The 72089-nt window shown below is 37.4% G+C and overlaps 2 protein-coding genes and 1 long non-coding RNA gene across 6 annotated transcripts in view; 2 read left to right on the top strand and 1 right to left on the bottom strand.

Annotated features, from left to right (window-relative positions):
• Positions 1-3172, top strand: part of LOC136212007 (uncharacterized) — a 6148-nt gene extending 2976 nt beyond the window's left edge. The window contains exons 2-4 of the long non-coding RNA XR_010679192.1: positions 924-1098; positions 2592-2626; positions 2913-3172. This is a non-coding gene — a long non-coding RNA (uncharacterized lncRNA). The remainder of the gene's footprint in view (positions 1-923; positions 1099-2591; positions 2627-2912) is intronic.
• A 20749-nt stretch (positions 3173-23921) lies between these two features.
• On the top strand, positions 23922-30797 carry LOC136208289 (transcription initiation factor TFIID subunit 8). 4 transcript variants are annotated; one of them, XR_010677045.1, is made up of 5 exons: positions 23922-24256; positions 24607-26005; positions 29348-29571; positions 29750-29945; positions 30659-30797. XR_010677045.1 is itself a non-coding variant. In XM_065999111.1 (2 exons), exon 2 carries the CDS (start codon positions 24698-24700, stop codon positions 25841-25843), a length of 1146 nt encoding a protein of 381 aa, XP_065855183.1. In that variant the 5' UTR covers positions 23922-24256; positions 24607-24697; the 3' UTR covers positions 25844-29339. The 4 variants fall into 4 exon arrangements, 1 of the variants encoding a protein (XP_065855183.1); XR_010677044.1 differs by having other exon boundaries at positions 29348-29945; XR_010677064.1 differs by lacking the exons at positions 29348-29571; positions 29750-29945 and having other exon boundaries at positions 30659-30796.
• LOC136208279 (protein LONGIFOLIA 1-like) lies at positions 30538-34822 on the bottom strand. Its single transcript, XM_065999094.1, has 5 exons — positions 34358-34822; positions 34023-34075; positions 32009-33940; positions 31778-31928; positions 30538-31535 (listed from the first exon to the last, which is right to left on the bottom strand). The coding sequence occupies exons 1-5, from the start codon at positions 34503-34505 to the stop codon at positions 30745-30747; spliced, it is 3075 nt and encodes a 1024-aa protein (XP_065855166.1). The 5' UTR covers positions 34506-34822; the 3' UTR covers positions 30538-30744.
• Between the last annotated feature and the right edge of the window lie 37267 nt (positions 34823-72089).

Genomic DNA, 72089 nt, shown 5'->3' with positions numbered 1-72089 from the left:
GAACCCAAATCTAATCACCTGTTATGTGCTATTTTAGTTGATATCATAAAAAATCCAATCCACATTAATCCAAACATGCAATTTCTTATTCTTACCTTAAAGTAGTAGTAGATCTACAAAGTCAACAACTCAAAACATCCTTAAAAACCTACAAACTAATATCCTTAAACCTGGCCATACTAATCATAAAAATGCATACCTCGAGGAGGAAAAAAGAATCTAGAAAAATAACTTGTGTATTGAATTAGCTAATTGAATGTGTAATTAATTACAAAATCCGATTTGATTAATATAAGATAGGGGATAAATTTCCCTAATTGTAATCCAACTTGTTAATTAGGATCTGCATGATCGAGTTCTGGAATAAGTCTAGAATAAGAACCGAAATAAGCATAAATCTAATCTGTATGATCCAACCTCCAAAGTAAAGTTTGGAGTGACAAAACACCCATTATGAATCTCTGAACTAGATTGAGTCTTTAATCCCTCCCCGGACATGAGACTTGTCAAAATTTAAACTTTTCATCTTAAATTTTGTACCTTTGATTGAATTATAGAGCAAAGCATCTGTATTTGAGGTTTTAAAGTTAAGAGTTGTAGCAACAATAATATGTACACGAAACCAACACCCCAAATTATTAAATTGGAGAGGAACATCTACTTAAATTTGTGAAGTAGTTAAAGAATAACCAGAGAATGAAATGAAGATAGAGAAAATTAAGAATTCCTCAATGAAAATGATACAAGAAAGTTCACAACTTTTACATCAATCTAAATAATACAAAGAAGTGAAAATGTATCTCACTTGCGAAAAATACTAGCAGTAGGCATTGTAAGGTGTAATAGGACCATACTTCTAGCTTTTGGTGTCCCTTTCATCGGCTAATTTTCAACCATCACAACTTCCCCAAATGAAAATGCAGTAACAGCAGCAGCAGTTGCTACAAACACCAAACCCTCCATGATAAGGAAGAGGAAAACCGTAAGCTTATAGATCGTTTGGAGCAAATTGAAAATCGATTAGTCCAAGTGGAGAATGAACGTGTGGAACACTCAGATACAAATACTTCATCAAATACTAATGATGAGCATCAAAAGGTACATTCATATCCTCTAATTTCATTATATTATTACTTAAGCTTGGTTGCATCATTACTCTAGATAAAGTGCCATCATTATAAGGTCTCTTATTAGTGCTTTCAAGGATTGATATACAAAGGATATGAATGTGTGTTCTCTCAATGTTAGTTGTCTGTTTCTGTCTAATTATTTGTAGGAAAATGTGCTTGAATATAGGGAAAAAATTGTGTAGTTCAATGATAAAAGAATCTAGTTGGTGTTAATTTGGATTGTTTTATATTCACATTCTTTTCATTTTTGTGTGTTGTTTTAATGGATTTAGGGATGCATTATTATTTTTGTTTTCTGCCAAAGTTTGTTTAAGAGCTAACTGGTGATATCGAGTTTTGAAGTAAATTGAGAAGTTTGAAATGAAATGATACTATGTCTATTATCTTTGCTTTTCTTCATGCTTTGTGTGCTTAGATTTTCATTAGTGTACTGCTGTTGTAAAAAGAAAAAAATCATGTGTCTCAGTGTCATATCTCTCTTAATTGTTGTTTTAATCTGGTGCAAAAATCACATGGGATATATTTGATGCTGATTATTTTAGTTTCAATGCATATTACATAACAATCTGACTTTTTGGTAGTAAAGTTGAGTTCTGAGATTTTGTTTGGCTGTGGGATGCGTTTTACAATTTAATGCAAACAATTTATATGAAAACAAACTACTAAACCCAAATGCAAACTTAAAAACTTAACTATAAGCAAATAGCTCTAAATTTGTAGAAGAAATTAAGTTGTCCCAGGTTTTAAAAACTATGTTCAGGCTATCAAAATTCAATTGCTTAAATTTTTCCATTAATTTTTGCTTCAGTTTTGCGTTACTGTGTGTTTTGAGTTGATGTTTGAGCTAAACACACAATTTTCATCATGTAACTTGCTGAGCCTAAGCAGTGATAACAATAACAACATGGGATTGTTTGATTTGTCAATGATTATTGCATAGAGTAAAGAATTTAAATTTTCTCAGTTGGATTTTTCCATAGCTTTATGTTTGTCTAAGATTTGGTGCTTTTTTGAGTTTAACTTGGAAATTAGCTGGATTGAATCAAATAATTTATTTCAATAGCCATTGTTGCACATTAAAAACTTGATATAAACCTCAAGGTACCTGTTTGACAACCTTTAATTCTCATAGTTTATGCTTGAAAATGACCCTAACAATAGCGTTTATTTTTGTACTTTTCCCTTTAATTAATGAATGATTGTTTACAGGCTGATCAAGTTAATGCAAATTGAATGCTTATGTTGCTAAAAATTTAATAGGCTGTAATTTCTATTCTAATATACATTTTTACAGTTTTACTCTTGATGCATGAGTTGGTAATTACATGTCTCATATTCTCTTGTCTATTCTGCCTAATTATTTATAGGCATTTTTTATGATGTATAACATGTGGCAGAAAAATTGTTCATAATATTTTACATTATATCTTTTAATTTTAAGTTCATTTTTTCTTTCTCCAGAGCGTCTAGCTTCTCATTTATTCCCCAAAATTCAAGTAAGTTTTTGTTTTACTTTGAGAGTTTTAGTATATATTTAATTTCACCCACAAAAGAAAAAGTATGGACATCGAAAAAGTACTTGAGGTTTATTTATCTTCAAACTTTATTACCTTATAATATAGGAGTATATGATTAATATAGACCAATAATGTTCAATATTATGCCAATAATGTTTGTTTTGGTCCATCTTACTAATATAGACCAATACGCTTTGTCTAAGTCTTTGCTTATTCTTTTCTCTTATACCTTTCCCTTATTATTGGATGTTTACATTTGTAACAGCGGAGCTAATTGTGCTGTTCGGTTGGATTATTCTTCTGGGATGAGATTTGGAACAAACTGTTGAAGTAGCTTTATAGATGTCATGGAGATTATATATGCCTTTGATTATATCATATTAATGTACGAAACAAGATGATTTGTTTTCCTATTTTAGAAAGAACAAGAACACATTTCAGTTCATAGTTTTGCACTTTTATTTTCAATCTTGTTAAATGACAAATTGGTTTATATTTTATTGAATTTACGTTTCAATTATTGAATTTGTATTTATTGTGTATTTAGATGATTCTAGTGTCACAACACTTTAATTCATGATATAATTACTGATCTCTTAGTTGTAAAATAGCATTTCTAATGACAGTACATATAGAAATAATGACGGTCTATTATCTCGTGAGAATGTTATAATAATGATGGTAGAAATTGGAAATAACGACGGTTTATTTTCTTATTAAAAGGTTATAATAACGACTGTCTATTCACTTGTTAAAGTATAATAACAATGACGGTGATTTTTGGAAATAACGATCGTATATTCAATCATTAACGTTTAATAATAACGACGGTGAAGAATGGAAATAATGACCGTTTATTCACTCATTAAAATGTCATAATAACGACAGTGAATTATGTAAATAATGACAGTTTATTCACCCATTAATATGTCTTAATAACGACGGTGAAATCAGTTAACAACGACGGTCATTACTGTCCTAATTATTGAGTAGTAAGGACAAGCAGCATACAGTCGTTGTTTTGTTTTAACGACGAGACACGGTATACCGTCGTTAATACCTTTAGCGTCGGAGGTTTTAACGAGGGTGGACGATGGTATATACGGTCGTTATAAGTTAATAACGATGGTATTTATTTAATTAACGACGAGATTAACTCTCGTTATAGACCAAATTTCTTGTAGTGCAGTTAATAACAATGCACATACATAATCCTTTATAATGTTCATCCCACTTGGATTGTACTCGTTGAAAAGTGAGCACGGTGATGAAGTTTGCGATGCTCTAACCACAAGTTCATAACTTATGCTCGTAGCATTGAAAACTCATCACCATTCTGAATGGTTTCAATCAGATAACAAGCCAAGTGGAAGGTACATTGTCATATCACAATGAACATTCATAGCTTTAAACCCTTTATAATATACTTGCCACTTGGATTGTACTCGTTGAAATGTGAGCACAGTGATGAAGTTTGCAATGCTCTAAGCACAAGTTCATAACTTATGCTGATAGCATCGAAAACTCATCACCATTCTGAATGGTTTCAATGAGATAACAAGCCAGGTGGAAGGTATACTACAAACTTATCTCAGCAGCATAACTCATGTTCAAATAAAAAGGAATCAGGTGAGTTCATAACATTTTCAGCTTTAGACTATGTCTAATCAGCTAGATGCCCAATGAATATTCATACACAAACAATGAACATTCATACACAAACAATGAACATCCATACACAAACTCAATCAGTTCTAGCTTCCTAAACAGAACATAAAATAAGCCAACATACTTCATACACATACACAATCAGTTCTAGTAATATAACTATAGGAGTATTGTCAATCACAATGAACATTCAAAGCTTAAGAGTATGCCTAATCAGCCACATGCTCAATGGACATTCATACACAAACTCAATCAATTCTAGCTTCCTAATCAGAATATAAAACAAGCCAACATGCTTCATACACATACACAATCAGTTCTAGCAGTATAACTATAGGAGTATTCACATATCACAATGAACATTCATATTGTTAGACTATGCATAATGAGCTACATGCCTAATGAACATTCATACACATACTCAATCAGTTATAGCTTCCTAAACAGTTCTATCTAACTCAATGAGTTCTAGCTTCCTAAATAGTTCTATAGCAATGCACATACCAATCATTTCATAGCAATATAACTCACATTCATACCAATCACTTCATGCATGAGGTATTCAAGCAAGCAGTCAATGACAATGCACATACATAATCCTTTATAATGTTCATCCCACTTGGATTGTACTCGTTGAAAAGTGAGCACGGTGATGAAGTTTGCGATGCTCTAACCACAAGTTCATAACTTATGCTGGTAGCATTGAAAACTCATCACCATTCTGAATGGTTTCAATCAGATAATAAGTCAAGTGGAAGGTACATTGTAAACCTATCTCAGCAGCATCACCCACAACATCATACATATACTCAATGAGTTCTAGTTTCCTAAATAGAATATCAAACATAAACATGCTTTATACACACACTCAATCAGTTCTAGCTTCTTAAACAGAACATCAAGCATAAACAGGCCAACATGCTTCATACACATACACATACTCATTCAGATAACAAGCCAAGTGGAAGATATATTGTAAACCTATTTCAGCAGCACCACCCACAACAACATCATACATGTAACCAGTTAGTTCAAACCAACATAACAATAATATATACTCAATAAGTTAAAGAAATCTTCCCATATGCTAAACGCAAGAGCTTATTGACAATCTCTTCAGTTAACCTTTCCCATATAGCATTCTTACTATCCTTGCAAATATTATGTTCAAATAAAAAGGAATCAGAACATCTTCAGCATCAGGCACTGTATTGCCCTAGGTTAAAAAAGATAAAGACCCAAGCTTTTCAGCAGTGAATCTAATAATGAATACAATAAAACCAGTGTATCTAAGTGAGAGATCTAACCCTTTCAACGATAGGTCTGAAAATCAATAGATCCTTATTCCAGCTGCTGAAATCGACATACACAAAAGTAAATTGGATGAGGAAAAGATAGAGTAAGGAACAATGAAAATCAATAGATACTTACCAGTACCGTGTTTCGAGCTCACTGATTGCATGTAGGAATCAACCATGGAGATAGAGAGAGATGAGAGGGATGAAGATTGCGTAACCTAAAATGGGGTTTTGGATGAGAGAAAGGGTTTATATATGAGCTGAAATTTCAGTCAAACCATCGAGCGCCTAAATTTGGTATATGGCCGCGTAAGTGAAATTTCATTTGCCGCTTTTTTTATTTTTCTCATGCAATGACAGTCATTTATTGCAGGCGTCATCTGATGAGCAAGTGAAATTTAACAAAAACGCGCGTTTTCTTTGAATGACAGGATTCTGTCATTGGAACGCCACATATGATTTGAGCGCGTTTTTAATTACACTTTCAGATGACAGAAATTTAAAATATTGTCACGAAAAATATTCAGACAACACGAAAACAAATGTCTGTCATGTGATAGGGAAAATGGCATAGTGATATATATATATATATATATATATATATATATATATATATAGGGGAGGGATCAAGTGAGAACCTCCTCTTAGGTGAGAACCACTAAAACTACGTAGTTTTGAGTCTAAAAATTAAAAAAAAAACACTGCTGCCATAGGGGTTTGAACCTTGGACCCTTTGTTTACACTCCAAATTACTTACCACTGAGCCAATTACTTTCCTTGTTTGATATTTGCCGTGCTGATTAATATACCATCGCACTGTAGCTTTCATTGTTTAATATTTGATGCATGCATTTATTAATATTCATTAAATATGCATAATAATGAATTATTAATAGAAAAAAAAGAAATATGCATAATAATGAATTATTAATAGAAAAAATTCAAGAACATGCTCCAATTTCTTATTTATTTAATTTCTTTATATTTTGTTATGTTATATAAGAAAATATATTTTTTTAAACATACGTTATAACATATAATTTTACTTTTTTTTTTGAAACAACATATATTTTAACTTTTAAAACACGAACTATGAAGTTTAAAACGTACGACATATTTTTTAGAACATACGTTATGTTTTTTAGAACATGTGTTATGTTTTTTCGAACATGAGTTATAAATTATATTTTTGGAACAAATGAAAAAACGATCCGAATATCTACTGATTTTTTTTAAACATTATACTTAATTTTTGGAACACAAACTACAAACTTTAGAACATACGTTATATTTTTTAGAACATACGTTATGTTTTTTAGAACATGTGTTATGTTTTTTCGAACATGAGTTATAAATTATATTTTTGGAACAAATGAAAAAACAATCCAGATATCTACTGATTTTTTTAGAACATTATACTTAATTTTTGGAGCACAAACTATAAACTTTAGAACATACGTTATGTTTTTTAGAACATACGTTATGTTATTTAGAATATGAGTTATAAATTATATTATAGAACAAATGCAAAAATGTTCCATATATTTACTATTTTTTTAAACATTATACTTAATTTTTAGAACACAAATTATAAAGTTAAGAACACATGTAACAATATTTAGAACATCGTCCTTAACATTTTAAAACATAAATTACAAAAATATGGACGAATTAAATAAATAAGAAATTAGAGCATGTTCTTAGATTTTTTTCTATTAATAATTCATTATTATGCACGTTTCTTTTTTTTCTATTAATAATTCATTATAATGCACATTTAATCGATATTAATAAGTGCATGCGTCAAATATTAAACAATAGAAGCTAGAAGTGCAGTGATATATTAATCAGCGCGCGACATAACACACAAGAAAAGTAATTAGCTCAGTGTTAAGTAATATGGAGTGTAAACAAAGGGTCTAAGGTTCAAACCCTCCTGGCAGTAGCATTTTTTTTTTAATTTTTAGACTCAAAACTACGTAGTTTTAGTGGTTCTTACCTAAGAAAGTGTTCTCCTCTAAGAAAGGGTTCTCACAAGAGCCCTCTTATATATATATATATATATATATATATATATATATATATATGTATGTATTGGTTATTTTTTTTTTTAGTTTTAATTCAGGAATGTATGTTAAATATGTAAACAGATTATGAGTATTGGTATCCAATAAAATTAAAACTATTGTTATACAGAATTTCTTGTTCAAATTTGAGTGTGTTAATTATTCAGGTAAAAACCAGAAATCGATGTGAAGAAGAAGGCAAAAAGTGATATTTTAATTTTAAAAAATGTCATATAAAGAACAATAAAAAGACATTGAAATAAATGAATCTGTCATCTGAAAATAAATCATTTGACATGATTGATTAAGACCTATGCCATCTAAAACAAGCTATGACGGCAGAAATTATTATACGAACTGTCATCGCAAATTCAATATGCAAATTTTCCACACGTAAACTTGACGGTTTTAATTATTAGTATGTCATGTGATGACATTAAAGGTGACAGTGATAATAAATAAGCTGCATCGTAACAAAGATTAATATAACAGTACGCAGATAGAATAATGTCATGTGTCGTACCATCACATGACAGAACCTAACTGTTATCTGAAGGGGCAACAGATGGCAGTGAGCCCCGTGACAGATTTATATCTCGCGGGATGACGATTTTTAATCGTCGTCTGAAGGGCGTTTTGGCGTAGTGTATTTAGAATTTATTTTACAATTAACTATCTTCTTTCTATATTTTTTTTTATCATCAGTCATATATTTCAAATTTGAAATATCAAAATTTCATTGAATTATTTTTAATTTTATCAAATTACAATTAGTAGTCAATGAATTATTTATTTAATTATTAAGTAATTTTTTTATTTCAAATTCATAATTCATTCTTATATTCACGCAATCACTATCCTATTTCCTTCTCCGTTTTGCGTTTTTTGGTTTTTATTTTTAGTTGGTTGTTTTTTAATTTCTCTTTCTACCTTTTATACAATCTAAGGATGTATTCAAAGTAATTTTATTACTCATTAAAATCTTTCATTATCTAGATTTCTTTTGCAAGTTTGTTCTTTATGAAAATTTTCCATTGCAGAAACAGTTTTTATTTAGCAAGCTGAATTTTCATATTTTCTAGTGATAGTTCATATAGAGTTTGGGTTTACGTTGATTTCATATTCAAACAATCAAATGATTAATTCATTTTGGGAGAGATTCTTTTGACATATAGTGCTAATATTTAACATAATTGGGCTTCCTTTAATCACTTCTTCAACACCACCACCAATTTCAATGCACATTGGGGAAGGAATTCCAATTAGAATTTTGAGCTGAATGCAATTCCAATATGGTATTGATTACAAACATAACATATTTCATGTGCTTTTGGGGGATATGGGAAAAGGAAAAACGAGCTTGGTGTTGAGATTTGTGAACTAGCAACAATCAAATTGATGTTCTGCTCTATTGCATGATACTTTTAGAAGAGCTAAAGAATGAGTGTGTGTGTGTGTGTGTATATATATATATATGTGTGTGTGTGTGTGTGTGAACTTTTCATCTCTAATCAACTTCATGGGCAGTTTCTTCGTATGAAAGTTAGGATTTACAATGGTCGTTTGCATCATTCTATATCTTACTTAACGGTTGTTTATATTAGACCACATATGGCTTTTAAGTGTATGCTTATGGATGATTTGAAAGCTCTGAAGAATAGTGTTTCACAACTTTAGGTTCTTGCATGCGATTTTAATTGTATCAAGTGTGCATATGAGAAGCAAGGTAGCTCGATACGGACTTCAATTTTTTTTCAAAGGTGTTAATAAGATAATGAACTTTTCGTTCTTCATTTGGGATTCAGAAGAAGGAGAAAGGGAGATTATAACGAGAAGGAAAGAAAAGAAAAGTGAAGACGATAGGAGGGAGAAATAAGGAGAAATAATCTTTTTTAGACACATATGCCCCCTTCCACGCAATCAATTTTGATGGTGTTAGGTCAAATTACTTAATGTTTTAAAGGTACAAAATGCAGTCATTATTTTGCAACCACAAACATGTATTCTGAAGAAAAAAACATGAAAACCAAAAGTCTTTTTTGGAATTAAGGGTCAAAATGACTCATAAAATTAACAATCCAAATTAATTTAGCCAAAATTGAACTTTAGGTATCAACTTACCCCTCAATTTGACAAATTCGGATAAATTAACCCAAATTTTATAAACTTTAGGTATAAAAATTGATTATAATTAGGCTAATTTATCAAAATTTACCAATTTAAGAGTTGATTTGTTAGCTAATGTTTGGTTTGGATTAACTTGAACCTGATTGTGAACTGTAATGGTGATTTAGCCCTTATTTCATCTTTTTCTTACCCCGAGCTTTATAAGTAAAATGAAGAAAATACGATATTGTAAAATTCTCAAGATCTATAATAATCAGAAAGTATCATATTAAATAATAAAAAATAAAAATAAAAATTTAATAAAATAAATAATAGATTTTTTATATTAATATGTATAAGTATAAAAATATTAATGTATTATGAAGGCGATGATACGAGGCAAGTACCTGGTGTCTATAAGAATATTTCGAGGCAGTCTGCCAACTTGCAAAAGTCTGATATTCTTTTGAGCACAAACATTACACTGGATGTTCAGGAAGAAATTAAAGCCCCCCTGAATACATAACGATATTTGGGTCTTCCTTCCTTAGTAGAGCGACATAAGAAATTCATTTTCAGTTATCTAAGGGATATACTTTGGTAGAGGCTCTTTAATTGAATGGTAAAATGCCTTTTCAAGTGAGTTGTGAAGTGTTTCTTAGTTGTGGCTCAGACGATTCCTTCGTTTTTCATGAATATTTTTCTATTGTTTGTCTCTTTATGTGATGTACTACAAAATATGATGAATTCGTTCTAGTGGGGTTCGAATGATGACAAACACCGTATTCACTGAAGGAAATTAGACTAAGGTATAGCAGCGGAAATATAAAAATTTTAGCCTACTTCCTTTTAACCATAGGATCCGTTAATCGTTATTTCATATAAAGAGGGATAAGAAGAAATACCTTTTGAAGAACAATCTACCGTTGTTAATAAAGCGCCCACAACTCTTCTCCGAGTTCCCAAGCACGAAGTAAAACACGGTGAGGTTAAGTTAAAATCAACCGTATGAGATGCAACCAAAATAGATTGCCTCTAATTAACCAACACAAGATCAAAGAAAAAGAAGATAGATGAAATTAATCGATCGATGGAAGCTGTATGAATTCTTGTCCACGAACTAGGGGAGTCGAATTCTCTTTCTCTCTCTAACTTGCAAATTTCGAAAATCACAAAGGGGGGGGGGGGGGATTAGGGAGCTTAGTCGAAATTCATGTAGTAGGGGGGTATATATAATCACTTGTATCTAAACCCTAGTTAGATAGGAATAGGTTACTTAATAGGAATTCAATTCGGAATAGAATTCCCAATTATTATCTCATTATATATCTAATATATCTAGGATAATAATAAATAACCTAATTGGATAATAATAGGAGTATATTAATCTAATTAAAACTCCTAACTTAATTATCTCTTAATTAATTTAATTCATATTCCTAATCAAATTAGGATTAATAGAATTAAAATAATTCCTTATTTATTATATATAAATTTCGGCCCCCTCTAATTAAATGGGCCTTACTGGGCTCAATTTGGCTTCCATCAATTAATAACATCCATCTCTCTTTTGGTTCCAAGTCTTATGTGTGATCCATTAGGTTCTTACTACTTCTGGCCGTATGCAACTATTAAATTAATTTCTTCAAGAATTATATTTAATCTTTGCATAACGGAATAATGTACTGAGTATGTTATTGGCAAGTCTGTAATCATTCCCCCAGAGTCCGTTAAGAAGATAGGTTGATTCTGTCGTTAACCTTTCTGTATTAGTTACAGTATAATTCGATCCTTTATCAACTACATCCTTGAACTGAATCTTATGACTATGGGTGATGTCAAGTCACATATAGCGAGACGTTCGTTTTACTTGTACAGGCCGAGTCAACTCAAATAGATAGGTTAAGTGAAATCTGTATTTCTTACTCTTAAGCTATCACCTTGCAAGGATTTAGAGTCGAGTCTTCCACAAGCGATCCTTGGATGTATCTCCCATTAATCGGGAGTGATAAATGCTCAATCCAATGTATAACTACCCTGACATTACCTCCTGTGACACCCAACCTTTGCCGTTCACACCCCAGAGTCATCTCTGTTAAGGATCGTGGGACAGCAGGATCAAAGTCTCACATTCAGTAATTCAGGATGACCAATTAACATTCCTTTGAGTCTGAGGATTAGTTATACCTATTAATACCAATGAGATGAACATGTGACAAGGATGAATCTACCCATCCTGTTATCTCAACTCGGATCCCCAATCCTAATGAACAACGTTTCATCGGATCTATGTAACTGTCCAGATATCTGTATATATGAAGCTTGTGAGATCAGCTTTCTGTCGGACAGAAGACATTGTTACATACAAGTCTCAACAGTGATATATCAATCCTAAACATATCACTTGACTTGGGGTGGTTTTAAGTTTATTAGTTTATTATAAAGTTTTGTCTCACTTCATGCTTGTATGAACACTTTATAATCACTTTAAACAAACTTACAGATTTCCTTTTATTAGACTTTATTTAGTGCTTAAAAGGGATTGCCTTTATATAGTTATAAAACATATATCTCATTAAAACAAATGATATAAAGAACAATTCATTTACATTAAGTTTGTATCCTAGAACAATTGTCTATAGGACACCAAAACCCCAACATACTCCCACTTGGACTAAAGCCAATTGTTTCTAAAACTTATCCCCGTAGAAGTTAAATGACGATCATGTACTTTCTGGGTTAAAGGCTTTGTCAACGGATCTGCAACGTTGTCCTCTGTAGGTACTCTTTCTATTCTCACATCTCCTCTAGCCACAATCTCTCTTATGATGTGGTATCGCTTTAGGTAGTGCTTGGATGCATTATGAGACTGTGGTTCCTTTGCTTGCGCAATGGCTCCATTGTTATCACAGTACAGAGTAATGGGATTGACAATGTCAGGCACCACAACTAGTTCTGTAATGAACTTTCTAATCCAAACTGCTTCCTTTGCTGCTTCCGCAGCAGCGATGTACTCTGACTCGGTTGTAGAGAAAGCTACGCTTCCCTGCTTGGAACTCTTCCAACTGACCGCGCCCCCATTCAAGATAAACAGGTATCCTGATTGGGATTTAAAATCATTCTCATCTGTGAGATGACTAGCGTCTGAAAATCCTTCTATTTTCAGATCTCCTTCTCCGTACACTAGGAACATATCTTTAGTCCTTCTCAAGTACTTAAGAATGTTCTTGACGGCAATCCAATGCTCTTCTCCCAGATTCCCTTGGTAACGACTTGTTACAGATAACGCGAACGCTACGTCAGGTCTAGTGCATAGCATAGCATACATAATCGAACCGATCGCGCTGGCGTACGGGACTACAGCCATGCGTCGTTTGTCATCATCAGTTTTAGGACATTGATGATTGTTTAACTTTACTCCATGTAGTATGGGTAAGTTACCTCGCTTCGATTCAAGCATGCTAAACCGATTCAGCACCTTTTCAATGTATGTAGCCTGTGAAAGACCAAGCAGTCTTCTCGATCTATCTCTGTAGATCTTTACACCAAGTATATAAGCTGCTTCACCAAGGTCTTTCATTGAGAAGTTACCGGATAACCATAATTTTACCGACTGTAATAGAGCAATGTCATTTCCCATTAACAGTATATCGTCCACATATAGTATGAGAAATGCTATAGAGCTCCCACTTGCTTTCTTGTAAATGTAAGCTTCTTCGCAATTTTGTTCGAAACCAAATTGTTTTATGGTTTCATCAAAACGCTTATTCCAGCTTCTAGATGCTTGCTTGAGTCCATAAATTGATCTCTGAAGTTTGCAAACTTTATTTGCATCCTTCGATATGAAACCTTCAGGCTGCATCATATATACATCCTCAAGTAGGTTTTCGTTCAGGAAAGCTGTTTTCGCATCCATTTGCCAAATCTCATAATCAAAATGAGCGGCAATTGCAAGCATGATTCTGATTGATTTGGACATAGCCACATGAGAGAAAGTTTCGTCATAATCAATTCCTTGCTTCTGACGATATCCTTTCGCTACTAACCTAGCTTTGTAGGTGCTAACCTTTCCATCCATGTCTGTCTTCTTTTTGAAGATCCACCTGCACCCAATGGGAATTATCCCTTCGGGTGGATCAACCAAAGTCCACACTTGGTTAGTATACATGGAATCCATTTCAGAATCCATGGCCTCAAGCCATGCTTTAGAATCTGGACTAGCAAGAGCCTCTTCGTAGTTTTCGGGTTCGTCGTCTAACACGGGAACCTCATTATCATCTCCCACTAGAAAACCATATCTAACTGGGAGTTCACGAACTCTTCGTGATCTACGAATAGGTGCCACTGGAGTCTCATCTAATGGGACTACTTCGGGTACCTCAACCGCTTTTGTTGTTTCAGTCGGTGTTTCTTCTTCTTGAACTTCATCGAGTTCAATCACGCTTCCCTTTTGTGTTTCTTCGAGAAACTCTTTCTCTAAGAAGGTTGCGTGCTTGGATACTATTACTTTCTGATCATCTGGATGATAGAAGTAATACCCTACGGTTTCCTTGGGATATCCAATGAAGAAACATTTATCAGATTTAGAATCTAGTTTGTCAGACGCAATGCGTTTGACATACGCTGAACAACCCCATACTCTCATAAACGAGAACACGGGTTTCCTACCAACGAACAATTCATATGGTGTGGAACTAGCGGATTTAGTTGGTACTCGGTTCAGGGTGAAGAGGGCAGTTTCTAAGGCATAGCCCCAGAGCGTCTTTGGAAGTAAGGCCATGCTCATCATGGATCGTACCATATCTAATAGGGTACGGTTCCTCCTCTCGGATACACCATTGTGTTGTGGTGTATAGCGAGGTGTCCATTGTGAGCATATCCCACATTCAGTTAGATAATTCAGAAAATCATCCGAAAGATATTCGCCACCTCGATCGGATCGAAGCGTCTTTATTTTCTTTCCTAATTGATTTTCCACTTCATTCTTGAAGCATTTGAACTTGTCAAAAGCTTCTGATTTGTGCCTCATCAAGTAGATGTAACCATATCGAGTATGGTCATCTATGAAGCTTATGAAGTATCTGAATCCTCCTCTTGCTTGGACCGACATAGGACCGCATACATCAGAATGAATGAGTCCTAGAGTGTCTGATACACGCTCACCTTTTGCAACTCTTGTCTTTTATTGAAATATGAAAACCGTCGTCAACAAGACGGCTAATAGAAATAATGTTACGAGACATTTCAGGAACGTATAAACAATTCCTTAATTCTATTACAAGCCCAGAGGGCAAAGGTAAAACATAATCTCCAATTGCAAGGGCGGCAACTCTTGCTCCATTTCCCACTCGCAAGTTTATGCTTCCTTTCTTTAGTTCCTTAGTCTGATTTAGCTCCTGCATATTCGTACAAAGATGAGATCCACATCCGGTATCAAGTACCCAAGATTCAGACAGTGAAACTGTATTTATTTCAATATAAAACATATCAGATGCTGAAGCACCGTTATTTTCCTTCTCGTGGAAGGTTAGGTACTCCATGCAGTTCCTCTTCTAATGCCCCAAGTCACCACAATAGTAGCACTTTCCTTTGGGCTTCTTAGATTCCTTTCCCTTCGTTTCGGTGAGCACAGCCCCCTTGCTTTTATCAAGATGGTTTGGATTGGGAGAGACCCCTTTCCTTTTTCTCGATCCTTCAATAGCAAGGGCCAGTATCTCCTCGTTTTCTTTTATAATGGGCTCGACTGACTCGAGCATATGTGCAAGCTCTACAAGAGAGGTTTGCAAGCCACTCATTTGGTAGTTCATTATGAACTGTGAGTAACTCTCGGGGAGGAACTGAAGAAGTAAGTTTTCACTTAGTTCATGGTCCATCGCATCTCCAATACTAGAAAACTTGGTGATAAGGCTGATCATCTTTGCACAATGTGCCATTACAGATGTGCCCACCTGCATCTTGCTTTTATATAACTCCTTGGTTAATTCGAAGCGTTCGCACCGAGTTTCATTCACAAATAACTCTTTGAGGTGCTTGACCATGGAATAGGCATCCATATCTGAATGTAGTTGCCTTTTAACTTCCGGTGTCAGAGATGCAAGTATGATGTCCCCCGTTTGATCATCACCAGATTTATGCTTCAAGTAAGCATAAAATTCTTGGTAGGGAGCATCATCAGTTGGGTAAGGGGGTATCGGTGTATCAAGTACATACCCTTTCCTCTCGAACTTCAAAACAATTTTAAGGTTACGAAATCAGTCGGTGAAGTTTGAACCATTCAATTTGTTATCGGTAAGGATGTAACGCAGATCAGTGTTAGTCATGATTTTAAGAGTGTGTTTAAATAAAGCCTGAGAGTGAGAAAGAGTAAACGTATGTCATTCATTTGCTTTAAAGTATAACAATCTAAAATTATAGGCCTTTTAATTTATTTCAAATTGCACCCACTATTTTGCCAAATTAATAGCCCTCCATATTAATTCGAAGAATTTCACAAATCCTTTAGTGAGCTAGGATCCTAACTCCTGAGATTTCGCCTTGAGTTTGCTCAACAAGCTAGTCTCATTTGTTAGGTAGATTCATGTAATCAATCACATCTCGAATGTGACTCCTAGGTTATTGGGTTACTAACCACATTAGTAACTAATATGCTATTCACATTAATCCCAACCATATTGCCCATTAGTTTATGACAACATGAGTTTGCTCATCCAATTATCATAATCTAATTTAAGTATTACCCCATATTCATGAAAGAATGATTTTCGATAATTCAGGTGTTACCATAAGACCCCGAGCTTGAGTTTGCTCAATAACCCAAAGGCCCCCAGTACTGCCGGCTGAATTATAATATTAGGGAGGGGCAACCGATTTTAATAACTTGCTTATTTACTTAACTTTTTAACGAGGGATTTTATTTAAGTCTCATAATCTAACTTAGTCTTGATTTGCTTTAGCATACATCAGACACATACATTCACATACATTGGCGTTACGGACATATCATCTAAATTATTCCGTCGAGCCAGAGACGGAATAAAAGGGGCAAACCTAAGGAAATACTAACTATTACATATTTCTCTTTAGGTCCTTCGTCTTCTCCATGGCGCCTTGAAATTACATATTAATTTCTATACTACTATAAGAAAACTTCAATTGAATTGAAGGGAATCAGATGAGAGGAGAAATTACAATAGATAGTAGAAAGGCAGGACGCGCATGCCCTATTTCAAAAATACCAAAAGACTAAAAGAGGATTCAAATATGTCCATAACTCCAAACATGCATAGACTCAATTAAATAAATTTAATTGGTTGATTACAAACCGTCTTATGTAATATTTAGGTTAATCACATTAACTCGTCAAATTAACTTTCATCCAATTTTTACTTCTAATCGTTTTGTATCTTTATATTAATTCTTAGATTAATATAACCATATAAAACGTCGATTATGCATGTCCCAATTATTTTGATTTCAATTCATTTAACACTTTGATTTACAACTTGGTAAAAACAAACTTTTAAACGAATTTTCATTCGATAATCAAAACAGAAAACTATTAATTTCCGAAACATATATATATATATATATATATATATACAAATTATATTCAAGCCGATTTTAACAATTAAAATCAAGTGGGATTCGGGCCGAGGGCCCGAAGCCGGGCTGCTGCCGCGAGGCAGCAGCCGCGCGACGGCGGCTGGTCGCGCCGTGAGGCGCGACCCGAGCCGCTGTCGTATTTTTTTTTAATATAAAACATATATATGTATATATATATCAGATTTTAAAACGGTTTTAAAAACGATTTTCAGAAATAGGAAAAACTACATAGTTTTTCCGTTTTATCTTTTAGAATTAATGAAACTAATTTTATTAACCTAACTATAAAACTAATAGATTTTGTTATAATGATTATCAACCGAAATAATTAGGAACATACGCATAATCTATTTTAATTAACAATTAATTAAAATCTATTTATCTTTAGAATTAATTAATCAAACAATTTGTTAATTAATCCTAACCATAAATATTTATTCAATCCTTTTGAAAAACTTCTAAATTTTCATATATGAAATAACGGATTTAACGATGGCTCTGATACCACTGAAGGAAATTAGACTAAGGTATAGCAGCGGAAATATAAAAATTTTAGCCTACTTCCTATTAACCATATCGTTATTTCATATAAAGAGGGATAAGAAGAAATACCTTTTGAAGAACAATCTACCGTTGTTAATGAAGCGCCCACAACTCTTCTCCGAGTTCCCAAGCACGAAGTAAAACACGGTGAGGTTAAGTTAGAATCAACCGTATGAGATGCAACCAAAATAGATTGCCTCTAATTAACCAACACAAGATCAAAGAAAAAGAAGATAGATGAAATTAATCGATCGATGGAAGCCGTATGAATTCTTGTCCACGAACTAGGGGAGTCGAATTCTCTTTCTCTCTCTAACTTGCAAATTTCGAAAATCACAAAGGGGGGGGGGGGATTAGGGAGCTTAGTCGAAATTCATGTAGTAGGGGGTATATATAATCACTTGTATCTAAACCCTAGTTAGATAGGAATAGGTTACTTAATAGGAATTCAATTCGGAATAGAATTCCCAATTATTATCTCATTATATATCTAATATATCTAGGATAATAATAAATAACCTAATTGGATAATAATAGGAGTATATTAATCTAATTAAAACTCCTAACTTAATTATCTCTTAATTAATTTAATTCATATTCCTAATCAAATTAGGATTAATAGAATTAAAATAATTCCTTATTTATTATATATAAATTTCGGCCCCCTCTAATTAAATGGGCCTTACTGGGCTCAATTTGGCTTCTATCAATTAATAACATCCATCTCTCTTTTGGTTCCAAGTCTTATGTGTGATCCATTAGGTTCTTACTACTTCTGGCCGTATGCAACTATTAAATTAATTTCTTCAAGAATTATATTTAATCTTTGCATAACGGAATGATGTACTGAGTATGTTATTGGCAAGTCTGTAATCATTCCCCCAGAGTCCGTTAAGAAGATAGGTTGATTCTGTCGTTAACCTTTCTGTATTAGTTACAGTATAATTCGATCCTTTATCAACTACATCCTTGAACTGAATCTTATGACTATGGGTGATGTCAAGTCACATATAGCGAGACGTTCGTTTTACTTGTACAGGCCGAGTCAACTCAAATAGATAGGTTAAGTGAAATCTGTATTTCTTACTCTTAAGCTATCACCTTGCAAGGATTTAGAGTCGAGTCTTCCACAAGCGATCCTTGGATGTATCTCCCATTAATCGGGAGTGATAAATGCTCAATCCAATGTATAACTACCCTGACATTACCTCCTGTGACACCCAACCTTTGCCGTTCACACCCCAGAGTCATCTCTGTTAAGGATCGTGGGACAGCAGGATCAAAGTCTCACATTCAGTAATTCAGGATGACCAATTAACATTCCTTTGAGTCTGAGGATTAGTTATACCTATTAATACCAATGAGATGAACATGTGACAAGGATGAATCTACCTATCCTGTTATCTCAAATCGGATCCCCAATCCTAATGAACAACGTTTCATCGGATCTATGTAACTGTCTAGATATCTGTATATATGAAGCTTGTGAGATCAGCTTTCTGTCGGACAGAAGACATTGTTACATACAAGTCTCAACAGTGATATATCAATCCTAAACATATCACTTGACTTGGGGTGGTTTTAAGTTTATTAGTTTATTATAAAGTTTTGTCTCACTTCATGCTTGTATGAACACTTTATAATCACTTTAAACAAACTTACGGATTTCCTTTTATTAGACTTTATTTAGTGCTTAAAAGGGATTGCCTTTATATAGTTATAAAACATATATCTCATTAAAACAAATGATATAAAGAACAATTCATTTACATTAAGTTTGTATCCTAGAACAATTATCTATAGGACACCAAAACCCCAACATTCACTAGGCCTTATGATAGAGACTCTACCTTCAAAAGGAGTGTGGTGGTTTGAGATTTCGATAATTAGAAGCTTTTAATCTTGCCTTGCTTGGCAAGCAAGCTTGGAATTTGGTCTTTGATAGTAATGCTCTTGCTTGTAAAGTATGCAAAGCTTAATATTTCCGATAGTTTTTTTTTTACGGCCATTTTGGGTAATAGCCCTAGCCTAGCTTGGAGGAGCATATTCGAGACTAAAGATGTCATTGTAGAAGGGTGTAGGTGGAGATTATGAGCGAGTGCTTCAATCAATGTGTGGCAAAGTCCTTAGATTCCAAACAATGACTCATTTAAGCCGATTACCATGCCTACGGAGGGTTGGGAGTATTTGGTGGTTTGTGACCTTCGGGTGGCTAGCAATGCAGAATGGAATGTATTGATGTTAGAAGAGGTTTTTGATGAGCACAATGTTAAAAATATTGGGTAAATTTCATCTATGGTGTACAACATTTACCTTAAATCACAGTTTGGTGTACAACCTTCATTTTGTCTCACTAATATGTACGAACTTAGGGGTGACCTCTCACTATGGTGTACAGCAGGTAAAAATGACCTGTCAACGCCGGTCAACCCGCCACATCATCAATTTTTATTATATCCATTCACTAAAGTGGGACCCACCATATATGTATTTACTAAAATACCCTACATAAAAAGAATATACCTCCATCTTCCATTTATTTCTGTAAATACTTTCTCTCTCTAACTTTCCTCTCTAACTCCTCGGGTAAATTTCATCAATGGTGTATAACCTTTGTCTCGTTTCACACTTTGGTGTATAACCTTCAATTTGTCTCACTAATGTATATGAACTTATAGGTGTCCTCCCACTTTGGTGTATGGCCGGTTAAAATGACCGGCCAACCCAAAGTCAACGTGCCACATCATCATTTTTTAATTACCCATTTATAAATTGGACCCACATATAATGAAATTACAAAAATAACCCCACTAATAAATAAAATACATAATCACTCCATTTTTCCATTCTCTCTATCTTTCCCTATTTCTTTTTCTGGACATCCCTTCTCACTCTCACTCTAACTCTCTCTCTCTCTCTCTCTCTCCATTCTTTCTAATCTAATCCCTAATCTTCTGGCTATTTTTTTTCCTCAAGTTGAAGATCTCTCTAACCTTGGTTCCCAAATGGAGAAGACGAAGGCCAAGAGCTCACCTGTTGTATCTTCGTGCACGACGGTAAGCTCGAGGTTACAGGCGAACAAGCAGAGAACTGAGAAGGAAGAATTAGTCGGGAAGAGACTCAAGTTATTGTTAGATGAGAACAGCGACGACCGGTGTAAGAAAAGAAATGGTGTCTGCGGGAGAAAAGAATGAAGATGTTGAAGCGGTGGAGATGAAGAAGAATACAACTGAAATTTTGGGGTCAAAAGAAGAAGAGAGGATTGGAGGTAAAGTCGCGGTTGCAAATCCCAGCAACGGCGACGGAGATGAAGTGATGAAAAATCTTCCAAGGAGCCAAAATCAAAGAAAGAAAATCTACAGCTGAAATTTTGGGGTCAAACGAAGAAGAGATGATTGGAGGTGAAGTCGTGGTTGCAAATCCCGGCAGCGGTGGTGGAGATGAAGTGATGAAAAAGCTTCGAAGAAGTCAAAATCAAAGAAAGAAAATCTGCAGACGAAGAGGTTGATGATAAGAAAAAGTCTAGGCGTCCTTATTTAAAGGAAATTAAGAGGATGATTGAGACGAATTCGGTAATGTACCTGGGAAAAAAATTGGTGATCTTTCAGGTATCAATGTCGGACACCAGTTCTATTCTAGGGCTGAAATGGTAGCTATTGGTTTCTATATCCATTGGCTGAATGGAATTGATTTTATGAGTATGAGATATTGAAATCAGTATCCAAATGAGAAAATATAAAGTGATGAAGCTTGGTAATTTAATTTTAGAATGGAAACAAACTGTCTTCTCGAGGTGGACACGATTTGAATGGAAACAAACCTCATATAAAAGATTTGAATGAAAACAAAGGTCACATAATTGTTAACAATTTAAATGGAAGTGAGAGAGAGTTAGAGAGAAGAGATTTCCATTAATCTGATAAATGGAAGAGAGAGAGAGTTAGAGAGAGAAGGATTTCCAGAAAAAAGAGAAAAGGAAAATGAAAAAATTATGTTTTCTATTTAGTAATGGGGTTATTTTTGTAATTTCATTATATGTGGGTCTCATTTTATAAATGGGTAAGTAAAAAATGATGATGTGACATGTTGACTTTGGGTTGATCGGTCATTTTAACCGGTCATACACCAAAGTGGGAGGTCACCTATAAGTTCGTATACATTAGTGAGACAAATTGAAGGTTGTACACCAAAGTGTGAAACGGAACAAAGGTTGTACACCATTGATGAAATTTACCCCTAACTCCTCTCCCTCTCTCTCTAACAGTCTCATATGTAACAAATCCATCATCCTTGATGCTATGATCAGAAATTGTGGCTTCCCTTCCATATTGACGGCATCGAATTCAATTGCTGCTCCATTATTTTTATAATTTTTGTAAGCAGCTAGAATTTGAAGGAGAAAGAAGATCTAAAAACCCAATCCGTGATTCAATCGGCATCTGCAGCTGAAGCACCCACACCAAGCCCTATATCGGATGCTACTGCATTTATTCCCACAAAGAATTGTTGAGTCTCCGTTGAAGTAAAATCCGTTGAAGTAAAAAAACCTCATTCACACATTTTAACAAACAATTCACCTGCATTTTTTCTTTTTCTTTTTCTAGATGGCATTTTTTCTTTTTCACCTGCATTATCCTACCAAACACTCCATGTTTATTATTTCTAAACCTTGCTTGCTTTTTGCAGATACTATAACGTTACCAAGGCCTTACTTTCTTGATATTGACGATTAATCACTTTTTTCTCTATGTAGATGGAAGGAAATGGGATTAGAATTTGATGATTTGAGGTTTTTTTATGGAAAAATTGAATTTGATGAGTTTGATTTAATCTGGTTCACTATTGTTGTTTTCATCTTCACTAGCATAGAGAGAGAATGAAGGAAAAAATAGGAGAGAGAAAATGTGAAGAGAGAGAGAGAGAGAGTTTTAGCAGAGAAAGAGTAGAAATTGAAATTTTTTAATTGATGTAAAATAGTTAAGGGTAAGTTAGTAATTATACAAGTAGTAGGTCCCATTTTAGTGAATAGATATAATAAAAATTGATGATGTGGCACGTTGACCGGTCATTTTTACCTGTTGTACACCACAGTGGGAGGTCACCCCTAAGTTCGTACATATTAGTGAGACAAAATGAAGGTTGTACACTAAACTGTGATTTAGGGTAAAGGTTGTACACCATGGATAAAATTTACCCTAAAAATATTCTTACTATTCATATAGGAGAGGTTAATGATGAAGACAAGGTAATTTAGCATTTTGAAAAAGGAGACTCTTACTCGATGAGGTCGGGGTATAAAATCACTTTTAAGTAGATTTTTAGGACGGATGCAACTATGCCGGTTAGAGATTGAACGAGCATGTGGCACATAAATTAAAGATTTATCTGGAGAACTTTTTAATAAAACTTTTTCTTATTAGGAAAAAATAATTACAAACCTTCCAAATAAAACTTTTACCTTAAGGGATGTAAAGTCATTACTAGGAAATATTTAAAATTCAATCTATCTTTTATATATGTATAGTTAATAGAGTTATAAATGCATCAGCTAAGAAATCTCGTTTCTTACCTTGCCATTTCCACCGAGACTAACTTCTAATTTTGTTAGATATATTGTTATTGGGTTAGGCTATGCTTACTTTGTTTTTTACAAAGTAAACATTACTTTGTTTTTTCCACCATTAGATGGTTATGAACTTTGACAAAGTAAGCTCATCCAGGGTAGAAAAAACAAAGTAAAACTTACTTTGTAAAAAATAAAGTAAACATAGAAAACACCATTCCTATTTTCGAAGTAACTTTGATAAGTTCACTTTAATATATTTTCCGTTTCGTTTCAAAAGAATAAATAAATAAATTAATTACAAAAAAAAGAGAGTGAAATAATAGGTAAATAGGACAGCTGTCAACAAATTGGGTGGACAGTCCAGGGCATTGTAATCCACACAACCGTCAACATATCATTGCTCTCTCATAGTACAATTTTCCTTCTCTCTTATAAGTCCAAGGTATCCACCTTCTTCAGTCTTGACTACTACTTTCCAACTCAAAAACCTCACTTTCTTTCGATCCGAAGGGGTTTTACGAGGGTTTTTAATTCAAATTAAACCCTGATTTGGACGCTCCTTCCTAATTCGAACCCTTATTGATCTCTTCTTCTTCCTATACAATACTCATTTCCTTTCTTCCTAGGGTTCTATTAATTGCTGATCCGCTGGTGCCAAAATATTGTTCCAGATTTATGTTTCTTTGCATTCCCAGCTTCGATTCTTTGTTTTGTGGTTGTTCGATGCCTGGCTCGTTTTCCAAACCCTAGATGGTGAACGGTAAGTATTATTCTGTTTTTGGATTGATCTTGTCTAGGGTTTTCTCGACTTTTCATTGGATTTGCTGAAATGACAAGAACATTTACATTTCTTGTGGATGTTGAAAGTTTGAAATGTTTTTTCAATTGATAATTGGCTTTGCTATTTATAAGTTTACGTAAGCTCGTCGAAGGATTACTACGTGGTTATCGGGATTTTGCCAGATTTATATGTTATCTGTGTTTCTCATCTAGCATGTTCTGGTTATTCAAATAGAATGATCACAGAATAATAATAGATCTTCGTTTAGAGCTTAATGCAAAGAAATGGCGCACTATGTTGACTTTCTTCTTTTGCAACATTCTTTTCAGCCTGCCAGGAAGGTCGAAGTAATGAATCAATGATTTATGGGTGAGAGATTTGAATGTCCTATTTCAGGCAAAGTGATATGTGGTGTTGAATATGAGCCATGGAGGTGGGGAGAGTGGAAGAGGGCATGAAAAAGCACATCATACCAAGAGAAAATCAGGTTCAAGCAATGATGAATTTTCCCAAGCAATTGCAAAGATTGCTGTAGCACAAATATGTGAAAGTGCAGGGTTTCAGGCCTTTCAGCAGTCTGCGCTTGATTTGCTTTCTGACATTACTGTCAGGTATATACATAATCTAGGAAAGCTTTCACAATCATATGCTAATTTAGCTGGAAGAACAGAGGGCAATGCTCTTGATATTATTCAAGGGTTGGAAGAGCTGGTTTCTTCACAGGGTTTTGGTGGTGCTTCAGATGTTGATCATTGTATTGCAAGTTCAGGTACAGTTAAGGAACTCGCACAATATGTTTTTGAAGCAGAGGACATACCATTTGCCTATTCAATCCCTCCTTTCCCTGTTGTTAAAGAAGGAAAGCCAGTTTCAAGTTTTTTACAAATTGGAGAGGCTCCTCCTGGGGAGCATATTCCTGCTTGGTTACCTGCATTTCCTGAACCTCAGACTTACCTTCAGTTGCCCACAGTGAATGAAGGTGCTGCTGATTCTAATATACATAACGTTGAGCAGGCAAGGCTGGATCCGGAGACAGAAAAACCTCATTTGAACTTGCCACAACAGTTCAATTGCAATGGATCAGGGGGACCTTCGTCTCTTGCACCTGTTGGTAGTTCTGAAGCAAATCTAGCAGTTGAGAGTAATCCATTTCTTGTTGCTCCTTTACATTTCGGAGAGAAGGTAGTGTCCCAGGTTGTTCCTCCAGCTAAGCTGTTGTATGAAGCTGCTCCTAGAAGTCCTATTGTGCAAAATCGTCTTCCAGATACCAATATTTCTGTTGTGGACACATTTGCTCCAGCCATTGAAGCAATGAAGAGCAGGTTATCTGATTCTGAGGAGGGCCAGAAAAACGTTATTTTGGATCATAGACCTGCTGTGCGTTTCAAGATTGGTTTTGGAAGGAAGTTCTCAGGTGCAGCATTAGAATCAAAATCACAGAATAAGGGTGTTGAAAGTATTAGCCTACTGTCTGGAAAGGATACTGAGAAGGATGATAAGAAAAAGAGGGCAGAGAAAATTCTGAAACAGTCTATAGAAAACCCAGGAGAACTAGCTCAGATGTAAATTAGATTTTGTTAGAATCTGTATACTTGTTTAGCAAATTAGCAGCGGAAGCTGATTTCAGTTCAGGTAGCCAAAGTAAGGCTTGTTGTTTCCAGCATATGGGTCTGAAATGGGATTACAAACTACCATGGGGATTTGTTCCCACTTTAACAAGTTTTGGAGGTATGTGTTTGTCATTTATTGTCATGCACCCTTGTTAGAGAATGATTCTTTTCTGTGGGAAATTCTTTGTTCTTTATATATATATATATAATATGCTGAATTGGTGCATAATAATAAATTTCATCAGCTCCTAAACTGTGCGTCTCTTAACGTTAATAAAGAAAGTGTAATAGTGGAATGTGTTCTATTTTAATTGAGTATAGGAGGGAACTTGTTCAAAAATGAACTCCATATGGTTTTTTATTGTTGACATTGCACTTCTGTATGAGGAAGATTGAGGTTTCAAAATGATTCGAGTTCAAGCTCTTTATGGATAACGCTGTATAAAAACGCAATCATCTTCTCAGCTTCGGTTTCTATTGCTTATATGGGTAAATGGTGAAAGTCCAAATTTGTGTAAATGGTGAAAGTCCAAAAATTGCGCAAGCACTTGGTAAGGTGCGGATAATTTAATGGTACATTTTTTTTTCCTTATTGCTATAATACTGATGACCTATAGTGAGTTTAGCTACAACTGTGACTGCCAATGTCTAGTTTGTCGATTCCCATTAATGGGGAATCTGTTGTTTATTTATGTCCATGTGTAATATTTGACATCTAAAAAAAAATCCATACTTGGGATTCACATTTGTTGAACATGTGTATACAGTACGCCATATTGATGTCTTGGAATGACAAATTGTAAACACTTTTATCTTCTCTTCCCACTCACTACGGTTGAGGTCTTGCCTCATTTAGGGTTAGTGATCTCCACTTTGTTATCACCAAAGAAGTTCACAAAAATTATATAGCTAATGTGGTTCCAGGTGGATAGTTATAATGTGAAGTCCCAAAACTTAGTGGTGATAAAAGATTTAGAGCTAAACTTGTGTTATTTGTCTGATCATTCTTTAACCCACTGCTTGCAGGTAAGAAAAGATACTATTCTTTTGGCTTGTAAACGACGCTGTTGTATTTTCTATTTATTTTAAGTTGTTCACTGCTATATGAGTTTCTCAAAGAATATTTCAGAGTGCTTAAAGCGTTGATTGCTTTCAGAGTTTTTTCTATACTTCGTTGCTGTAGCAAGGCATGTGATTTCAGAGTTTTTAACTGCCATAAATTTTCCTCTCTGTTGAAGGTCCTATAATGCATTAGGATTTTAAACAACTAGATGCATGGAAGGCTGTTCTTTTCTTCCCTTTCTTTTTCTTTAAGGACGGGAATTCTCTGTTTATTGTTCCTTTGTGTTCTATCTTCATGTAGGATCCTGTTCAGATAGTAATGTAGCATAGCAGACAAGATTGTGAAATTTGTTTTAGGTTCAAATAGTTATAGTAACTTACAAACAGGTATTAGGTTCATTAGAATTTGGTATTTATTAATAGAGGCATGATATAAGCTATACTTTTTCAAAATGCAGTAGGATTGTAAGCATTGACTTGGTCAATAATTGGTTATGCAATATCTCTTTCAATCCAATCCTGTTGGCACAGGGTAATCAGAACTGTGGCGTTTTATGCATAGTTATTAAAGGCGCAAGGCGCAACTTAAGGCGCGCGCCCGAGCGACTCGAGGCGCACACAAAAAAAAATATCATAAATTCACAATACTAGTCACAAATAATCACAAATATTCAAATAACAACAATAAAACCATTAAATGCATGAGTTAAGTTCTAGTTAACTACTAAGGCATGAGTTAACTGTTGCGATATGTGGAGTAAAAACTGTCTATCTTTGTCTGTCCATGCTTTTCTTTTATTTTCTGAACTTAAAAAAACCCTAAAATACCCTAACCCTAAAATACCCTCAAAACCCTAAATACCCTCAACCCTAAAATACCCTAAGGTAGCTGAGGCGCGCGCCTTGCGCCTGGCTTAAGGCTCACTAAGGCGCGTGCCTGACTGACCGTGCTGCCCGCCTTTGGGCTCCAGAGGCGCTAAGGCTGGAGCCTTAGCCGAGGCGCGCCTTTAATAACTATGGTTTTATGCACAATTGGCTTTTGCAACGTCTAGATTCAATTTCATAAATGCAAGGAGAGGAAACATTTTCACTTCTATCTTCTATTCTAAACATTGCCTCTGGAGAAATATAATGCAACTAGTTTACCTTGTCTTCATTTTTGTGAAGTCCTCCGGATGGGCAATTTTCCATTTCCTGTCTTAATATTTTGTTTTTTTTCGTACATCCATGGTTTCTCACTAACAGAAATTTTAGAATAATTCTTGTAAGCAGCTTTTATTGGGATTGGAGCACAGTTATTAAAGGCGCACCAGGCGCAGGCCTTAGCGCCATGGCGTGCGCCATTTTGCACCAAGAGGCAGTTGCCAAAGGCGCACCAAGGCGTGCCTTGGCAGTTAGGGGCAGTTTTCTGGAATGTTTGGCAGTTAGGGGCAGTTCTATAAAAAAAAGTATTAAAAGAGAGAGAGATGAAGTGATTATACGTTTATTAGAAGAGGAAGAGACTGTTTGATTTGAAGAGGAAGAGACAGAGTCATTATAATTTATAAGAGGGAGAAGTTTAGTAGAAAGAAAACACATCAAACGGATTTTGCGAAAGTCCCTGTAGTTGTTCGATATGAGGAAGAAGAAACTGATTTTCTTGATGAGGATGAAGACGATCAGTTTCATGATCAAGAGTTTGATGACGCTTTAGATGAGGAGTGTGATAGTGATGATGAGGAGTGATGAATTTAGAGAGTTTTGATTAGGAGTAGAACTTAGGATTTAGTATTCAACTTTATCTTTCTAATATGGAGTTTATTTTGCATTTTAAAATTTATTTATGCTTAAGATATTTTCATGATTTAGTATTCATGGCATTTTTATGTTAGTTTTATAGTTTTATAATTTTATTTTTGTCAGTGCGCCTTGTCTCGCTATGGCGCACACCATCGCCGTGCACCATGCGCCAAGGCTCCAGGACCCCTTGCGCCTTAGTGCGCCATGCGCCTTTAATAACTATGGATTTGGAGATCACTTTGGATTTTTTCTTTTTTCTTGGCTGGCTTTTATGTTTTTTTCTGAAAGCAAACTTGGTTGGCTTTTATTAGTCCTGTTAGGAGATACCTTGATATCTTCCTGTAATTTAATTGGGATTCCTTCGCGTTTTATCTTTTTCTTACTTTGGTTAGCTTTTAGTCACGTTTTAGGAGGATATCTTGATATCTTTATTGTATTCACTTCCTCTTTTTCATTTACAAAATTTTTCTCATTTTGGAAAATTAAGGAAGTTGTCTTTGGACTTGTGATGATCCCCTGCAGAGAGAGAAATTTCTGTTTATGCTTTTGTATCTACAGGAGTAGCTACGGTTTCTGTTACAGAATTTAAAATGTCTAATCAAGCAGTCTTGCCAAATAGGTTAAAAGCCTCGTTGAGATCATCAATAAGGGAAAAATAAACAAGGTGGATCCATCTTACTTGCCTCCACTTGCCATTACATACTGAATTCATATTTCAACTTGGATTATTGTCGGAAAGGTTTCCACCAGAATGGTTTTTTGCTTTCCAAGATTTCTGGACAAGCACTTGTCTTAACAATAGTAAGGTTCTTCTGCCTTTCTTTTGGAATGGAAAGGACAAAGGTCAGTCTCTTATGAATAATTGATGTACTGCATAAGAGTCTCTTGGATAATAAGTATGTTATATTTCAACATTTTTCTTATTATAAATAAACTTTCAAAACATTTAGTTAGTTACTTGTTAGACATGCTAATCATCCTCTGACTTCTTTGTACATGCTGTAATTTATTGCTGTTATAGTTTATTATGGGTGGTACTGAGGAATTGTGAGATACAACTTTCTGATGAAGATTTATGGGATTCTTTAAAAGCACATGCTCGTGAGGGCGCGCCCGTGCATACATATACATACTGCCGAATGGGTTTCTTAGATATTTTGCAGCTTGTCATCTTCTTTTTCAGCAATTGTATGATCATGCCATCCTTACATATAATAGTAAGTTCATCTGTTCCTTGTACAAGGATGAAACAGATTTACATTTCAAAGTATATGTCCAAGATTTGAAGCCTGTAGGAGAAGAATCTTACAATTTCTTTTGATGGTAGAACTTAAGCAGGTTATAAATAGAATAAGTTGGGCACTGAAATTATGAGTTTGCAAGCATATGTCACCCTCAAATTTGCAGGTTTAAGGAGTCGAATTTGTATTTCAATGTGAACAAGTAGAATAGAAACGATGGATTATGAGAAGCCTTTTTTTTTGTGAAGTTATGGCAGTTTTGCTAGTTTGCTAGTTTGTGTAGTTGTCTTTCTCACTGTTATAAATATAATGAGTTTTCACTGAAAGTATGAGTTTCCAAGCATGTGTCATGCTCAAATTTGCAGATTTAAGGAGTCGAATTAGTATTTCAATGTGAACAAGTAGAACAGAAATGAGGGATTATGAGAAGCATTTTTTTTTCTGTAAAGTTATGGCAGTTTTGCTAGTTTGCATAGTTGTCTGTTCTCACTGAGAATATAGGCAAGTTATTGATTACGTTATATGGTTTTCTTTGCATGAATGAAGGTTGAAAATGGTATATTGTGTGGAAGATGAGAATATTTGTTATATTTTGACTGTAGCTTGAACTTATGTTAAAAATTTCTGTAAAATATACAATCTAAAGCTAATCTGTACTTAATAACTTATTTGATTTTTACCCAATACAGAAACAGTAATCTGGAGTAGCGATGTTTCAAATTGAATCCAGAAATGGGTAGAGAAGCAATTATGAATTGAAGCCGTTCTGTGATTGCTACTTGGAAAACAGTTGCCTGCAACGCCCAGCAGATTGCACTCCTAGACCCAGTGTCTCACAATTCACAACTTCGGTTATCAAGTCTTTAAAGATCAAGCGCTCAACATCAAGAACCAGCCCTGGAATTTCACTACTACTAGCTGTCCAATGTGTTGATTGATGCATCAAATCTGCCTGTAAGATTCCTGTCATAGCATCATCCTCACCATCTAAGCTGAAGTTTGAGGCATTACCTTGCAGCCTGTCTACCTCGGAGCACAATTCCCCCAGAATCTGCTGCCCTCTTGGTCTTTGATTCACCAATGTATTTGGCGAGCAGCGATGCTTAGAAGGATTTTCTAGAAGGATTTTATTGATTAGAATTTCATTCACTACATCAAATACAAGTTTTCTTTGATTGGATTGAAGTTTTGACTGAGAAGTCTTTGTCCTGCTCTCTTTATCATTTGAAAACATCGCGCTTGTTTTAACTTGTTCCAGAGCAAGGAATATATCAGGGTTGATCGGATAGCCTGTTTGACGGAGGTGAATGGTTGTACTGCCAGATTCAAGATCATTCAGGAAACCTGATGCTAGTAGAATTTCTGAAATGTACTGGTGATCTGGATTTACGCTACTGTATTCACCGAGGAAATGTTCTTTTTGAGAAGATAGCATCTGTATACAATTATTAATCAGGGGCAGGTGGATGTTCTTTGTTTTTGTATGATTGATCACAGAGTTGAGACTGTAGTCAGGGACACTGTACGAGTGATTTGCATCCACTGGATTCCACTCAACATCATCATCTGTACCAGAGAAGTGAATGTAAATATACAAACTAATGCTTAATGTAATAAAATATCATTAGCAAAAAAACAATGTAATAAAATATCATTTTAACATCCCCTTTCGGTCATTTAAAATTTATGCTCATTTCACATTGTGTCAATCACCAATGTCTTCTGTTATTTATCTGTATAAAGTGCGGTTAAAAATGTAGTTGGGAGAATGCAATGGTAAAGCATATCATGGGGACTTGGTTTCTCACCTTTGAAGGCAATTGATTTCTTCTTGATTGGAGATGGCAAATCATCAGCATGGAATGTTGCATCAAGAACAGAAACTGGACTTGGTTGTTCTGAGGATGGTATTGTCAGTTCTGCATTTGATCTGTCCTTCACTGATCTTGCTACCGGTTTCTGAACAAGAGAAAAATGAATCTATCAAGGAAATGCTATAAGATGTATAGTGGAATAAGAGGAAATGCTATAAAGCATACCTGTCTCTGGTAAGATTGCTGGATAATGTTGTAATTGATCTTATTGGATCTATCTATGCTTGATACTTCTTCATCAACCTGTGAAGCCAAGCTGGTGCTTTCGGATTGTATTGATATTGAATCTGTACGGTAGCTCAAGTCTCTTGCATCACTACCAATCTCACTTAATTCATCATCACTTGGCTGCAAACTCGAAGGTCTTGATCTAGGCAGTCTCCGAGGAGAACCTGATTCTGTTGGCTGTCTGCTGACTTGCCTTCTCCTTTTGATTGAATCTGATGATGCACTTGCAGATTGCGTTTGCTTCTCCAAACCAAGCTTTTTCAGTGGCTGTCGTACATTGAAGGTTCCTAAGCTCTTATCTGAGTTGGTACTCTCTCTAGTTGTGGAATGAGGCCCCTTCGGATTTTGTGACAGTCGAGTCAATCTGGCAGCACAGTTCTTATCCATCAGGAGAGAGGGTAGACTGGGTCGGTCCCTGAGTTCATTAGTTCGTAGACTTGATTCTTTAGAATTTCGTTTTGCAATTGAGTCCTTTCTGGTATCTGCAGAGTCAGCATTCTGGAGTCCTTGCAGAAGTGAAGGACTCTCAGTTGCATTTTCTGAGGAAACTGTATTGCTAGCTCTCTGTGCAAGTTTACCTGGTTTCATAATCACAATTGGTGATCTGCAACTCTTTGGCGAATCTGAGCTCTTGGTAGGGGCTGAAATAGGATTGTTGTACTGGTGAATGCTCAAATTTGATAAGTTCAGGTTCTGCTGAAGGCTGCTGTTACTGCTTCTCTGAGTTCCCAAGTTTGCAGCTTCATTCCTGGTTTCTAATATCTCTTTAGTCTTGTGCATTGCTTCAAGTATTTGTTTCAGAGCACGGAGATCCTTCCCAGACTTTTTGAACTCAAGCTGTGCCAACCTTTTCTCTATTTCACCATAAACAGAAAGAGGGGTGTTTGGGGATTTTGGTGGAGCTACCCTGCTCTTTGAACTTCCGTCTGGCTGCTTCCACGGTGCTGGCTCTATTGGGAGCTTTGAACTCGGTGCAGGCTTCTTGACTGCATCATTTCTTAGCTGGGGAGACAATGGTTCCTTGTGAAGGTTTCTCGGGGAACCAAGGATTCGAGTTTGCTTGTTTTCGTCAGTTTTGTTTTCTGCATCCGGGTATCTGTTGATCTGTCTCATCTGATTCTCAACAGTTGACATGGCATCTGGAAAAGCTTCCAGTCCCATCAACTTTGCCACAACATTAGACAGTCGTGTACGGCTTTCAGGCTCTTCTTGTTGGTTAAAGGAACCGGCTGAGTTTCCATTGATCTTCTCCGAGTTTCCTAAGAGATTATCTGATTTCCTTTCAGTGGTGGATCCCCTAATTGATCCTGCTCTGCTATCCAGTGATAGCCTGGGGAGCTCCTTCAGCTTTACAACAGATTTAGATACGTCTCTTGATTCCCTTCCATCACACGAGTATCGCCGAGCATCTTTCAGTGGTGAAAAGTGGTTCCTTTCACCGGACTTGCGAGGAGATTGTTGAAGCTTATGAAGAACTTGAAATGATTCTTTGAGACCTGAAGCATTGGTCTGCTGCATAGGTCTTGGAGAATCAAAATACTTCAAAGTTTGGCCTCCATTTTCGCCTTTGCTTACAGTTTTAACCAACAATCCACGAGCTTCTCTGTATATTGAGCCTTTGACAACATCTCTGAGATCAGGGGATTGCTGGTTTGACCGGGAAGACGCATTTTGTTGGCAAGTAGGAGAGTCTTGAACTCGGATTTCAGGAGCACAATTCTGACTGATTGAACATGTTTCCAGGTGAGATGCTCTGTTGCATTCTATTGATGAAAGACTAGATGAACAGGTGGAAGATGAAAACGAGGTTCGTGATGATTCTGTGGAGATTCTCTGCTTTTCTTTTATGGTCTTCTTGTGGTTTGTTTCCTGCAGAATTGTAAGTACATTTTTATTTAGCAAACTATACTATGTTTAATAACTAATAATCTATTAAGATTGAAAGACTTACTGTGTTGTTCTTGGATGCATTCTTGGAGTCTTTGACACTGTTTCTACTTTGACCTGGAGGAAAGCTAAAATGTTATCTCTTAACTGTATATTAATCACTGGAATAGCTGGGAATTCTGATAATTTTAATTTATCGCTCAGTATATGCCATGAAGACTGAAAAAAACTATCATAATGAGAAAAATAATGCGTTTCAGAGGTGTGATTATCTTGTAGCTCTGGATTAATGTCATAAGAAAAAAAAAGGAAAATAGAAAGGAGTGAAAGTAGTATTAAATGTTTGAATAGTAGTTAGTAGTTAGAGAGAATAATGAATGAGAAGTAAGAGTAAATTACCAGGTGGAAGAGTAGTGTGGGTAATCTGGCGGCGGCCGGAGAGGAAATGGTGGCGGTCAAAGAGTTGAAAAATGCCATTCATACATCCAATTTGCTTATGCAGATCTGGGTTTTCATCTGAGAAAGAACGTACAACCTTTGAAGACATGTTGTTGGAACTGAAATAAGGAAAAAGGTAGAACTAGTATGAAGATATGGTAATGGCAACGCAGAAATGTGCATTGGAATGCATGAGAATATAGGTAGTGAGTCGATGGTATTGTATTGTGTGTGAATTAAGGAAGTGAAAGAAGAGGATAATGGGAGGGGGTTCTGTTCTCGGGTTCCACAGAAGAACAAAATGTGTCCTTAAAAAAGGAAGGGAAAAGAAGAGATGTATGTTGTTATGGGTTTGCTAAGTGAGAGAACAAAAGAATAGTTTGTCTCTAGAGGAATAAAAAGGCAGCTAAGAAGTGAGGGAGAGAGAGGGAGGGAGGGAGGGGAGGATATAATAATAATAAGAGAAGTCTTTTGGCCTTCCTTTAATGCTTTATTTACGTAAGAGGGATATAGATAATGAATAAAAGAAAAGGTGGGTGGGTCAGATCTGGAATGGTAAAATTCTCAGTTGTATTGTATGTGGACAATAATAATGGGGTGTGGTGGGACTCCAAAGGAGTGTATAGGGTGAGCATGAGCATGTGAAGAGCGTCAGAGAGTGGAAGAAAGTGGATTTGTGTACTGGAAAGGAAGGAAAGCCCCCATTCTTCTCTTCTGCATTCCTCAATCCCCAATGCCCTCTTCTATTCCTCTTTTTTAATAATCTCACCTTACGCTCTCCTCAATGTCTTCCCTGCAATTTTAATCATCAATACTGCCATATTTTAATACATTATTTTTTAGAAACGGTAGCATTTTGGAGTTTTTCGTGTAGTTATTTGTTATTGACAAAATTATCACTTTTATTTCCACAAAATATGTTTCTTCTTCAACATTATTTATATTTCTACAATATAATTACCGGAAGAATAAAGTTTTGTTGCGTTCAATAAATTTTTTACTTTTTTTTTTATTTCTTATATAGATTATTTTTATTGTGTAACAAACTTTTTATTTTATAATAGGATAAGGTGCAAAAATACCCTTAATGTTTATAGCTAGAATCAATTTTACCCCTAATTTCTAAAATGGTGCAATTATACCTCTAATGTTGATAGTCAGGAACAATTTTACCAACTTGAGTATAATTCATCAAACTATCTTCTTTGTCATTAATATTGTCATCTACACTTCACATGTGCATCATTTTATCATCATGAGTAACATATCACAAACATATGATAATAATTTTTGAAATTGATCCAACTTGCCAATGTTAGAAGCAAAATTGTTCTTAACTGCCAACGTGATGGGTAAAATTGCACCATTTTAGACGTTAAGAGCAAAATTGCTACTAGTTATAAACGTTATTGACATTTTTTCACTTTATCCCTTTTATAATTATTTGTTGATTAATTTAAAACATGTTCGTATTAGACATTTTAAATCCGAACAGCAACAGTTCAATATAATTTTACCAAACATGAATAATTAAACAGCTTACTGCAAACAGCTAACAGCAACCGCAACAGTTATTAACTAACAGCTAAACCAAACATGCCCTAGATGTAAATTAAGTAGTTTTTAGTTTTTTTTTTATATATAAAACAAGAGTAATTTAGGTTTACCACTCAATTTTATTCTAAATTTAAACCTAAATAATAGCTCCTTAGCAAAAAGGACATATACAATGAAAATGGAGGGATTAATAATTTAGGTTAATTAAATCTGGTTGGGCGAAGTGGAAGAGTGCTACGGGTTTCCTTTGTGACCCCGACATGCCTAATAGATTGAAGGGAAAATTCTACCGCACGACAATCAGACCCGCACTGTTATATGGTACAGAGTGTTGGGCAGTTAAACACTGTCACATCCATAAGATGTCGGTGGCGGAGATGCGTATGTTGAGATGGATGTGTGGTCATACGAGAAAGGATCGGATGAGTAATGAAATAATTAGGACAAAAGTAAGGGTTACATCTATTGAGAATAAAATGAGGGAAAACCGACTAAGGTGGTTTGGCCATGTAAAACGAAGAGCGCTTGATGCGCCGGTTAGGAGGACCGAAGAGTGGCAAAGGGATGTAGTGGTGAGGGGTAGGGGAAGACCTAAGCAAACTTGGAGGAGGGTGATCGAGAGTGATGAGTTTATTGGGGATTGAGGAAAATATGGTAGTGGATAGGACAGAGTGGAGGGGGAGAATTTGTGTCGCTGATCCGACTTGATTTCACAGTTTTATATGATGGTTCATGTTAGCCGACCCCGAATCATTTCGGGACTAAGGCTTTGTTGCTGTTGTTGTTTGATAGTAGCATATTTGTAATTCTAAAACATTGAAAATGAAATACAATCAATATACTTAACTCCATCTCAACCATTTAAATCCATAATAAGGGCTCTAGGTTGGATTTTACAATATTGTTATTTGTGGTTCTAAAAAAATTGATTTATTTGAGAAAGAGAATTTATGGAATTAATCAAATACATTATTCATAGTAGAAAAGTAAATTAGAAAAAATAAAAAAACCCTCTCAATTTGTTGTAAAAAAAGTATTATTTTGATAAAATTAACTATTCTTTTTGTTTGTTCATTATGCATATACATTTTATCTATATTCGTAAGAGGGAGTATTTAATAGGATTCATTACATTTTAAAATGTATATACATTTGTCATATAAGTTTTCGATGTGTATCCATCAAATTTTCCTGAATTAACCGAATAATCAAAGCATATGAAATTGCAATACTTTCTCTAATGAAAAACTTGAATAGGCATTCATTTGATTTTTAGTAGTTTTTGGCAATATGTGAATTAGTAGATTTAATAAGTCAGAAAAGTGGTCCAATGGCAAATAGTACTAAAAAAGATTTCTTAAGAGTTAGCAAACACATAGATTCCAACAAACTAAGTAATATTTACTTACACAAAGAGTGTTTGTTGTACTCTTTTCTTTCTTCATCCAACTCCTAACACTTGTACTTTCCTTTTGTTATTTCTCTAACATGGACTTCTCTTTTTACTTTTACCAATATCACCTTCCCAAATCAAGAATAAAGATTATATTATTTAGGGATAATGTGCTAAAATACCTATAACGTTTATAATCAGAAGTAATTTTATTTTAAATGTTTAAAATGATGCAATTTTTACCTTTACTATTAGCAGTGAAGTGCAATTTTAACATTGACAAGTTGGGTTAAATTTGAGAAATAATTCATCAAACTGTCTTTCCGGTCATGAGTCTTGTCATCTACACTTCACATGTGCATCATTTTATCACTAATTAGTAACATATCACTGTTGGTCCCGTGTGATTAGTTCCAAGGGGGGGGGTTAGGAACTAATGTAACTTTTTCACTTAATTATGATGACTTAATCAATTCTTTAGTTTACTTAACTTAGTTTATGTCAGCACGGCCGAGAGATGTAAGACAGCTTTAGTCAGATGCTGACTAGAACTGTTTTACTTGTGAGTTGGGAATTAACACTTGAGGTCAGCTTCCAACTCAGCACCAAGATTACTCAGTGTCAGCTTTTACAATTTATATCCTGAGCAATTTAATCAAGCAACACATAAATAGATATATTGAGAAAGAGTTAGAAATTACTCAGCACGACTTATCCTGGTTCGGCCTCTCCGCCTACGTCCAGTCCCCAGAGTCCCTCCGGGCTTTTTTAATCCAATACTGAGCTCTTTAAAGGTAGAGCACAAATCGTTTACAAGGCAGTTGAATATGCAAGAGTACCTTTCTCTATTCGTCTACTCAACTTACTAAGTGCTATAACCAAACACCTAGATTTCTATACCGCTGAGTACTTAGAACCGAGTACTCAGCACAACTCTCTCAATTTTACAATTGATACAAACTTGTTCTTTCTAGATGAAGAACACTTTAGATGATTACAAAATCAATCTAGCTTTTACACAGAAATGGAAGTTTGGTGTAAGATCTTTTTCTTGTTTGAATGTGCTTTTTTATATATATGCTCTTTTCTCTTTTGTATTTCTGCAATTGGCAAAGGATCCAAGAATGAACTTGTCCTTTTATAGTTGAGGTCTGAAGCTCTAATGATTTAAATCTGGAATTATCCGTTGGATTCAAACGGATCTATTGCGTCATTGTTCTGGTCAGCTTCAGATTTGCAGGCCAATCCTGTCGTCTGAGATTAGCAGGTGTCAGGCTTGTCTTCTTCCCGCAGGTGTGTCTTCTAGTGCCAGTTCGTCTTTTAGCTAACGGACAGTTGACCCATGCATCTCGAAATTGACTCTGTGCGTAATTCCAAGGTTTCTATTATTGGTGCAGACAGTTGTCGGATCTTGTCTTCTAACAAATGGATCATTCGTGCTGTCTGATGCGCCTCCCGTAAAGGAGACTCACTAAGGGATAAGTGTACCCCGTCGTTATCAAGTAATAAATCTGGAAAGTCCAGGTATCGAATCCACAGGACTTATTTACCACAAGTATCGAATTACTTGGTCTTAGGTATTATCTAGGCTTTGTGGGTTTTGAGTTTGTTTGTTTAAGTTAATCTACTCCTATGTTGAATTATGCTACTCCTAGCTAAATTATACTAATTCTAGCTAAGTTATTCTACGCCTAATTAAGTTAAACTACTCCTAATTAAGTTATGCTACTCCTAGGTGATCTTTCACTAATTCAATTACCCGAAGGAACATGGTATGAACGATAATAATGAAGTTAGGTTATTAGGTCTATTGATTAAAAACCTAATCTAAGTCACTTGTATTCAAGGCGATTAACCCTACTTACCCTCCTGAAGTTCCTAGTGCGTGATTCCCTTGTAAGGCCGAAACTAGGTCTAAGGCTCAGCAATTTGGGCTTAATCAACTAAAAGGTCGTCAATCTTCTAGGCTCTGACTAGGTCATATTCAGCTCACAATATGTGGCTACTCGATTTTGGGGCTTTTGAATGAGTTAAACCAATTGAATAAAGCGTAAGACAAAGATTAAACAAATAATCATAGAACAAAATAAGAGCTAAAATATTATTAAAGGCGAAGAACAATGTCACAGGATACAATTAGCCTAGGATTCATAGACTGTATCAAAGAGTACAAACAAGGAAAGATAAAAGGAGATACGAAAATCCCTTTCAGGGAACCTGTCTACTCTGCAGCCGGCTTCCTAGGTCTTAAGGACGGACCTTGAATATTCCTCGGAGAACAGCTTTGAAGGAGCTTCAATGGAGGTTGAAGAAGATGGAGGAGATGGAGAGGAATTTCAAGGGGAAAGCTAAAGTAAATTACAATAATGAAAGATATCTAATTTACAATGGAAAAGTTCTATTTATAGTTGTAGCTCGGGCCCTCTTTTTGACCTATTTTGTGTCCTTGTGCAGGTGGGAAGTCGTGGGACCGGTCGTGGAGTCGTGGGGTCAAAACTGACATTTTTGACCAATTCCTGCAGGTCAGCTCGCCGAGCAGGGCGCGCTGCTCGGCGAGCTGGCCCTGCGCGTCCAGCTCGCGGCGAGCTGGCCCAAAGGCTAGCTCGCCCGAGCAGGCCCCTAGAGGCCTGCTCGGCGAGCTGGCCTAAAAAGGCCAGTTCGACGAGCCGTTTTGCCCTGCACGCTTCCGCACGGTTGCTCGATGTTCCACGATGTAATTTTCGCTCAAATTTCCCCGGCGCATGCACGAAAACTCCAAATAACATTAGTCTCGAGGCTAAATTGACCCGCCAATCGCTTATTTTGCGCAAACGCTCCGTTTGGTGTGACTTTTGGCGGATCAATTAGCTATAAAAGACAACGAAATTATAACATGCATGCCATTTTGGCCTTATTTGCCTAAAATGATCAGAAAACAAGCCTAAACAACAAAAAGTTAATAAAACATTTCCAATTCCTAACTAACTCACACAAAGGCATATAAATACGAGAATTGCTCGCTTATTCATGAAATAGAACTAAAAACCGTCCTAAAACCATACCCAAAGATAGGGGTTTTTGACCCTTATCACTGTCCTGACGAGCACTCAGCTTGACTTTATTGACGTTGCTTTTGTTCTTTGTTTCTGAGTCATATTCTTACTCAGCTTCCGTGGTCAGCTTCGTCTGCAAGCTTTAATTTAAAGGAAGACTTTTCTGAGTTGCGTTACACTCAGCTTCTTTGGCCAGCTTCATCTTTAAGCGTTTGTTCTAAAGATGACTTTTCTTCTGTTATGCTGAGTTCACTTCACTCAGCTTGTGCTGTGTTCTCATGCTGACTTCGTCCTGTCTTACTTTTTGATTCTGTTTTCATTTATACTTATACTCAACATTGAACAAACATATTAGTACAATTAAATCAAAGCACTTAAATTTAATTGCCTCTTAATCATGGATTAACTTAAATAATTTTGTCAAATCAAAATCATGTGGAAAGGTGTTTCAACAAACTCTCCCATTTTGATGTTGGCAAAATATTTAATTAATAGAACTCAGCATTGAGATTCCCCATGATTGAAATTTCTTTTATACTTCTGAAGTTACTCCCCCGTAAGGGTAGCATCTATTGACTTAAATTAACTCTAAACCTTCTAAGATTTAATCGAGTAAAATTAAGACATGCCTATACTGACTTAGTCCAATTCTAGACCTTCGAAGATCTAATTCAGATGAGCCTAGGTCAGCTTTCAGAAGAGTTCAATGCTTGACACATATGTTTACTCAGTTTGATACATAGTCAGTTTAGGTACCAAAGTTATGAAAGAATGTATCAGAGCTAATGTGTACTGAGTATGTTCCTTTTTAATTTTGTTTGTTTGTTCATTTAAGACAGATCAGCACAAAGCACAATAAGTAAGCAAGCATCACATAAGATTTATCAGTTTGAATGAAAGATGCATAAATATATAGATGGTCAGCTTAAAACAGGATAGAACACGCCAGATAAAATTACAAGTCAAGAACTAAAACTAGCCAATCTATTTCTTCCTATTGACTTGAGCTTGGTGAGCAGGATTAACTTTGCCTTTCCCTTTGGCGGTTCCTTGTTGCTGACCCTGATTTCCTGAACCAGATGCTTCTCCCATTATCTGCTGAGTTCCAGCAGCTTGCATGTCTTTCTCCCCCGTTTTGACAACATCAGATAAAGGGGGAATAAATGTCTCGCGAAGAACAGCACGAGCCAGTTTTGCTGAGTATGCTTGGAGTTGACTCATACTCTCCCGAAGACCGTCAAAGACGGCCATGCCATCATCTAGAGTGGAAGCGGGGTCCTAATCGTGGCACTGAGCATACTGAGAAGATATTCTTGAGATTTTCCGACCCAAGTGATGGTGTCAGTCAGCTTGGCATATGATTGATGATACATTTTGAGCAAGGCAGCATCGTAGAACTGACGTTGAGCATTGGTATGTCGAACATGTTTAAATGTGGCTTGATAGTACTGCAGAATCTCATTTGTCTTGACTTGGTCTGTGTCCATTTCTTCTTTACTCAGGTTGAGTAAGCGGACAACTTCACTAATTTGCTCAATGGAACAGTGGGAGGAGGAGGATATTAATTCACGAGCTCCGGTCAGCTCAGAACTTAGCTGGGTAAAGAGTTGATGAACCTCATCAGAGGTTGCATAGATTGAGTTCGCAGCTGACAAATTATTGAGTTGACCCTGGAGAGAGTTCAGATGATTGACCATTATCAGTTAGAGTTCAGCCAGCTTTACGATAGATTCTTGCTTGGGTTGTTGAGATTGAAGAGATGTCATGACACTCAGTAAGTCCTTGAGACTCTTGATTTCAGTCAAAAGCTGAGTGACAGAAGAGAGTTGAGTTGGCTCAACATTGACAGAACTAGCAGCATCAGCATTGGATTGATGAATATTTTGGGATTAAGGCTTGAGCTGAGTCAATGATTCTTCGTCCAGACTCAGTAACATGCAGGCAAGCATAAGATTCATCATATTGTGGTTCAGAGGCCGGAAATGGAATAGGACCGGATGGAGGAGGAGTATTATGCTGTCCAGACTTGGATGTGTCGGCTTGGTCAGCAGCTGGGCTTTTATTTAGGTCAGCTGTAGGAACTGATTGGTTTTTATTCTGCGTTGAAGAATTTGGAAGAGGTGGATCGGTAGAGATATTGACCTGTTCAGAGTCAGCCTGAAGCTGAGTAGTTTCAGAAGATTGAGGTAATGCAGTGCTGACCTGAGCAGGATTTTCCTTTGCTAACTCTGTGTCTTGAGCAGCAGGAACTTCGAGCACTTGCTCGGAAGAAACAGGACCTTGAGGAGCTTTAGGGTCGGCTTGTTCCTCAGCTTGAGAAACAGAGGCTTTCTTTTCCTTAGGTTGATATAGAGTTGGTTCAGTGAAGAATTGAAACTGGAGTTTTGTAAGGGCAGTAATCGGTTCTCTTAGTGGAGAATCATCCAGAATGTCTATAACTGGAGATTTTTGAGCCTTTCGCTTGAGTCGTTTGCCAGTGCTGGTCTTATGAGTTGGAGGAGAGGGATCAACAGCAATGGAGTCAAGGGACTCAGAAGATGAGTTCAGCCCAAGGTCAGCATTGAGATCTCTCACAACTTTGTCTGTGAACTCAGCATCAATTGTCTTATTTGGCACAGTTGGATTCTCAACCTGCTCAGCATCAACTTCCCCATTTGGCTCAATATTATCGGTCTTTCCATCATCAAACTGACCTCCAAGATCACCCAATTCTTCTTCTTGGTCAGCAGGAGGTTTCTCAAGATCGATATCTTGACTTTTCACAAAGTGTGAGTCTTCAGAGATTACACAGTCAAGAGGCAGTGCATCGATTGGGTTTAGTCCAGAGGATTTATTCTTCTTCTTTCTCAGAGGCTGCTCAGGAGTATCCTCACTTTCTTCCTCAGGCTCAGCTTGCCTTTTCAGTTTTTCTAATGACTTAGGTTCCTCCTGACCTTGCTCAGCATCAGCTTTCTTCGCACTGGATACTATTCTTAGCTTTTTCGGAGCTGTATTCACATCCTTTACTGACTGGTTAGCTTTCCGCTTTTTGTCATGCCGAGTGCGGTCAGTTGGTTTCACCAACACTTTCTTCCCCTTTTTGGTCGGCATATCCTGTGCTTCTTCAACTGCGGCCCCCTTTCCTTTCTTGGGTACGATGGGTTGGTCGTAGGCCAAACCGAATAGTATGCCAGCAGAAATTTCCGTACCCCAGACGTTAATTTCCTCTACCAAGCTCACTTTGTAGTTTTTGAGTATTTTGGTAATAAGGGATCCCAACCTGAGTGTGTCGGTACTACGTTGAAATGCGCCGATAAGAAAAACGGGCATGTTGAGTAGCTGGTAGGTCAACATGTGCCAGATAAAGCACTGTTCAAAGTTAGATATGGAGGATTGGGAGTTGACCTTAGGGAATATGAAGTTGGTTAGGATGTAATGAGCCATTTTCTGATTCTGACCCATACACGTGCTGGCTATTTCTCCTTTGTGACCAGGGGGTTTACAGAACTCAATAGGGTATTTGATTTTTCCGGAGTCGTTTGTGCTCCTGAGTTCGGTTCCTTCATTCTTCAGTTTAAGCAGTTTTGCGAGATAGGGGGGATTGATGAAGATTTTCTTCCCCTTGACCTCGGTGACCATGTAGTCACTGTTATCATCAGCAGCTTTTAAATTTGTATAGAATTCTTTTACCAATTCTGGATAGGTGGCTTCACGGAGAGAAAATAGCTCAGCCCAACCATTTTTCAAAATCCATTCGCAAAATGGTTTTTCAGCTTCCACAAATCCCTTAGAGAACCATCGGGAATGGTCGATCTTGCAGCCCCTTACACTGTTGTAAACCAGAGAATAGTTTCTTTCCAGTGGTTTCTTGCCCTTCTCCTTTTTCTGTTTCTTAGATGGAGTTGCTTGGTCAGCTTGCAGGTCTTTACCGGAGATACTGACCTTAGATTGGTCATGCTGACCATGACCTTGAGACTCACTTGAAGTCTCTACGTATTCCTGCTGAGCGGGAGACGGAGGATTTTCATCGGAGCGATTTTGGTCGTAATCGCCACTGGAGATGTTTTGAGAATCAGACATGATTTTCTCAAGGATTTTAGAGAGATATTGGGATTCAAGAGAGAGAGAGAGATTTAATGCCAGAATTTTCAAGTGTAAAAAGGTATGAGTGAGATTTCTTCCACTATTTATAGGGGTGTCGAGTAGATCTGATACGTTGAAGTGGCGGTTTGTCCTTGAGATAATCAATCGACAATTATTCTGGCATTTATGACACAATCGGCGCATGTGTTTTATAATTATTGCGCTTACGTCATCCTAGCATTAATTGTGCAAGTGGATTTACTCAGTATCTGGAGTTCTAAACGTTTGATATTCTGAGTAGTTAGTTTTTCGTAGAAGAATTTCGTTATGCGTAGTAACTCAACTTATGTTAATCACTCAGTATGTATGTCTACTCAGCATAGGGTGATACACTTCATATTTAGCTCAGCATGCAATGGTTACTAATTTAGCACAAATCACTCAGCATGGTAATCACTCGACAATTCAATTTAAACATAGAATTTTAATGAGGAGGATTAGACATACCGATAGCTTCCCTTAATATGTTAAATTGCTCACGATCCAGAGGCTTTGTGAAGATATCCGCAAGCTGTTAATCTGTAGGAACGTAGGTCAGCTTGATCTCACCCTTGAGTACATGATCCCTTATGAAGTGATGCCTTATGCTGACATGCTTTATCCTGCTGTGTTGGATTGGATTTTTGGATAAGTCAATGGCACTCTTGTTGTCACATTTGACTTCTATTGTTTCTGTTTTTACACCATAATCCTCAAGCTGTTGCTTTATCCACAGGACTTGAGCCACACAGCTTCCAGCAGCAATGCACTCAGCTTCAGTTGTTGACAGGGCCACTGATGATTGCTTCTTGCTGAACCAAGATACTAGACAGCTTCCAAGGAAGTGACACCCTCCTGAAGTACTCTTACGCTCTAGCTTATCTCGTCCATAGTCAGCATCAGTGTATCCAATGAGTGTGAAGTCATTTGTATTTGGATACCATAAACCTGCATTAACTGAGCTCTGCAAATATCTAAAAATTCTTTTCACAGCTATAAGATGAGATTCCCTGGGGTCAGCTTGATATCTTGCGCAATAACATACTGAGTACTGAATGTCAGGCCTACTAGCAGTAAGATAAAGTAAGGATCCAATCATACCTCGATATAATTTGCTATCTACTGACTTACCTTTTTCGTCAGCACAAAGGACAGTGTTAGTTCCCATTGGGGTAGATATGGGCTTACATTCTTCCATATCAAATTTCTTTAGCATTTCTTTGGCGTACTTAGACTGACTAATGAAGATGCCATTCTTTCCTTGCTTGATTTGAAGTCCAAGGAAGAAGTTGAGTTCACCCATCATAGACATCTCGAACTCAGTTTGCATCTGTTTACTAAATTCTTTGCACATAGATTCGTCAGTAGCACCAAAGATTATATTGTTGGTCCCTAGTAATTAGTTCCAAGGGGGGGGGGGGTTAGGAACTAATGTAACTTTTTTCGCGTTTAATTATTCTGACTTAGTGTTATTTTAAGAGTTTGATAACTCAGAGTGTTGGTCAGCACGGGCGATTGATTAGTCAGACAGTTTTAGTACTTATGCTGACTAAGACTGCTTGACTCAAGAGTTGGGAATTGACACTTGAAAGGTCAGCTTCCAACTTAGCACTCAGATTTACTCAGTTTCAGTTTTAGCAATTTATAAGCTGAGTAAATTTCACAAGCAACACATGCACATATATATATATATATATATATATATATATATATATATATATATATATATTTAGAGAGAGAGTTTAGAAGTTACTCAGCACGACTTATCCTGGTTCGGCCTCTCTGCCTACGTCCAGTCCCCAGTTCCTCTTGGGATTTTCAATCCAATACTGAGCTCTTTCAAGGTAGAGCACAAACCCTTTACAAGGCAGTGAGTATGCAAGAGTACGTCCTCTATTCGTCTACTCAGCTCCTACTAAATGCTACAACCCAGCATTTAGATTTTCTACCACTGAATACTTACAACCAAGTACTCAGCTCAACACTCTCAATATTCCTATTGATTACAAACTTGTTCTTTTTCAACTAAAGAACACCTTAGATGATTACAAATAAATCAATATAGCATTTACACAGAGAATAGAAAATTTGGTGTAAGATCTTTTTGTATTTGAGTGCTTTTGAGATTTTCTCTCTTGTATTTTTCTTTCGATGCTTCAGTAGTTATCCAAGTTTATCGATTGTCCTTTTATAGAAGGAAATCTGTAGATTTGATCGTTTTGAAATGTCTTAGCCGTTAACACCAAAACGGCTCTTTTAGGGGACAGATTCTGGTCAGCTTCAGACTGTTCCGCCATTCCCTTTCTCTATTTTCTTCAGACGTCAGGTTTGTCTTCTTGCGTCTGACTTGTCTTTTTGTGCCAGTTGTCTTTTACCAATAATCCAATGACCCATGTCTCTTAGAATTAGTCTTTTGTGTATCTTCGAGGTTCCAATTATTGGTGCAGAAGGTTGGCAGTCTTTGTCCTTTAGTGAACAGATCCTTCATGCTGTCCTGACTATCACTCAGCTTCGTTTGTTCTCTTAGAATGTTCAACGTTCATGCTGAGTTCCTTCTAGGTCAGCTCCGTTTTGTTTAACCCCTTCTGTAGAAATCTTCAATTCTGTCATGCTGAGTTCCGTTCTACTCAGCTTCGCTTGTGCTGACATTTGTCCTTTCTTTACTTTATATATATTTTTGCACTCAATATTGAACAAACATATTAGTACAATTAAATCAAAGCATCTAAATTTAATTGCCTCTTAATCATGGATGATTTTGTCAAATCAAAATCTTGTGGAAAAGGTGTTTTAACAAACTCCCCCATTTTGATGTTGGCAAAATACATAATTATGGAACTCAGTTATAAGTTACCCCATGATTGATATTTTTGAAATGACTCCCCCGTAAGGGTTGCACATATTGTCTTAACTTAATTCTAAACCTTCCAAGATCTAATTGAATTAGACTTAAGACATTTGTGTATACTGACTTAGTTTGAGTTTTGAGCTTGTTTGGATTTAAGTCAGTTTTAACATTATTGGAAGTATGTTGTCTCTCAGTTTATTGCATAAGTTGTTTTGGTGTTAATGTATACTGAGTGTGTTTAACTTTGTGATTTGTTTGTTCAAATTTTATTAGTCAGGTCAGGAAGAAAACTAATACTTGTTATATATTGACCTTTTTTAAAAACACATACATTCAAAGACAGACATGATATAAAGCTAAGTCCTAGATATTGACTAAGCTAGTTCTACTTCTTCTTTTTCTGAGCCGAGTGATCAGTATGAGCAATTCCTTTGCCTTTCTCTTTCTCTTTACTTCCAGAAGCATTACCTGCAGGCTGAGGCTGAGTTCCTCCTTGACTTGTCTCCCCCGTTTTGCCATCATCGGGTTTGTAGAGGAAGGTTTCATTTCGTGCTGCAGAGGAGAGATAATGGGAGTAGCGCTGAAGCCTTTTGGTGCTTTCACCGAAGCCATCAATGACTGGTACACTATCATCCTGGATATGCCTAGGAACCCGAAGGGAGCTGCTGATCATGCTGAGGAGGCATTCATGGGATTTGCTCAGGCAGGTGAGTGAGCTTGTGATCTGACCAAAAGATTGATGGTACAGTTTTAGTAGAGCAGAATCATAAAACATGTGCTGGGCATTGTTGATGCGCATTGCCTTCATGATAGCTTGTGAAAAGCTCATGAGTTCACTGTTGGAGATTGGATCAACATCCATCTGGGCTCTGTCGATGTTGAGTAGTCTGACTGCTTCACTTAATTGGTCAATAGTGCACTGAGAAGAGGAGGATACTAAGTCACGTGTACTGGTCAGCTCAGTATGAAGCTTGGCGAAGTATTGTTGAAGTTCGGCAGAGGTGGCAAACTCAGCATTGCCGGGTGGACTTGATTTGGTCAGCTCAGCATTCAGCTTGGTAAAGCAATCATGCAACTCAACAGAGGTAGCATACTCAGTATGGGTAGTGGCACTAGATTTGGTCAGTTCCGCATTTAACTTAACAAAATATTCGTGCAGTTCAGTTGAAGTTGCATACCCTGAATTGACTGCCAACAATTTTTGAACTTGCCCTTCAAGTGAATTCATATGGGTTGCCATTGTAAGCACCAGTTCAGTCAGTTTTGCTATTTTCCCTTGATTCGGTTGCTGAGTTTGAACCGTAGTGATAACGCTAACCAGATCCTTTAGTCCTCGAAGTTCATTCAGAAGCTGAGTAATACCTGACAGGTGGGAGGACTCAGCTTGAGTAGATTGGTGACCATCAGCTTGAGTAGTATTGAAATCTTGAAGCAAGGACTGAGCAGAAGCAATGACATGTCGGCCAGACTCAGTAGCATTCAAGTATGCAAATCTAGCAGTGTTAGACTCAGAGGCTGGTACTGAGTTTGATGGTGGAGGAGGAGTTGGCTCTCTGCCAGATTGTGTACCTTGATTGGTACCTGGACTTTGATTGATTGGATGAGCTGAGTCATTAACATGTTGAGTTGAAGGTGGAGTTGAGGCACGAGTTGGCTCAACTTGAGCAGTTTGGATTGGATCTGCAGGGTTTTTGGCTTGTTCCTCATCCTGAGTAACAGAGGCTTGTTTTTCTACAGGATTTTCTGGTGGTGACTCAGTCTCATTAGAGAAGTACTGGAACTGGATTGTAGAGAGGTCAGTTTCAAGCTCATCAATAGGAAAGTCGTCCATGAGATCAATTTGCTTTTGCGCTTTCTTTTTAAGTCTTCGCCGTGTCTCAGCTCTTGGCGGTGAATGGTCCGTTCGAATACCTTCACAGGACTCAGTAGCAACTGTCTCTTCTACAAGTTGCTCAACATGACCCTCAACAGCATTAATTTCTCTTTCTCCTTGCTCAGCATCATCCTGAGATTTCTCAACATTGGGATGTTCTTCCTGCTCAGTATTAGCTTCTTGGTGCTCAACATGTAGCTCTGTTTCTTCTACAGCTTCCTTTTCTTGGTCAGTTCCATGACCTTCAGGTTGAGTACAGTCTAGTGGGACAGCTTCCACTATCTTTAAGGAGTTACCCTTTTTCTTTTTCTTTAAAGGGGATTCTAGAGTTTCTTCTTCCTCATCCCCAGGCTCTTCTTGCCTTTTTCTTTTCTCAGCTAACTCAGCTTGCTCCTTAGCCTTGTCAGCTTTAGCTTTTTCTTTTGATAATAACCTTACTTTCTTTGGGACTGCATGAATGTCTTTTGAGCAGGTTTCTATAGCCTTCCTCTTCTTCTTCCTCTCAGGCTGAGTTGTCTTAGGTGACTCAGCATGAGCCTCAACATCTCTTGCAGGCTCAGTTTCGAGCTCAATTTCTGGTTGCTCAGCTTCTTCATCTTCTTCAGCATCTCCAGCTCCTTCATATCCCTTTAAGGGTTGATTGTACAACAGTCCATCCAGTAGAACTGCAGTGATTTCACTCCCCAATGTACTTGTTTCATTCACCGTCTCTATTTGCTTGTCCTCAATAATTTTTGTAATGAGAGAGCCCAAGCGGAGTTTCTTACCACTTCGTTGAAAAGCTCCAACTAGGAAGACAGGAAGATTGAGCGGAGTGTAGGTCAATATGTGCCAGATGAAGCACTGTTCGAAGTTTGATGCGAATGAAGCTGAGTTGAGTTTGGGGAAGATGAAGTTGGCCAGCATGTAATGGACCATCTTCTGTTCTTTTCCCATAGAGGTGCTGGGTATCTCGCCCTTATGATCCTTAGGTTTACAGAACCCCTTGATCTTCTCAGTTGTGTCTTTTGGCACTTTCTCCTTTGTCGTTCTGAACTGAATTCCTTCGTCTGGTAAATCTAGTAAGGTGGCTAGATAGGCAGGGGTTACGATGATTTTCTGACCTTTAACTGAGGTCTCTAAATAGTCAGAGTCATCTGCATCAACATGTAGATTCGAGTAGAATTCTCGTACTAACCTAGGATAGGTCGTTCCTGAAAGGGAGAAGAGACCTTTCCACTTGTTCTTTTCAATCCATTCACAGAATGGTTTCTCAGACGAGACAAAGCTTGGAGAAAACCATCGGCATTTCAGAACCTCCAGATTGTTGACCTTTTTGTGAACTTTGATCATGGTTCTTTTCACTGGTTGTGAGGAGCCGGCGAGGTCAGCTTGATTGGGTGTGCCAGAGGTTTGTGTGGGGTTAGGGATTTGATTCTTTCCGGAAGCCATTGTTACAGATGAAGGTTTGAGGTTTTTAGGGAGAGAGAAGGATTTGATTTCAGAGAATCGTAGGCGTAAGGATTCGTGAGTGGGGTTTCTTCCACTTTTTATACCTATTTTCGGCGGCCCTATTCAATTAACTAGCCGTTTTGCATAGGGACGTTCAACCGACAAGTATTCTGTTATTTATGACATCTTCGGCGCATTGGATTTGTCATAAATGTGCGTCTTTCCAAGGTGCCAGAGTTTACACGTGTAGGCATTTATTTTATGCGAGTGGGTTTTTACTTGGTTTTGCTAGAATTCGAAGCATTCACGATATTGAGTGCTTAACTTTTGTGAAGATAATTTTTTCTATCTCTAATTAACTCAACATACGTTACTCACTCAGCATGTATATGTACTCAGCATATAGTGATTACTCAATAGGGTGGCTTTTCCATTTTCAAACTTAGTAAGGAGTAGATATTTTACTCAACATGGCATTTGCACAATCATTCAAATTTCCACTCACATGGCAATTATTCAATACAGATTTAGTTAGAGTGGATTTGACATACCAATTAGTGTGTTGAATTGTTCTCGTGCAAAGGGCTTTGTGAAGATATCTGCAAGCTGATCATTTGTTGGCACATAGGTCAGCTTGATCTCATCTTTAGTACATGATCTCTGATGAAGTGATGCCTTATGCTAACATGCTTCATCCTGCTGTGTTGGACTGGGTTCTTTGATAGATCAATGGCACTTTTGTTGTCATATTTGATCTCTATTATCTTTGTTTTGACTCCATAATCCTCAAGCTGTTGCTTTATCCATAGGACTTGAGCAACACAGCTTCCAGCAGCCACGTACTCGGCTTCAGTTGTAGATAGGGCTACGGATGATTGCTTCTTGCTGAACCAAGATACTAGGCAGCTTCCGAGAAAATGACATCCTCCCGAAGTACTCTTCCGTTCTAGCTTATCTCGTCCATAGTCAACATCAGTGTATCCAATGAATGTGAAGTCATTTGAAGTTGGATACCATAGACCTGCATCAACTGAGCTTTGCAACTATCTAAAAATTCTTTTTTTAGCAGTTAGATGAGATTCCCTGGGGTCAGCTTGATATCTAGCACAATAGCATACTGAGTACTGAATATCAGGTCTACTAGCAGTGAGATAGAGTAAAGAACCTATCATACCTCAATAGAGTTTACTATCAACTGACTTACTCTTCTCATCCTTGCATAGGACAGTATCAGTACCCATGGGGGTTGATATTGGCTTACAATCTACCATGTTGAATTTCTTTAACATTTCCCTGGTATACTTAGACTGACTTATAAAGATGCCATTCTTACCTTGTCTGATTTGAAGTCCAAGGAAAAAGTTGAGTTCACCCATCATGGACATTTCGAACTCAGTTTGCATCTGTTGGCTAAATTCTTTGCACAAAGATTCGTCAGTAGCACCAAATATTATATCATCTACATATATCGGTGCAAGTAGGGTATGTTTACCCTTTTTCTTAATAAACAAGGTTGTGTCAGCTTTTCCCCTAACATAGTTCCTGGTCAGCAGAAAGTTGGTCAACCTCTCATACCAAGCTCTTGGAGCTTGCTTTAGGCCGTACAGGGCCTTTTTGAGTTTATAAACGTGGTTTGGAAACTTTGGATCTTCAAACCCAGGAGGTTGATTAACATATACCTCTTCGTTTATAAAGCCATTAAGAAACGCACTTTTTACATCCATTTGGTATAGTTTAAAATTCATGTAACTGGCATAGGCACACAATATACGTATAGCTTCTAATCTAGCAACAGGAGCAAATGTTTCTCCATAGTCTATACCCTCTTGCTGACTATAGCCTTGGGCTACAAGTCGAGCTTTGTTTCTAATCACATTTCCATGCTCATCTAGCTTATTTCTAAAGACCCACTTGGTTCCTATGGGCTTTTGATTCCTAGGTTTAGGTACTAAATCCCATACCTCATTTCTAGTGAATTGGTCAAGTTCCTCTTGCATAGCATTGATCCAATACTCGTCTTGCTCAGCATCGGCAAAGTTCTTTGGCTCATATATTGAGACGAATGCAACATTGCTGAGGTATTTTCTAAGCTGATCTCTGGTCATTAATTTGTTGTTGGTGGCATCAAGAATGGCCTGTTCTGTATGTCCTCTTGGGATCTTTATTTCCTTGGGCAGTGTTGAGTCGTTTGGAAGAGGTGTTTCTACAATCTCTACAGGAATAGATTGGTCAGCAAATGATATTTCAATTTCTTGCTTACCTTGGGTCAGCTCCTGTATAGATGACACAGAGGCTTCAGGTTGATCAGCGGAAGCTGAGCTTGGTTCATCTTCTTCATGCTGAGCTGACTTACCTGTAGGGTCAGTTTCATCGAACTCTACATGTACAGATTCTTCTACAACCTGAGTTCTTTTATTAAATACTCTATATGCTTTACTGTTTGTTGAGTACCCTAAAAAGATCGCCTCATCAGCTTTAGCATCAAATTTTGCAAGGTTGTCTTTTGTGTTGAGTATGAAGCATTTACACCCAAAGGCACGAAAGTATCCAATGTTGGGCTTTCGTCCTTTCCAAAGTTCATATGGGGTTTTCTTAAGTATAGGTCTAACTAGAGCCCTGTTCAGTATGTAACAGGCCGTGTGAACAGCTTCACCCCAGAAGAACTTAGGAAGCCTATTTTCACTCAACATAGTCCTAGCTATTTCGACAATGGTTCTATTTTTCCTTTCAACAACCCCATTTTGTTGAGGTGTTCTAGGAGCAGAGAAATTGTGGTCAATACCACTGGTTTCACAAAATTCATCAAACTGTTGGTTTTTGAATTCTCCACCATTGTCGCTTCTAATGTGAGCTACTCTTAGGTCTTTGTCATTTTCAAGCTTCTTGATCAATGTGGTAAACATCTCAAAGGTTTCATCCTTGCTACTCAGCAAGATGATCCAAGTGTACCGAGAGAATTCATCTATAATAACCAAGGAAAATTTCTTACCTCCCAAGCTGGGTGGCTAGATAGGTCCGAAAAGATCCAAGTGTAGTAATTCCAATGGTCTTTTGGTTGAGACAATATTTTTGCTATGAAATGACTTTTTAGTTTGTTTGCCTTGCTGACAAGCTTTACATAGTTGATCTTTTTCAAACTTTAATTTGGGTAATCCCTCAACTAATTGCTTTCTAGCTAATTTGGCAAGAAGGTCCATGCTGACATGCCCAAGTCTTCTATGCCATAGCCAAGAGTTGTCCTCTTTAGATACTAAGCATATGTTTTTTGAAAACTGTTTTTCTAAGTTTAACATATATACATTTTCTACAAGAGGGGCAGTTAAAATCAATTCATTTGTATTTCCCTCGAGTATTTGACACTTAGTATCATCAAATACAACCTTTCTGCCGCTCTTGCAAAGCTGAGCTACACTCAGCAGATTGTATTTGAGACCTTTAACTAAGGAGACGAATTCAATGGTTGGGTTACCTCCGATTGTACCTGAGCCGACTATCTTACCCTTCTTGTTGTCTCCAAAGCTTACACTACCACCTCGTTTAAGCTCTAGTGTGATGAACTGAGTTTCATCACCTGTCATATGCCTTGAGCATGCGCTGTCTATATACCATAGTTTTGACTTCTCCACGCATGTCAAGCTGACCTGCAGTTTAAACTATTCATTTTTAGGTACCCAGTTCCTTTTGGGTCCTTTCTTGTTAGTATAAACAGGTGCAAAATCATATTTTAGCTTGTGACAGCATACTTTTATAGTGTGGCCTGGCTTACCACAGAAATCACGAAAAGGTACCCTTTGTGGGTTGAACTGAGTATGGTCAGCATTATTGTGTTGGGCATGCCAACATACTTTTGTGGTATCCTTTCTAAGTTTCTTTGACTCAGATTGGGCCTCCATGACAAACTTATGTAAAATTTGCATGTTGGTATGCAAGTCAGAGTTGTCCTGGAGAAGATATCGGAGGTCACTCAGCTTGACCTCTTCAATCTCATCACAACGCCTGCTGAGTGCCTTAATCTTTTTGTTACACTTTTTGGTTAGTGTATATAAGTCACCCAGGGCATTTACCATTTCGTTTCTAAGTAAGAGTAAGGATGTTACCTCATTGCTGTGATCCTCCTGGTCAGTTTCATCAGAAAGGTCAGCTTGCTCAGATTGTGATCGGTCAGTTCCATCATCTGCCATAAAGCATATGTTGGCTGTTTCATTTTGCTCAGCTTCAGATGATGTTGATTCATCACTGTCACTCCATGTGGCTACCATAGCCTTTTTGCTTCCCTTCTTCTCTTTCTTGAGGTTGGGACAGCTTGACTTGATGTGCCCAGTTTGATGACACTCAAAACATGTGACAGACTTCGAACTGTCCTTCTTGTACTTGTCACTTGACTCAGCTTTATACTTATCATTTCTTCTAAATGACCTTTTGCCGTTTCTATCATTTCTCCTGAACAGCTTTTTCTGGTGAACATGGCCAATTCCTCATCATCAGGTGACTCCGCTTCAGTTGAGTCAGCTTTCATGACAAGTGACTTTTGTTTCTTATCTTCTGATTTTTCTTTCTCTTTGGCTTCAAAGTTTTTCATAGAGATTTCATGGGTCAGCAGGGATCCGATCAACTCATCATATTTGTAGGTAGTCAAGACTTGGGCTTCTTCTACAACTGTTTTCTTTGCTTGCCAGCTCTTGGGCAGACTTCTCAGAATTTTCTTCACATGTTCTTCTTCAGTGAAGTTCTTTCCAAGCCTTTTTAGCTCATTTATAATGTTTGTGAACCTTGCGTTCATTTCTGAGATGTCTTCATTCTCCTTCATTTCAAACAGCTCGTAGAGTCTCATATGTTGATTGACTTTAGACTCCTTAACTTTGCTTGTGCCTTCATAGGTTACTTTAAGCTTCTTCCAAATCTCCTGTGCTGACTCACAACCTGAAATCTTATTGTATTCTGCAGCATCTAACGCACAGTGAAGCATATTTATAGCCGAAGCATTATTTTGTAATTTTCTGAGGTCATCCTCTGTCCACTCAGCCTCACTTTTAACAATTTTCTCATTGTTAACAGTTTTGTATGACACATGTGGACTTTGAACAATTGCAAGCCATGCACTCATGTTTGTGGCTTGTATAAAGTTCTTCATCCTATTCTTCCAGAAAGTATAGTTTGACCTAAAGAATAGGGGAGGTCTAGTGATTGATAATCCCTCAGGGAGTATCTGTGTTGTTTGGTTTCCTGGAAGGAAACGAGTGCTATTCTCACCCATTTTTAGGGATCAGCTCAAGATTGTTAGATCTTTGAGTAGTGAGCTTAAGCTCTGATACCACATGTTGGTCCCTAGTAATTAGTTCCAAGGGGGGGTTAGGAACTAATGTAACTTTTTTCGCGTTTAATTATGCTGACTTAGTGTTATTTTAAGAGTTTGATAACTCAGAGTGTTGGTCAGCACGGGCGATTGATTAGTCAGACAGTTTTAGTACTTATGCTGACTAAGACTGCTTGACTCAAGAGTTGGGAATTGACACTTGAAAGGTCAGCTTCCAACTTAGCACTCAGATTTACTCAGTTTCAGTTTTAGCAATTTATAAGCTGAGTAAATTTCACAAGCAACACATGCACATATATATATATATATATATATATATATATATATTTAGAGAGAGAGTTTAGAAGTTACTCAGCACGACTTATCCTGGTTCGGCCTCTCTGCCTACGTCCAGTCCCCAGTTCCTCCTGGGATTTTCAATCCAATACTGAGCTCTTTCAAGGTAGAGCACAAACCCTTTACAAGGCAGTGAGTATGCAAGAGTACGTCCTCTATTCGTCTACTCAGCTCCTACTAAATGCTACAACCCAGCACTTAGATTTTCTACCACTGAATACTTACAACCAAGTACTCAGCTCAACACTCTCAATATTCCTATTGATTACAAACTTGTTCTTTTTCAACTAAAGAACACCTTAGATGATTACAAATAAATCAATATAGCATTTACACAGAGAATAGAAAATTTGGTGTAAGATCTTTTTGTATTTGAGTGTTTTTGAGATTTTCTCTCTTGTATTTTTCTTTCGATGCTTCAGTAGTTATCCAAGTTTATCGATTGTCCTTTTATAGAAGGAAATCTGTAGATTTGATCGTTTTGAAATGTCTTAGTCGTTAACACCAAAACAGCTCTTTTAGGGGACAGATTCTGGTCAGCTTCAGACTGTTCCGCCATTCCCTTTCTCTGTTTTCTTCAGACGCCAGGTTTGTCTTCTTGCTTTATATCATGTCTGTCTTTGAATGTATGTGTTTTTAAAAAAGGTCAATATATAACAAGTATTAGTTTTCTTCCTGACCTGACTAATAAAATTTGAACAAACAAATCACAAAGTTAAACACACTCAGTATACATTAACACCAAAACAACTTATGCAATAAACTGAGAGACAACATACTTCCAATAATGTTAAAACTGACTTAAATCCAAACAAGCTCAAAACTCAAACTAAGTCAGTATACACAAATGTCTTAAGTCTAATTCAATTAGATCTTGGAAGGTTTAGAATTAAGTTAAGACAATATGTGCAACCCTTACGGGGGAGTCATTTCAAAAATATCAATCATGGGGTAACTTATAACTGAGTTCCATAATTATGTATTTTGCCAACATCAAAATGGGGGAGTTTGTTAAAACACCTTTTCCACAAGATTTTGATTTGACAAAATCATCCATGATTAAGAGGCAATTAAATTTAGATGCTTTGATTTAATTGTACTAATATGTTTGTTCAATATTGAGTGCAAAAATATATATAAAGTAAAGAAAGGACAAATGTCAGCACAAGCGAAGCTGAGTAGAACGGAACTCAGCATGACAGAATTGAAGATTTCTACAGAAGGGGTTAAACAAAACGGAGCTGACCTAGAAGGAACTCAGCATGAACGTTGAACATTCTAAGAGAACAAACGAAGCTGAGTGATAGTCAGGACAGCATGAAGGATCTGTTCACTAAAGGACAAAGACTGCCAACCTTCTGCACCAATAATTGGAACCTCGAAGATACACAAAAGACTAATTCTAAGAGACATGGGTCATTGGATTATTGGTAAAAGACAACTGGCACAAAAAGACAAGTCAGACGCAAGAAGACAAACCTGACGTCTGAAGAAAATAGAGAAAGGGAATGGCGGAACAGTCTGAAGCTGACCAGAATCTGTCCCCTAAAAGAGCCGTTTTGGTGTTAACGGCTAAGACATTTCAAAACGATCAAATCTACAGATTTGATCGTTTTGAAATGTCTTAGCCGTTAACACCAAAACGGCTCTTTTAGGGGACAGATTCTGGTCAGCTTCAGACTGTTCCGCCATTCCCTTTCTCTGTTTTCTTCAGACGTCAGGTTTGTCTTCTTGCGTCTGACTTGTCTTTTTGTGCTAGTTGTCTTTTACCAATAATTCAATGACCCATGTCTTTTGGAATTAGTCTTTTGTGTATCTTCGAGGTTCCAATTATTGGTGCAGAAGGTTGGCAGTCTTTGTCCTTTAGTGAACGGATCCTTCATGCTGTCCTGACTATCACTCAGCTTCGTTTGTTCTCTTAGAATGTTCAACGTTCATGCTGAGTTCCTTCTAGGTCAGCTCCGTTTTGTTTAACCCCTTCTGTAGAAATCTTCAATTTTAGTCAGCTTCGTTTTGCTTCTGAGTCCTACTCCACTCAGCTTACATTCTGTCATGCTGAGTTCTGTTCTACTCAGCTTCGCTTGTGCTGACATTTGTCCTTTCTTTACTTTATATATATTTTTGCACTCAATATTGAACAAACATATTAGTACAATTAAATCAAAGCATCTAAATTTAATTGCCTCTTAATCATGGATGATTTTGTCAAATCAAAATCTTGTGGAAAAGGTGTTTCAACAAACTCCCCCATTTTGATGTTGGCAAAATACATAATTATGGAACTCAGTTATAAGTTACCCCATGATTGATATTTTTGAAATGACTCCCTCGTAAGGGTTGCACATATTGTCTTAACTTAATTCTAAACCTTCCAAGATCTAATTGAATTAGACTTAAGACATTTGTGTATACTGACTTAGTTTGAGTTTTGAGCTTGTTTGGATTTAAGTCAGTTTTAACATTATTGGAAGTATGTTGTCTCTCAGTTTATTGCATAAGTTGTTTTGGTGTTAATGTATACTGAGTGTGTTTAACTTTGTGATTTGTTTGTTCAAATTTTATTAGTCAGGTCAGGAAGAAAACTAATACTTGTTATATATTGACCTTTTTTAAAAACACATACATTCAAAGACAGACAGGATATAAAGCTAAGTCCTAGATATTGACTAAGCTAGTTCTACTTCTTCTTTTTCTGAGCCGAGTGATCAGTATGAGCAATTCCTTTGCCTCTCTCTTTCTCTTTACTTCCAAAAGCATTACCTGCAGGCTGAGGCTGAGTTCCTCCTTGACTTGTCTCCCCCGTTTTGCCATCATCGGGTTTGTAGAGGAAGGTTTCATTTCGTGCTGCAGAGGAGAGATAATGGGAGTAGCGCTGAAGCCTTTTGGTGCTTTCACCGAAGCCATCAATGACTGGTACACTATCATCCTGGATATGCCTAGGAACCCGAAGGGAGCTGCTGATCATGCTGAGGAGGCATTCATGGGATTTGCTCAGGCAGGTGAGTGAGCTTGTGATCTGACCAAAAGATTGATGGTACAGTTTTAGTAGAGCAGAATCATAAAACATGTGCTGGGCATTGTTGATGCGCATTTCCTTCATGATAGCTTGTGAAAAGCTCATGAGTTCACTGTTGGAGATTGGATCAACATCCATCTGGGCTCTGTCGATGTTGAGTAGTCTGACTGCTTCACTTAATTGGTCAATAGTGCACTGAGAAGAGGAGGATACTAAGTCACGTGTACTGGTCAGCTCAGTATGAAGCTTGGTGAAGTATTGTTGAAGTTCGGCAGAGGTGGCAAACTCAGCATTGCCGGGTGGACTTGATTTGGTCAGCTCAGCATTCAGCTTGGTAAAGCAATCATGCAACTCAGCAGAGGTAGCATACTCAGTATGGGTAGTGGCACTAGATTTGGTCAGTGCCGCATTTAACTTAACAAAATATTCGTGCAGTTCAGTTGAAGTTGCATACCCTGGATTGACTGCCGAAATTTTTTGAACTTGCCCTTCAAGTGAATTCATATGGGTTGCCATTGTAAGAACCAGTTCAGTCAGTTTTGCTATTTGCCCTTGATTCGGTTGCTGAGTTTGAACCGTAGTGATAACGCTAACCAGATCCTTTAGTCCTCGAAGTTCATTCAGAAGCTGAGTAATACCTGACAGGTGGGAGGACTCAGCTTGAGTAGATTGGTGACCATCAGCTTGAGTAGTATTGAAATCTTGAAGCAAGGACTGAGCAGAAGCAATGACATGTCGGCCAGACTCAGTAGCATTCAAGTATGCAAATCTAGCAGTGTTAGACTCAGAGGCTGGTACTGAGTTTGATGGTGGAGGAGGAGTTGGCTCTCTGCCAGATTGTGTACCTTGATTGGTACCTGGACTTTGATTGATTGGATGAGCTGAGTCATTAACATGTTGAGTTGAAGGTGGAGTTGAGGCACGAGTTGGCTCAACTTGAGCAGTTTGGATTGGATCTGCAGGGTTTTTGGCTTGTTCCTCATCCTGAGTAACAGAGGCTTGTTTTTCTACAGGATTTTCTGGTGGTGACTCAGTCTCATTAGAGAAGTACTGGAACTGGATTGTAGAGAGGTCAGTTTCAAGCTCATCAATAGGAAAGTCGTCCATGAGATCAATTTGCTTTTGCGCTTTCTTTTTGAGTCTTCGCCGTGTCTCAGCTCTTGGCGGTGAATGGTCCGTTCGAATACCTTTACAGGACTCAGTAGCAACTGTCTCTTCTACAAGTTGCTCAACATGACCCTCAACAGCATTACTTTCTCTTTCTCCTTGCTCAGCATCATCCTGAGATTTCTCAACATTGGGATGTTCTTCCTGCTCAGTATTAGCTTCTTGGTGCTCAACATGTAGCTCTGTTTCTTCTACAGCTTCCTTTTCTTGGTCAGTTCCATGACCTTCAGGTTGAGTACAGTCTAGTGGGACAGCTTCCACTATCTTTAAGGAGTTACCCTTTTTCTTTTTCTTTAAAGGGGATTCTGGAGTTTCTTCTTCCTCATCCCCAGGCTCTTCTTGCCTTTTTCTTTTCTCAGCTAACTCAGCTTGCTCCTTAGCCTTGTCAGCTTTAGCTTTTTCTTTTGATAATAGCCTTACTTTCTTTGGGACTGCATGAATGTCTTTTGAGCAGGTTTCTATAGCCTTCCTCTTCTTCTTCCTCTCAGGCTGAGTTGTCTTAGGTGACTCAGCATGAGCCTCAACATCTCTTGCAGGCTCAGTTTCGAGCTCAATTTCTGGTTGCTCAGCTTCTTCATCTTCTTCAGCATCTCCAGCTCCTTCATATCCCTTTAAGGGTTGATTGTACAACAGTCCATCCAGTAGAACTGCAGTGATTTCACTCCCCAATGTACTTGTTTCATTCACCGTCTCTATTTGCTTGTCCTCAATAATTTTTGTAATGAGAGAGCCCAAGCAGAGTTTCTTACCACTTCGTTGAAAAGCTCCAACTAGGAAGACAGGAAGATTGAGCGGAGTGTAGGTCAATATGTGCCAGATGAAGCACTATTCGAAGTTTGATACGGATGAAGCTGAGTTGAGTTTGGGGAAGATGAAGTTGGCCAGCATGTAATGGACCATCTTCTGTTCTTTTCCCATAGAGGTGATGGGTATCTCGCCCTTATGATCCTTAGGTTTACAGAACCCCTTGATCTTCTCAGTTGTGTCTTTTGGCACTTTCTCCTTTGTCGTTCTGAACTGAATTCCTTCGTCTGGTAAATCTAGTAAGGTGGCTAGATAGGCAGGGGTTACGATGATTTTCTGAACTTTAACTGAGGTCTCTAAATAGTCAGAGTCATCTGCATCAACATGTAGATTCGAGTAGAATTCTCATACTAACCTAGGATAGGTCGTTCCTGAAAGGGAGAAGAGACCTTTCCACTTGTTCTTTCGATCCATTCACAGAATGGTTTCTCAGACGAGACAAAGCTTGGAGAAAACCATCGGCATTTCAGAACCTCCAGATTGTTGACCTTTTTGTGAACTTTGATCATGGTTCTTTTCACTGGTTGTGAGGAGCTGGCGAGGTCAGCTTGATTGGGTGTGCCAGAGGTTTGTGTGGGGTTAGGGATTTGATTCTTTCCGGAAGCCATTGTTACAGATGAAGGTTTGAGGTTTTTAGGGAGAGAGAAGGATTTGATTTCAGAGAATCGTAGGCGTAAGGATTCGTGAGTGGGGATTCTTCCACTTTTTATACCTATTTTCGGCGGCCCTATTCAATTAACTAGCCGTTTTGCCTAGGGACGTTCAACCGACAAGTATTCTGTTATTTATGACATCTTCGGCGCATTGGATTTGTCATAAATGTGCGTCTTTCCAAGGTGCCAGAGTTTACATGTGTAGGCATTTATTTTATGCGAGTGGGTTTTTACTTGGTTTTGCTAGAATTCGAAGCATTCACGATATTGAGTGCTTAACTTTTGTGAAGATAATTTTTTCTATCTCTAATTAACTCAACATACGTTACTCACTCAGCATGTATATGTACTCAGCATATAGTGATTACTCAATACGTTTATCTACTCAGCATAGAATGTTTACTCAGCTTTTATGCCTACTCAGTATCATCACTCAATATATATGTCAATTCAGCATAGGGTGGCTATTCCATTTTCAAACTTAGTAAGGAGTAGATATTTTACTCAACATGGCATTTGCACAATCAATCAAATTTCCACTCACATGGCAATTATTCAATACAGATTTAGTTAGAGTGGATTTGACATACCAATTGCTTCCCTTAGTGTGTTGAATTGTTCTCGTGCCAAGGGCTTTGTGAAGATATCTGCAAGCTGATCATTTGTTGGCACATAGGTCAGCTTGATCTCATCTTTTAGTACATGATCTCTGATGAAGTGATGCCTTATGCTAACATGCTTCATCCTGCTGTGTTGGACTGGGTTCTTTGATAGATCAATGTCACTTTTGTTATCATATTTGATCTCTATTATCTTTGTTTTGACTCCATAATCCTCAAGCTGTTGCTTTATCCATAGGACTTGAGCAACACAACTTCCAGCAGCCACGTACTCGGCTTTAGTTGTAGATAGGGCTACGGATGATTGCTTCTTGCTGAACCAAGATACTAGGCAGCTTCCGAGAAAATGACATCCTCCTGAAGTACTCTTTCGTTCTAGCTTATCTCGTCCATAGTCAGCATCAGTGTATCCAATGAGTGTGAAGTCATTTGAAGTTGGATACCATAGACCTGCATCAACTGAGCTTTGCAAGTATCTAAAAATTCTTTTTACAGCAGTTAGATGAGATTTCCTAGGGTCAGCTTGATATCTAGCACAATAGCATACTGAGTACTGAATATCAGGTCTACTAGCAGTGAGATAGAGTAAAGAACCTATCATACCTCGATAGAGTTTACTATCAACTGACTTACTCTTCTCATCCTTGCATAGGACAATATCAGTACCCATAGGGGTTGATATTGGCTTACAATCTACCATGTTGAATTTCTTTAACATTTCCCTTGTATACTTAGACTGACTTATAAAGATTCCATTCTTACCTTGTCTGATTTGAAGTCCAAGGAAAAAGTTGAGTTCACCCATCATGGACATTTCGAACTCAGTTTGCATCTGTTGGCTAAATTCTTTGCACAAAGATTCGTCAGTAGCACCAAATATTATATCATCTACATATATCTGTGCAAGTAGGGTATGTTTACCCTTTTTCTTAATAAACAAGGTTGTGTCAGCTTTTCCCCTGACATAGTTCCTGGTCAGCAGAAAGTTGGTCAACCTCTCATACCAAGCTCTTGGAGCTTGCTTTAGGCCGTACAGGGCCTTTTTGAGTTTATAAACGTGGTTTGGAAACTTTGGATCTTCAAACCCAGGAGGTTGATTAACATATACCTCTTCGTTTATAAAGCCATTAAGAAACACACTTTTTACATCCATTTGGTATAGTTTAAAATTCATGTAACTGGCATAGGCACACAATATACGTATAGCTTCTAATCTAGCAATAGGAGCAAATGTTTCTCCATAGTCTATACCCTCTTGCTGACTATAGCCTTGGGCTACAAGTCGAGCTTTGTTTCTAATCACATTTCCATGCTCATCTAGCTTATTTCTAAAGACCCACTTGGTTCCTATGGGCTTTTGATTCCTAGGTTTAGGTACTAAATCCCATACCTCATTTCTAGTGAATTGGTCAAGTTCCTATTGCATAGCATTGATCCAATACTCGTCTTGCTCAGCATCGGCAAAGTTCTTTGGCTCATATATTGAGACGAATGCAACATTGCTGAGGTATTTTCTAAGCTGATCTCTGGTCATTAATTTGTTGTTGGCGGCATCAAGAATGGCCTGTTCTGTATGTCCTCTTGGGATCTTTATTTCCTTGGGCAATGTTGAGTCGTTTGGAAGAGGTGTTTCTACAATCTCTACAGGAATAGATTGGTTAGCAAATGATATTTCAATTTCTTGCTTACCTTGGGCCAGCTCCTGTATAGATGACACAGAGGCTTCAGGTTGATCAGCAGAAGCTGAGCTTGGTTCATCTTCTTCATGCTGAGCTGACTTACCTGTAGGGTCAGTTTCATCGAACTCTACATGTACAGATTCTTCTACAACCTGAGTTCTTTTATTAAATACTCTATATGCTTTACTGTTTGTTGAGTACCCTAAAAAGATCGCCTCATCATCTTTAGCATCAAATTTAGCAAGGTTGTCTTTTGTGTTGAGTATGAAGCATTTACACCCAAAGGCACGAAAGTATCCAAGGTTGGGCTTTCGTCCTTTCCAAAGTTCATATGGGGTTTTCTTAAGTATAGGTCTAACTAGAGCCCTGTTCAGTATGTAACAGGCCGTGTGAACAGCTTCACCCCAGAAGAACTTAGGAAGCCTATTTTCACTCAAACTGTTGGTTTTTGAATTCTCCACCATTGTCGCTTCTAATGTGAGCTACTCTTAGGTCTTTGTCATTTTCAAGCTTTTTGATCAATGTGGTAAACATCTCAAAGGTTTCATCCTTGCTACTCAGCAAGATGATCCAAGTGTACCGAGAGAAATCATCTACAATAACCAAGGAAAATTTCTTACCTCCCAAGCTGAGTGGCTGGATAGGTCCGAAAAGATCCAAGTGTAGTAATTCCAATGGTCTTTTGGTTGAGACAATATTTTTGCTATGAAATGACTTTTTAGTTTGTTTGCCTTGCTGACAAGCTTTACATAGTTGATCTTTTTCAAACTTTAATTTGGGTAATCCCTCAACTAATTGCTTTCTAGCTAATTTGGCAAGAAGGTCCATGCTGACATGCCCAAGTCTTCTATGCCATAGCCAAGAGTTGTCCTCTTTAGATACTAAGCATATGTTTTTTGAAAACTGTTTTTCTAAGTTTAACATATATACATTTTCTACACGAGGGGCAGTTAAAATCAATTCATTTGTATTTCCCTCGAGTATTTGACACTTAGTATCATCAAATACAACCTTTCTGCCACTCTTGCAAAGCTGAGCTACACTCAGCAGATTGTATTTAAGACCTTTAACTAAGGAGACGGATTCAATGGTTGGGTTACCTCCGATTGTACCTGAGCCGACTATCTTACCCTTCTTGTTGTCTCCAAAGCTTACACTACCACCTCGTTTAAGCTCTAGTGTGATGAACTGAGTTTCATCACCTGTCATATGCCTTGAGCATGCACTGTCTACATACCATAGTTTTGACTTCTCCACGCATGTCAAGCTGACCTGCAGTTTAAACTATTCATTTTTAGGTACCCAGTTCCTTTTGGGTCCTTTCTTGTTAGTATAAACAGGTGCAAAATCATATTTTAGCTTGCGACGGCATACTTTTATAGTGTGGCCTGGCTTACCACAGAAATCACAAAAAGGTACCCTTTGTGGGTTGAACTGAGTATGGTCAGCATTATTGTGTTGGGCATGCCAACATACTTTTGTGGTATGCCCTTTTCTTCCGCAGAAGTCACATTGGACAATCCGCTTGTTATGCCAACACACCTCCTTTGTGTGCCCCCTTTTTCCACAACACTCACATTGAGTGAATTGCTTATGCTGACTAGTATTTGCGTACTCAGCATGGGGTTTATTTCAGTTTGAGCCCTTCCCTTGACTCTGTAACGTTGTGATATCCTTTCTAAGTTTCTTTGACTCAGATTGGGCCTCCATGACAAACTTATGTAAAATTTGCATGTTGGTATGCAAGTCAGAGTTGTCCTGGAGAAGATATCGGAGGTCACTCAGCTTGACCTCTTCAATCTCATCACAGCGCCTGCTGAGTGCCTTAATCTTTTTGTTACACTTTTTGGTTAGTGTATATAAGTCACCCAGGGCATTTACCATTTCGTTTCTAAGTAAGAGTAAGGATGTTACCTCATTGCTGTGATCCTCCTGGTCAGTTTCATCAGAAAGGTCAGTTTGCTCAGATTGGGATCGGTCAGTTCTATCATCTGCCATAAAGCATATGTTGGCTGTTTCATTTTGCTCAGCTTCAGATGATGTTGATTCATCACTGTCACTCCATGTGGCTACCATAGCCTTTTTGCTTCCCTTCTTCTCTTTCTTGAGGTTGGGACAACTTGATTTGATGTTCCCAGTTTGATGACACTCAAAACATGTGACAGACTTCGAGCTGTCCTTCTTGTACTTGTCACTTGACTCAGCTTTATACTTATCATTTCTTCTAAATGACCTTTTGCCGTTTCTATCATTTCTCCTGAACAACTTTTTCATCTTTCTGGTGAACATGGCCAATTCCTCATCATCAGTTGACTCCGCTTCAGTTGAGTTAGCTTTCATGACAAATGACTTTTGTTTCTTATCTTCTGATTTTTCTTTCTCTTTGGCTTCAAAGTTTTTCATAGAGATTTCATGGGTCAGTAGGGATCCGATCAACTCATCATATTTGTAGGTAGTCAAGTCTTGGGCTTCTTCTACAGCTGTTTTCTTTGCTTGCCAGCTCTTGGGCAGACTTCTCAGAATTTTCTTCACATGTTCTTCTTCAGTGAAGTTCTTTCCAAGCCTTTTTAGCTCATTTATAATGTTTGTGAACCTTGCGTTCATTTCTGAGATGTCTTCATTCTCCTTCATTTCAAACAGCTCGTAGAGTCTCATATGTTGATTGACTTTAGACTCCTTAACTTTGCTTGTGCCTTCATAGGTTACTTCAAGCTTCTTCCAAATCTCCTGTGCTGACTCACAACCTGAAATCTTATTGTATTCTGCAGCATCTAACGCACAGTGAAGCATATTTATAGCCGAAGCATTATTTTGTAATTTTCTGAGGTCATCCTCTGTCCACTCAGCCTCACTTTTAACAATTTTCTCATTGTTAACAGTTTTGTATGACACATGTGGACTTTGAACAATTGCAAGCCATGCACTCATGTTTGTGGCTTGTATAAAGTTCTTCATCATATTCTTCCAGAAAGTATAGTTTGACCCAAAGAATAGGGGAGGTCTAGTGATTGATAATCCCCCAGGGAGTATCCGTGTTGTTTGGTTTCCTAGAAGGAAACGAGTGCTATTCTCACCCATTTTTAGGGATCAGCTCAAGATTGTTAGATCTTTGAGTAGTGAGCTTAAGCTCTGATACCACTTGTTGGTCCCTAGTAATTAGTTCCAAGGGGGGGTTAGGAACTAATGTAACTTTTTTCGCGTTTAATTATGCTGACTTAGTATTATTTTAAGAGTTTGATAACTCAGAGTGTTGGTTAGCACGGGCGATTGATTAGTCAGACAGTTTTAGTACTTATGCTGACTAAGACTGCTTGACTCAAAAGTTGGGAATTGACACTTGAAAGGTCAGCTTCCAACTTAGCACTCAGATTTACTCAGTTTCAGTTTTAGCAATTTATAAGCTGAGTAAATTTCACAAGCAACACATGCACATATATATATATATATTTAGAGAGAGAGTTTAGAAGTTACTCAGCACGACTTATCCTGGTTCGGCCTCTCTGCCTATGTCCAGTCCCCAGTTCCTCCTGGGATTTTCAATCCAATACTGAGCTCTTTCAAGGTAGAGCACAAACCCTTTACAAGGCAGTGAGTATGCAAGAGTACGTCCTCTATTCGTCTACTCAGCTCCTACTAAATGCTACAACCCAGCACTTAGATTTTCTACCACTGAATACTTACAACCAAGTACTCAGCTCAACACTCTCAATATTCCTATTGATTACAAACTTGTTCTTTTTCAACTAAAGAACACCTTAGATGATTACAAATAAATCAATATAGCATTTACACAGAGAATAGAAAATTTGGTGTAAGATCTTTTTGTATTTGAGTGCTTTTGAGATTTTCTCTCTTGTATTTTTCTTTCGATGCTTCAGTAGTTATCCAAGTTTATCGATTGTCCTTTTATAGAAGGAAATCTGTAGATTTGATCGTTTTGAAATGTCTTAGCCGTTAACACCAAAACGGCTCTTTTAGGGGACAGATTCTGGTCAGCTTCAGACTGTTCCGCCATTCCCTTTCTCTATTTTCTTCAGACGACAGGTTTGTCTTCTTGCGTCTGACTTGTCTTTTTGTGCCAGTTGTCTTTTACCAATAATCCAATGACCCATGTCTCTTGGAATTAGTCTTTTGTGTATCTTCGAGGTTCCAATTATTGGTGCAGAAGGTTGGCAGTCTTTGTCCTTTAGTGAACGGATCCTTCATGCTGTCCTGACTATCACTCAGCTTCGTTTGTTCTCTTAGAATGTTCAACGTTCATGCTGAGTTCCTTCTAGGCCAGCTCCGTTTTGTTTAACCCCTTCTGTAGAAATCTTCAATTTTAGTCAGCTTCGTTTTGCTTCTGAGTCCTACTCCACTCAGCTTACATTCTGTCATGCTGAGTTCCGTTCTACTCAGCTTCGCTTGTGCTGACATTTGTCCTTTCTTTACTTTATATATATTTTTGCACTCAATATTGAACAAACATATTAGTACAATTAAATCAAAGCATCTAAATTTAATTGCCTCTTAATCATGGATGATTTTGTCAAATCAAAATCTTGTGGAAAAGGTGTTTCAACATATATCATCTACGTAGATTTGTGCCAGCAGGGTATTTTTACCCTTTTTCTTAATGAATAAGGTTGTGTCAGCTTTGCCTCTGACATAGTTCCTGGTCAGCAGGAAACTGGTCAACCTCTCGTACCAAGCACGTGGTGCTTGTTTCAGGCCGTATAGGGCCTTCTTGAGTTTATAAACGTGGTTTGGAAATTTTGGATCTTCAAACCCTGGAGGCTGACTAACATATACCTCTTCGTTTATAAATCCATTAAGAAAAGCACTTTTGACATCCATTTGATATAGTTTGAAGTTCATGAAACTAGCATATGCACACAATATACGTATAGCCTCTAACCTAGCAACGAGAGCAAACGTCTCACCATAGTCAATGCCCTCTTGTTGACTATAGCCTTGGGCTACAAGTCAGGCTTTGTTTCTGACTACATTGCCTTGCTCATCTAATTTGTTTCTAAAGACCCACTTAGTTCATATGGTCTTTTGATTCCTAGGTTTTGGTACTAAATCCCATACCTCATTTCTTTTGAACTGATCAAGCTCCTCTTGCATAGCATTGATCCAATGTTCGTCGTGCTCAGCATCCGAGAAGTTCTTTCGCTCATGAACTGAGACGAATGCAACATTGCTGAGATACTTTCTAAGCTGATCTCTCTTCATCAGCTTGTTTTCAGCCGCATCAAGAATGGACTTCTCCGAGTGTCCTCTTGGAATTTTGACTTCTTTAGGTAATGTTCAGTTGTCTGGAATAGGTGTTTTTACAATATCTGCAGGAGTAGATTGGTCAGCAAAGGTAATTTCAGGTTCGTGTTTACCTTTGGTCAGCCCTTATGGTGACGACTCAGCGGCTCCATTTTGGTCAACGGAAGCTGAGCTTGGGTCATCTTCGGCAGACTGAGTTATCTTTCATGCAGGGTCAGTTTCGTCGAACTCAACATGTACAGACTCTTCTACAACCTGAGTTCGTTTATTATACACCCTATATGCTTTACTGTTAGTTGAGTACCCAAGAAAGGTCGCTTCGTTAGCTTTAGCATCAAATTTAGCAAGGTTTTCTTTTGTATTGAGTATAAAACATTTACACCCAAAGGCACGAAAGTAGCTAATATTGGGCTTTCGTCCTTTCCAAAGTTCATAAGGGGTTTTCTTGAGTATAGGTCTAACTAAATCCCTATTTAGTATATAGCATGCTGTGTGGACAACTTTACCCCAGAAATACTTTGGAAGCCTATTTTCACTCAACATTGTCCTAGCAATTTCGACTATTGTTCTGTTCTTCCTTTCAATAACCCCATTTTGTTGAGGAGTCCTAGGAGCAGAAAAATTATGGTCAAACTGTTGGTTTTTGAATTCTCCGCCATTATCACTTCTAATATGAGCTACTTTTAGGTCTTTGTCAGTTTCAAGCCTTTTGACTAATGTGGAAAACATCTCAAATGTTTCATCCTTGCTACTCAGCAAGATGATCTAAGTATACCTAGAGAAATCGTCTACAATAACTAAGGAAAATTTCTTACCGCCCAAGCTGAGTGGCTGGACAGGTCCGAAAAGGTCCAAATGTAGTAATTCCAAAGGGCGCTTGGTTGAGACAATATTTTTACTTTGAAAAGACTTTTTCGTTTGTTTACCTTGCTGACAAGCATTACATAATTTATCTTTCTCCAATCTAAGTTTGGGCAATCCCTCAACTAATTGCTTTCTTGCTAGTTTGGCAAGGAGGTCCATGCTTACATGACCAAGTCTCCTATGCCATAGCCAGGAGTTGTCCTCCTTTGACACTAAGCATATATTTTTTGAAAAATTATTTTCTAAACTCAACATGTAGACATTGTCAACACGAGAGGCAGTTAAAATCAAATTATTTGTTTTTCCCTCGAGTATATGACACTCAGTGGCATCAAATACAACCTTTCTACCGCTGTCACACAGTTGAGCCACGCTCAATAGGTTATACTTGAGACCCATGACTAAGGAGACTGACTCAATAATAGGGTTACCTCCGATAGTACCTGAACCGACTATCTTACCCTTTTTATTGTCTCCGAAGCTTACACTTCCACCTCATTTACGCTCAAGTGTGATGAATTGAGTTTCATCACCCGTCATGTGCCTCGAGCATGCACTGTCAATATACCAAAGCTTTGAATTCTCCATGCACCTCAGGCTCACCTGCATTTTGAATCATTCATCTTTAGATACCCGATTCTTTTTGGGTCCTCGTTGGTTAGCATAGACAGGTGCTACATCATGTTTTAATTTGTGACGACATATATTTATTGTGTGGCCAGATTTACCACAGAAGTCACAATAGGTCACCCTTTGAGAGTGATTTTGTTTCTAGTTAGCACGATTGTGCTGAGCATGCCAACATACCTTAGTGGTATGTCCTTTCTTTCCGCAGAAGTCACATTGGACATTCCGCCGAGTATACCAACACACATCAATAGTGTGTCCTCTTTTCCCACAACAGTCACACTGAGTGAACCGTTTATGCTCACCAGTACCTTGATACTCAGCATTGGGATAGAACCCTTTCTTAGCCGATTTACTCAGCTGGTTTTGTATGGTTGTGATGTCCTTTCTAAGCTTCTTTGACTCAGTTTGGACTTCCGAGACAAAACCGTGCATGACTTTTAAATTTTCATCTTGCCTGGTGTTGTCTTGGAGAAGATATCGGAGGTCATTCAGTTTGACCTCTTCAATCTCATCACATCGCCTGCTGAGTGCCTTTATTTTCTTATTACACTTTTTAGTCAGTGTATATAGATCACTCAGGGCGTTAACCATTTCATTTCTAAGCAAGAGCATAGATGTTACCTCATTGGAGTGTTCCTCTTGGTCAGTATCATTTGAGAGATCAGCTTGCTCAGATTGGCATTGGTCAGCAGCGTCATCGGCCATGAAGCATATATTTGCTGTTTCATTTGCATCAGCTTCTGATAAGGTTGACTCATCACTGTCACTCCATGTGGCTACCATTGCCTTTTTGCTTCCCTTCTTTTCTTTCTTTAAGTTGGGACAGCTTGACTTAATATGCCCAGTTTGATGGCACTCGAAGCATGTGACGGGTTTTGAGCTGTCCTTTTTGTATCTGCTATCGCTAGACTCAGCTCTGTATTTGTCGCTTCTTCTGAATGGCCTTTTGCTGTTCTTGTCACTCTTTCTGAACAGCTTCTTCATCTTCCTTGTGAACATGGCCATCTCCTCATCATCTGATGAGTTAGCTTCGGTTGAGTCAGCTTTCATGACAAGAGATTTTTGCTTCTTGTCTTCTGACTTTTCTTTTGCTTCGAAGTTTTTCATAGATATCTC

This window comes from Euphorbia lathyris, chromosome 1 (assembly GCF_963576675.1).
Source record: "Euphorbia lathyris chromosome 1, ddEupLath1.1, whole genome shotgun sequence".
In the NCBI taxonomy this organism is placed as follows: Eukaryota; Viridiplantae; Streptophyta; class Magnoliopsida; order Malpighiales; family Euphorbiaceae; genus Euphorbia; species Euphorbia lathyris.
This window is presented reverse-complemented; position numbering and strand designations above follow the sequence as displayed.

Coding starts and splice junctions, on each gene's coding strand:
- LOC136208279 (XM_065999094.1), bottom strand. CDS start 34,505: ATGTCTTCAAAGGTTGTACGTTCTTTCTCAGATGAAAACCCAGATCTG. Junction 33,941..34,022: donor ATGCATCCAAGAACAACACA/GTAAGTCTTTCA, acceptor ACAATTCTGCAG/GAAACAAACCACAAGAAGAC. Junction 31,929..32,008: donor AGCAATCTTACCAGAGACAG/GTATGCTTTATA, acceptor TCTCTTGTTCAG/AAACCGGTAGCAAGATCAGT.
- LOC136208289 (XM_065999111.1), top strand. CDS start 24,698: ATGAGCCATGGAGGTGGGGAGAGTGGAAGAGGGCATGAAAAAGCACAT.